At 34.1% G+C, this 72,089-nt stretch overlaps 1 long non-coding RNA gene across 1 annotated transcript; it reads right to left on the minus strand.

Annotated features, from left to right (window-relative positions):
• Positions 1-14,686: 14,686 nt before the first annotated feature.
• Positions 14,687-50,375, minus strand: LOC130541567 (uncharacterized). Its single transcript, XR_008955636.1, has 4 exons — positions 50,328-50,375; positions 48,564-48,598; positions 46,818-46,849; positions 14,687-14,978 (listed from the first exon to the last, which is right to left on the minus strand). It is a non-coding gene; the product is annotated as an uncharacterized LOC130541567 (long non-coding RNA).
• Positions 50,376-72,089: the final 21,714 nt, after the last annotated feature.

Consider the following 72,089-nt stretch of genomic DNA (forward strand, 5'->3'; position numbering starts at 1 on the left):
TACAGCAATCAAAACAGCATGTTACTAGTACAAAAACATACACGTAAACTAATGGAACAGAATAGAAAGCCCAGAAATAATGCCATATACCTACAACCATCTGATCTTTGACAAAGTTAACAAAAACAAGCAATGGAGAATGGACTCCATATTCAATAGGTGGTCCTGGGAGAACTGGCTAGCCGTATGCAGAGGAGGGAAGCTGCACCCATTCCTTATACCGTATATAAAAATCAATTCAACATGAGTTGATTAGACTTAAATCTAAAACCAAATACTATACAAACCCTGGAAGATAACCTAGGAGATACCATTCTGGACATAAGACCCAGCAAAGACTTCATGACAAAGATGCCAAAAGCAATTTCAACAAAAACAAAAATTGACAAATGAGACCTAGTTAAACTAAAGAGGTTCTGCATAGTGAAAGAAATTATCAACAAAGAGACAACCTACAGAATGAGAGAAAATATTTTCAAACTATGCATCTCACAAAGGTATTTTATCCGGAATCTATAAATAACTTAAACAAATTTACAAGCAAAGAACAAACAACCCCATTGAAAAGTGGGCAAAGGACATGAACATATCCTTTACAAAAGAAGACATACGCAAGGCCAATAAGCATATGCAAAAATGCTCAACATCACTAATCATTAGAGAAATGCAATTTAAAATGACAATGATGTACCATCTCACACCCGTCAGAATGGCTGTTATTAAAAAGTCAAAAAATAACAGATGCTGGAGAAGTTATGGAGAGAAGGGAATGCTAATGCACTGCTGGTGGGAATGTAAACTAGTTTAGCCATTTTGGTAAGTAGTTTGGCAATTTCTCAAAGAACTTAAAACAGAACTACCATTCACCCCAGCAATCCCATTATTGAGTATATACCCAAAGGACTATAAATTATTCTACCATAAAGACATAGGCATGCTTATATTTATCGCAGCACTATTCACAATAGCAAAGACAAGGAATCAACCTAAATTATCCATCAATGGTAGACAGGATAAAGAAAATATGATACATATACACCATACAATACTATGCAGCCATAAAACAGAATGATATCATGCCTTTTGCAGCAAAATGGATGGAACTGAAGGCCATTATCCTAACCAAACTAATGCAGAAACAGAAAAACAAATACCACATGTTCTTACTTAGAAGTGGAAGCTAAATATTGAGTACATATGGACTCAAAGAAGGGAACAACAAATACCAGGGCCTAGTTGAGGGTGGAGGTTGGGAGGAGGGACAGGATTGAAAAACTACCTATCAGGTACTATGCTTATTACCTAGGTGACAAAGCAATTTGTACACCAAAACCCTGTGACATGCAATTTACCTATATAGAAAACCTGCACATGTAACCCTGAATCTAAAATAAAATTGAAATAAAAATTAACCAAGTTTGTTTTATTCTGCTTGTTATTATTTTTTCTTCATTTATAATTTTAAATGAGGAACATTTCATTTTCTTTCAATTACATTTCATCATCAATTAAAATAATATTAAGCAGGGCACAGTGGCTCATGCCTATAATCCCAGCACTTTGGAAGGTCAATGAGGGAGAATAACTTGATCCTCGAAGTTCCAGACCATCCAGGACAAAAGAGAACATGGCTCTACATAAAAAAAAAAAAAAAAAAAGCATGATATGGTGACACACACCTGTGTTCCCAGCTACTCTGGAGGCTGAGTTGGGAAGGTTGCTTGAGCCCAAAATTTGGAGGCTACAGTGAGGTATGATCCCACCACTGCAGTCCAGCCTGGGTGACAGAGCAAGACCCTGTCTCAAATAATAATAACAATGATAACAAATTTCATTTTATTCAAATTTTAATAACAAAATTCATTCATATGTTTTTGAACATTTAAGTATGCATGTATTTCTGAGATAAGCTGCATTTGGTTATTATATTTATTATTATTAATATTTTACTTGCATTAATATTCATAATTTGCATTACTTTTTAAAATTTCATACTTACATATTTTGATTGGTAACCAGTCAAAAAATATTTCCATCTTTTTCCTAGGATAGTAATATGGTCTGAATGTTTGTGTCTCCCTAAAATTCACATGTTGGAACTTAATTCTCAATATGATAGTATTAAGAGATGTGGGCTTTAGGAGTGATTAAGTCTTGAGCAGGGAACCCTCATGAATGGAATTAGTATTCTCACAAAGGAGACTTGAAGAGCCTCCTTTCTCCTTCTGATATCTCAGGATACAAAGAAGATGCCATCTAGGAAGAATGAGTCCTCATCAGACACCATATCAGCTGGCACCTTGACCTTAAACTTCCCAGATTCTAGAACTGTGAGCAATAAATTTCTGTTGTTTATACATTACACTGGTTAAGGCATTTTGTCTTAGCAGCCTGTGTAGACAAAGACAGATAGGTACTACTTCAATAGGGAAGGAATTATCTCTTTCTTCAAAGTTTGCTAAAACTCACCTGTAAAATATCCTTGTCCTGGCACCTTTTTAAGAGGCATATACTCGACTTTTCTTTCAATATCTTCAAAAAATTTAAGCCATTCACTTTTTTTTTAATTTTTTGAGGGAACTTTGATCATTTAATTTTTTGAAAAATAGATGACTAATCCAGGTTGATGGTTGTCAACTTGGGCAACCCACAGACGATGTCTAGAGTGTACGAGAGTATTTTTGACTTTTACAATAACTAGGTAGACTCACTAGATACCAGTAATGTATACAAGGCCCAGTAAACATGATCCAATACATTGGACAGCCTTTACACAAACTAACAAAATAATCCTCAAAATTGCACCTATGAGAAACATAAACCTAATAATGGAGATTCACTGGTGTAATGAGGTACATAATATTCTTTCATACGTTGAAATAGGTATCATTTAAATGTCTTTATTATTCCTTTTCAACATCTTAATAAGACTTGCAAAGATTTTTTAGACCACCACTACAGTCAAGATACAGAGCAGTTTCATCACAAGTACAGACTCCTCTATTGCTCTACCGCTTTTTAACCAACCATTGGCAGCCATTAAGCTGTTCTTTATCTGTATTATTTTCTCACTTCAAGATTTATATAAGTGAAACCATACAGTCCATACTTTTGTATTGGCTTTATGTTTCATTCAGCATAATTCCCTTACAATGCATTCAAATTGTTGTGTTCATTTTTTTACATCACCGAGTATTACATTCTGTTTAACCATTCACAAGTTGAAGAGCATTAGTTGTGCATAGTTTTGGCTATTATGAATGAAAACGCATGTAAAGATTATTGTGTTTTCTTATCTCCAGGACACCACCATGAAAATGCATGTACAGATTATCGTGTTTTCTTATCTCTGAGATAAATGTTCAAGAGTGCAGTTGCTGGATAGTATGATAAGGAAGTGTTTGGATTGTAAGAAGTCACATATTACTTTCCAGAGTGGCTGAATTATTTTACATTCCCACCAGAATTGTTCAAGTGATCTGTTTTTTCTTCATTATTGCTAGCATTTGGTTTTATCATTATTTTTAAAGTTACCTATATAGAAACACATTGATACCTCATTGTGGTTTTAATTTGCATTTATCTAATGACTAATGATGTTGAAGTCTTTTAATGTATTTGTTTCTCATCTGTATATTCTCCTCAATGAAATTTCTTCTATCTTTTGACAAATTTTGTCAAATAAACATTTGTTTTTATTTTTTATACTCTAGATAGAAGTCTTTTGTTGCATATAGGTTTTTGTAAATATTTGCTCCCAGACTAAAGTTTGTCTTTTCAATCTATAAACAGACTATTTCACAAAGCAAAAGTTTTTAATTTGTCTGAGGTCCAGCTTATCGTTTTACTTTTATAAATTGTGCTTTCAGTGTTAAGCCTAAACACTACACCTAACCCCAGATTATGAATATTGCCTTCAGTATTTCTTAAACATTTTATAATTATACATTAAGTCATTGATCCATGGGAATTAATTTTGTATAAGGTGTGAGGTTTAGATAAATCCTTATATTTTTGGCCTAGGTATGCCAATCTGTCCCAGCACCATTTTCTGGAAAGGCTATTTTTTCCTCCATTGAATTGTTTTTGTATCACTGTAAAAAAAAAATTGAACATATTTTTGTGGTTCTATTTTTAAGATCTCTGTCATGTTCTATGGACCTATGTGTCTATCCCTTCTCCAATACTACACTGTCTTAGCTACTGTAACTATGTAGCAAATGTTAACATCAGAGAAAGCAACTTCTCCCATTTTGTTCAGCTTTTAAAATTTATTTTATTTTATGCTGTATGGCTTTCCAAATTATTACAGGTTTGTATAGTCTACAAAAAAACCTGACATTTTGATAGATATTGCATTAAAACTAGAAAAAGAAATGACTAGTAATTATTATTTTTCTATGTTGAGTCTTCCAATCCATAAACGTGATATGTTTCTCCATTTTTTTGATTTTTAAAAAATTTTCTTCAACATCGTTTTGTGATTTTCAGGATGCACATTTACATGTTTTGTTAGATATTCGCCTATCATTTCATATTCTGTGGAGACACTGTAAATGGCATTCAAGTTTTTATTTGATTTCCACATGTTTGTTAATATATAGAAGCGTGATTGATTTTTTTGTGTTGATCCTGCATCCTGTGACCTTGATAAAGTCACTTTTTAGCTCTAGGTGTATATTTAGCAGATTCCGTTGAATTTCCTATGTAGATAATCATGACATCTATAAATATGAATGTTTTATTTCTTTTTATTATCTTTATGCTTCTTCTTTTCCTTGCCTTTTTGAACTGGCTAAAACATCCAGTACTATGTTAAATAAGAATGGCAAGATTGGACATCATTTCTTTGTTCATGATCTTAGAAGGAAAGCATTTGGTCTTTTTCACCACTAGATATCAGGTAAGCTGTAGGCTTTTGCAGGTGCCTTTCATCAAACTGAGGAAATTATCTTCTATTCTTAGTTTTTAAGAGATGTTATTGTATATGGGCAATGACAGTTAACATTTTTTGTCTCCTTTTTAACATGATTGTGTTGTGTTTTTCTCTTTTTTAATCAATATGGTAAATTTTGTTGATTATTTTTCTATGTTAAATGAATATTCATTCCTGCAACAAACCCTAGGTGGTCATGATGTAAATTATTGTCTTATTTTGCTGGACTTGTGGATGTTGGTATATGTTTTCATAAGACATATATCTGCTGTTTCCTGATTTTTATAGTGTTTTTATCTGGTATGGTATGAGGGTAATGCAGCCTTATGACATTATTTAAGAATGCTTCAATACCTTCTATTTTCTGAAAGAGTTCAGATTGGACTAATTTCATTTTTTGCCAAACAGTGTGATAAAATCCACCACTGAATATAGTCCAACATCTGGAACAAAAGTTTATTTTGTTGGAAGATTTTAGTTACAGGAACTATAGTGATATTCTTTACCTCTGAACATTAATAATGTGATTTTTTTTCTTGATCAGTCTGGCTAATGTTTGATTATTGTATTGATCATTTCAAATAAACAGTTTTGTGCATTCTATACTGTTTGCTCATTTCCTATTTTATTAATGCTATGATCTGAACATGTTCCCCCGGATTCATGTGTTGGAAACTTAATTCCCAATGCAAAATTGTTAGAAGATGTTTAGGTCATGAGCAATCCATCCTCATGAATGGATTTATGCCCTTATAAAAAGGGGGCTGTAGGAGTGGGTTGGTTCTCTCTTGACCTCCTTCCATGTGAGAACACAGCAAAAACAAACGAACAAACAAAATCCCTCATCAGATCTCGGACTTCACAGCCTTCAGAACTGTGGGAAAATAAGTTTATGTTTTGTGTAAATTATCCAGTTCCAGGTATTCTGTTATAGGAGCACAAAACAGACTAAAACAATTTCTAATCTTATTTTCAGTATTTTTTCTATTGAATTTAGGATTTTTCTCTTATATTTCTAGTGTTGTAACATAGACTCAGATTTTGATTTTAGTCTATTTCATTCCAAGTGCTAGGTTAGTTATATATCACAAAATTTAATATTTTCTGTGGTAAATTTTATTTTAGTAGTAATATTTCCAAATTTTGATTATAATTTCATCTTTCACTATTAAGTATTTAGGAGAATATTGTTTAGACTCCAAGTATTTGGGGATTTTTCTGGAAATTATTTGATTTTCAATGTCTAACATAATTTCATTTTAGCCATTTTCCTAAGACAATATCCTTTTATGATTTTTAACTTGGTAAATATATCATGACTTGTTTTATGTACCAAAATCTTGTTCATTTTGGTGAATATTCCTGTGCATTTTGAACGAATGCCTACTCTGCTATTTGAGGGTATAGTGTTTTATAAATGCCAACCTGATTAAGATGGTTATGTTGTTCAAGTCCTCTAAATACCTACTGATTTTATGTATATTGATTCTATCAATTACTGAGATAAGAGTTGAAACATAAATTTCAACTCATATTTCAATTTCAAACATATTTGCTGACTAATATATTTCTCTTACTAATTTAGTCCATTTTTGCTTCGGGTATTTTGGACATCTGTTACTAAGTTCATACATATTAAGGAACACCATATCAAGTTGATGACTTTACTCTTTTTTAATATTTTCTTTTTGAGACAGAATCTCACTCTGTTGCTCAGGCTGGAGTGCAGTGGTGTGAACATGGCTCACTGCATTCTTAACCTCCTGAACTCAAGTGATCCTCCTGCCTTAGCCTCCCATGCAGCTGGGACCACAGGCATGCGATTGATATTTTATATATATATATATATAATATATGATATATATGATATATATATATCTAATATATATATTCCATATATGTATGGAATATTACTGAGGAAAAAGAGAAACATATAGATATATAAATAAGGAAAATCATATATATATCAATCTGTATATATATAGATGATCTGTATATATACAGAATGATATATATCTATATACAACATATATGTATATATCTAGGTTGATATATATCAATATATATACACAACGTATATATATGCATATATACACAACATACACACACACACACACACACACATATATATATATACAGATTGATACCACTTCACAAATGTGGGTTTGGGTCATCTTGCCAAGAAAAAAACCACGACCAATGGAGGTGCAGACCAAGTACAAAGGGAATACAACATTGGCAGTAGAAGATGATGATTAATAAATATCAGCTATGACCGCATAACCAGTTCCAGAAATGGAGACTATAATTGTCACCAGCTTTTCTTCCAATTTTGTTATGAGTATGTTTGTGTATTCATGTATAAGAAATTTTTTGTTTTCTCTCTTTTATTGTCTTACCATGTAACATAAGATGCATTAACTTTACATCATAGTAATTAAGCTACTGGATGTCAAAGAAAAGAGTGAACATCACTCAAAGATTTTGCATCCTCACTTTGCTGGATTATGGTGCCTAGTTGTTTAGTCAAGCCTAAGTCTGGTGTTGATGTGAAGGTATTTTTCAAACGAGATTAACTTTTAAATAGCAGACTTTGAGTAAAGCAGTTTACCCTCTATAATGTGATGAACCTCATTCAATCATCAGAAAGCCTGAGGTATCCCAAAATAAAAAGAATTTGCCTCCAGATTGTCTTCAAACTCAAGACTACAATATCAACTCCTAGTGGAATTTCTAGCCTGCTAATTTGCTCTGTGGATTTGACTTGTCAGCCTCCACGATTGAGTCTGCCAAAATCATATATATAGTCATGTACCTCATAGCAACGTTTCAGCCAGTGGTGGACCGCATATACGACTGTGGTTCCATAAGATTATAATACAGCATGTTTACAGTATCTTTTCTATGTTTAGATATGTTTAAATTCACAAATTCTTACTATTATGTTACAATTGCCTATGGTATTTAGTAAACTAACCTGCTGTACAGATTTGTGGTCTAAGGGCAATATCCATAACATATATCCTAGGTGTATAGTGGGCTATACCATCTAGGTTTGGGTAAGTACAGGCTATGATGGTCACACAATGACTAAATCACCTAACACCATATTTCTCAGAATATATCCCCATAGTTAAGTGATGCATAACAGTTTATCCAATAGGATTTGCGTGTGTGTGTTTATATACACACACACACACATATATAAAATGTATATTATATACTACATATATTATATATAATTTATATATCATATAATATATATTCACTTGTTACCCCAAATTACAAAGATTATGCAAAAGTTTCTCAACGGTTCGTCAACATATTTGACTAGGATAAAGCCACCCGACAGGACTGTAGATTGAGCAGTTCAGAAATAACCCAGCTGGGAAACAGGAATCCAGTTTCCCATTCTTGTAGTCATGATAGCTTCTTTGCATGGTTTTTTTTTTTTTTTTTTTTTGTCAGTCTCCCTGACCTATCCTGGCTTAGAGGTAGGGAAAGACTCAGAAATGTGGTATTCTTCACAAACGCTGTTACTCTCAACTCTCTCTTACTCTCTAGTTAGGTGTTTGTTTATTTTATTTTATTATTTATTTATTTATTTGAGACGGAGTCTCTCTCTGTCGCCCAGGCTGGAGTACAGTGGCGCGATCTCGGCTCACTGCAAGCTCCACCTCCCGGGTTCACGCCATTCTCCTGCCTCAGCCTCCCGAGTAGCTGGGACTACAGACGCCCACCACCACGCCCGGCTAATTTTGTTTTTGTATTTTTAGTAGAGACGGGGTTTCACCGTGTTAGCCAGGATGGTCTCGATTTCCTGACCTCGTGATCCACCCGCCTCGGCCTCCCAAAGTGCTGGGCTTAGAAGCCTGAGCCACCGCGCCCGGCCATGACATGTCACTATATTGAATATTATGGGCAATTATAACATAATGGTATGTATTCGTGTATTTAAACATGTCTAAAGAGAGAAAAGGTGCAGTAGAGATACAGTGTAAAAGATTTAAAATGGCACACCTGTATAGAGAATTTACTAAGAATGAACCCTGGAGAAGTGCAAGTTGCTCTGGGTGAGTCAGTAACAGACAAGTGAATGTGAAGGCCAAGGACATAATTGTATACTGCTATAGACTATAAACACCGAATACTTATGCTGCACTCTTTCTAAGAAACCATTTTTCTCTCTTCAATAGTAAATTAACCTTAAATGATTGAACACAGCTTAAAACACAAACACATTCTATAGCTGTACAAAAATATTTTCTTTCTTTACATGCTTATCCCATAAGCTTTTATCTATTGTACATTTTTTTATAGTTTTTAAACTTTTTTGTTAAGAACTGACATAAACACAATCATTAACCTAGGTCCTTACAAAGTCAGGATCATCCATAGGACTGTCTTCCACATCCACATCTTGTCCCACTGGAAGGTCTTCAGGGGCAATAACACCCACGAAGCTGTTGTCTTCTCTGATAGCAATGTCTTCTTCTGGAATATCTCTTGAAGAACTTGCCTGGGGCTGTTTTATAGTTAACTGTTTTTTTTTTAAATAAATAGAAGGAGTACACTCTAAAATAACAATAAAAAGCATAGTATAATAAATACATAAACCAGTGACATAACAATTTATCAAGTATTATGTACTGTACGTAATTTTGTGTGCTATACTTTTATATGGCTGGCAGCACCATAGGTTTGTTTACACCAGCATCACCACAGACATGTGAGCAATGCATTATGTTATGATGCTATCATAGTTACTGTATCACCAAGCAATAAGAATTATTCGGCTTCATTATAATATTATGGGACTATCATCATAAAGGCAGTCTGTCATTGACTGGTCTTTATAAGGTGCATGACTGGATTTACATAGTTTATTAAAAATAAGAACATAACTGGCATTCTCATCTTTTTCTTTCTCATTTAATAATATATTTTGAATGTAATTTTAATTTAATTAATGAACTTTCAGAATATCATTATTTTATGGCTATACTATATCCAATTGCCTAGAAGTAATGGAGTAAATGTGTTCCATATCTGTTTTAAAGCATTTTGGTCATAGTTTTCCAGATATTCAAAATATATGTAGAAAAGCCTAGTTGTATCTACCTTTTATGACATCTTTACTTGTGGTCACAGGGCAATTTCACAGAAAGACAAGTGTACAGTCCAATTATATGTATATTATTCAAATTAATAAATTATGATTAATTTTGTTTTAACAATATTGCAGTTATTGTGAGCTAAGTAGATGTGGCCAAAAGACCATTAAACATATACACTAAAGCTCCCAAAATAGAGGCAAGATACACATGATAGACCACACGATTGTTGACGTGATAACTCACGGAAGGCAAGGGAAGCGAAAGAACAGAGAGGAAGAAGGACAAAGAGAAAACTTTAGGGATAATCCGCATTTAAGACAAGAAAAGGGAACTGGTAAGGTAAGTGAATGAGATGGTGTACTTTCCGTAAAGTAAAAAAGAGAGAGTTTCAGGAAGGATGTGAACAATAGTCTGAATGATGTATAAACATTAAGGAACTATGAGTAGGCCATATGTTCAATCATTGAGAGTCTTTTTTTAATTCAACAAGTATTAATTGAATGCCCATTATATATTAAGCACCTAGAGAAAGGTGCAAAGATAAACCAGAAATGCACTCTTCTTTTCAAGAAGCTTAGAGTCTAACCATTCCTATTAAAACAAGAATGCAATTAACTCTAATACTAGAGAGAAAAGTAAATGTGGCAGAATAGTGACACTATTACATAGTCAAGGAATTCTGAGGTCACATAAAGGAAAAATATTTTAAATAACATTAATTCTTTTGAATAAATGTTTGGTATCCACTAAGTAAAATCCTCCCACTTAACCAGTCAAACCATAGCACTGTCTCACAATTTTATATTTCCCCAATGACAAGCTTTCCAAAATACTGTTAACTGATTTATTGATTTATTGTATTAACCTACTGTATTATCAACAACAAATCTAATGGTAATGCATTCATTGAACAACTGTAAATGTTATTGAATTGTAAAAGGTCATGAGTTTACATAAAACAAACTGAACGTATTGGTAAATGAGCCAAAAGAGGAGAAAGTCAGTGAAAAAAAGTCTAAGAAATAAATTAATAGCATAATTTTAGATTGATTTGTCTTGTGTTACATTTATTAGATGAGTCCCAAATAGATTCCATATTATTTGTAGGTAGAATTTATATATATATATATATATTTATATATATATATACACATATATATGTGTATATATATATATTTATATATATATATACACATATATATGTGTATATATATATATATTTATATATATACACATATATATATGTATATATATATGTGTATATATATATTTATATATGTATGTATATTTTATATATATGTAAGTACGTATTGAGAGAGGGTCTGCTCTGTCACCCAGGCTGGATTGCAGTGGCGAAATCATAGCTCACAGGAACCTCTGCTTCCTGGGCTGAAGCCATTCTTCCACCTCAGCCTCCCAAGTAGCTGGGACTACAGGCATGCACCACCAGCTCCGGCTAATTTTTGTATTTTTTGTAGAGATGAGATTTCACCATCCTTCCCAGGCTGGTTTCAAACTCCTGGGCTCTAGTGATACAACACCTTTTTACACATCTTAAAGTTTATTGTTCTTTCTGAAAGGCCTTTTCGGAGAACTATAAAAATGAGTGCTCAAAAACCAATTATAAATTGAAGAAAAGTAATTTCAGAAAAAAAATGCACCAAATCTTCACTGTTTCTACTGTTTGGATCAAAATAATTCTCATTTGTCAGTGTTTTTTTTTAATATATGAGAAAATAATAAAAATAAACAAAATAAAAACCAAACAAACCCCTCTAAAAACATTTGAAAAGATCCCCCAATATTTGTGATTTTTACATTCACTGTGTTCTCTACCCTCAACATTTTAATTTATTTTTTAATAGAAATAGTTTTTGCAATATTTTATTCTTCCAGTTACATAGACTCAGTCAAATAGATGCTTATATTTTCATTTTTCTTAAGTTTATAATTCTGATATTACTCTACAAATCAAAGCATTAAAAAATAAAATTTTTGAGGACAAGTTATACTAATTTTTAGGATCAAATTTTTTAAAACTACTCTCACTAACATGTTAGTTGCTTAAAACTTTGCCAGTGAAGTGACTGATAAAGTTCCATGTCTCAAGTGACATGCTTTGGAGCTTAGCTGAGAAATTTCACAGGACTTACCTGTCAGCCTTTTGGTCTCGAAGCACAGTACTTATCAAATTAACAACAAAAGAAGAAGATGTTTAACATTCTGAGAATGGGGAAAATAGGAATTTTTTTTACAAAATGTGTTTTCTTTTTAGTAACCGTAAAATGGTTTTAGACTTAGATCCATAAACCTAATTTTGTGGTTCTTTGTTATACAATGTGTCATTTGTTGTGTGAAGGAAAAAGTAATGCTTTGGGCTTGATTTTAAATTTTGGACATGATATAACTTCTACGAATACCAAAGTAAAGATATTTTAACAAAATTTCTATTTCCACAACAAAACTCTTAAAGAATAATTATTGACCACTTGTTGACAATTTCCCTTGCCGGCATCTTCTCTCATGCTTTTTAACTAATGTGATAAAGAAAAAGAAAAATCAAGATACACAATGATTTCCTGAAAACTTTTGTATTCTCACACAAGACCTACTGAGAACTAAGGGGAGATTCCATCCCCAAAAGGAATTACAGCATCCCCAAGACAATATTTACCAGGAATTGCACACTTATAAAGTGGGGAAGGTAGAGTTTGAACCAAGCAATCTGGCTTTAGAGATGATATTATTAAGAAGAGTTCCACAAAACCCTCAGTAAAAATCTTTTTAGTTGATGCACTTGTCCTCGTTTATTCACAAATTATTTGTAAGGTTTTGAAAATGGAACTTGACTTTGTTTCTACACTCGTCATATGCTTTAAAGTTAAGTTTTTATTTTTGCAGTCTTGGAAAATTGAGGGAAGATGTCTTAGTGAAGGACTCTTCTATTGCATGTTGTACAGCTAAATGCTACTTCAATATCTCTAATAGAGGTGTAAGTGTCGAAAAGCTCATTCCTTGATGTTTAAATATGCACTTCCATTACTCTTCTTTTGACAGATTCTTATCTTTAAAGCTAGATTTTATTTCTGCTATATATATTTTCACTTATGCCAATCTAACAGTGGGAGGGCTATCTTAAATCTTTAAGGTCAAAATACAATTCCAAACACCTATATCCAAGCTGCCTAAGAGACATGGTATTTTACCCCAGATACAGATATGTTTTTATATACTTAATGGCAAAGCACAAGTTTGAGAAAAAATGACCTACGTGTAATACATTGAAAAATAAAGAGAATACTTGACATGTTGGTATAATGTTCCAAGAGCCTGAATGAATTGTAGTTTCTAATATTTAAATTAAATAAATGTTTTTACATCCCCAAATTTTGATTTTAAAAATATGATTGTGATTTGCTTATAAAGATGGCATTTCAGATTTGTATGGAGTGTACTTCCCTTGCCAATCAATAATGTGTTGACTATTCTGACAATGTAATACTGTTATAAACAGAAATGTGCTACACTCACTTATATCACTGTATCTAATATTGTTTGTAAAATGCACATTGCATATGTAAACAAGGCACTATATGTTGTAATAAGGGACATATTTACCCACTTTTGACTTGGATCTTAAGTTCTAAAATCTAATTATTTGTCCAAATCACAAGTTATTTTTACAAATGTGTAATTCTTAAAGAAAAGTGTACTCTTTAAAGAACACATTTTAGACATCCATGTTAATAAGTAGAAACATATGCATATTGAATATGCATGGTTTTAAATAAAAAGGAAAGCACTCAACAAAAATAGATTTTGTACAATTCTGATTTACGCTACCTAAATACATGTGGGGGAATTAGCACAATATAGTCTTCCGTTTATAAATAGAAATTTAAGCAATGATGTAATGGCTTACAGAATAGTTCACTTGTATTCTGGAAATATTTTGGAGAAAAGCTTTGACATGCTGCAGTAAGGTGTTTATACTATACTGCTGCTCAGGAATATTTAGAATATTTCAGATAGTAGAAATGGCATAGTCTTTGTGTATGGTGTGTCTTTAGTACAATTTAGACCACCATTTGTCCTCAAGTAGGTCTATTAAAAGTATAATTGACTGCCCTAGCAATTATTGTGAATAGCAGCTGTCTGCTGGTAAAAAGGCATATATATAATGAGGGAGAAAGGATCAAATACATGCAATAGAAAAGAAAAGCATAAAGAACATATCTATATGAGGTATTTTAGTCCAGATTTTATATTTGAAAGGGACAAGGCCTATTAGCCATTTCCAATTAAGGACTATAAAAAAATGAATGAAAGTACTCATCTATTTATGAAAAGCAGCTGGGACTCCCTAAATCCAAAACTAGCAAAAGTTTATTTGTTCTAAAATTGTTGCAGCTTACAGCATTTCATTTATTTTCATTAGCTATGTTAGGGCTTGTGAAAACCTTTCTTGTATCATGTACCTTCTGCAACACACAAAAACACCTTGCTTTGTTTTTCTCCTAAATAGCTACATAATTAGGTAGATTATTTCATGTGTCTGTGCCTGTGTTTGCTGAAGAGAACAAGCCAGATAAATTAGCACTTAGCAGAACTCACAATAGCACATAATATGTCCTTGTGTTTCATATAAAGCTTTATTTGTCATTCACGGCTGGTTGGCAAAACTGACTTTGCTTTTGAAAATGACAGGTGGTACTCTGGTGAGCTCTGTATAGAGAAAGAAACAACCTTCACCAAGACAGTTTCTGTCAATAGCTTCCGTGATTTCGTATTCAATCTGGGCCTGCGTTTCTTCTAAAGTTCTGTTTCATTTGCATCTCTTAGGTCTGGCATCACCAAAGCTCTTTAACAATTGGGATTCTATACCACAAGGCTACAATGGCAGGCTTCCTCTCTTCTCCACAGGCCTGATTAAAAGACAGGTGAAGTTCAGTATATTTCAATAAGCCTCAACATTCCATGTCAGGAATCAATAGCCCTCCTTCTTTTTTTAGGAGTTATTAAATTGCAGCTGTAACATTAGCCTTCTTTATCTAATTGATTGTCTTTTCACAGGGCTAAGAAAATCAATAGCAGTCAATGGGACTGCCCTGTTTTTACCTAATAGATGTTTTCTCCTAATTGGCTGCCTGGGTGGCTTCACCGAGCTCAGTATGTTTTCAGAAGTCCACAGTATGTTGCAACCCTTGTAAACTATCTTACCCTGTGCAACAGTTATTGATTTTATAATGAAATCTAGAAAAATCAATAGCAATCAGGAATATAGATCGGGATTCCTAGGTACGTTATGACAAAGGGCAAACTCACTTTGCTACCACTTCAAACTGTGATTCAATTAAACTTGTCCTTAAAACATTACGTTTCCCAAAGATTTTGATCAAAGTCACTTGATTAGTTGTCCAAGACCTGGCTCAAAATCTAAGACTCAAAAGATGCTGATTTAAAAAATAACATACAAGTTTTTAATGGACTATTTCCTTACAAAATGAGATAAGTCAAAATTATTAAGGGTAAATGATACATTTTCTAGGGAAAATGTGACCTATCAAAAGTCATTGTACACAATATAGTTAACTATATTAATTCCTGAGAGTTAACAATAAAATGTATAACTTTAAGAAAAAAGATTTGGTTGACTTGCCAAATTCCTTACATTTATATGATCTCAATGAGCAACACCGCCCCAATATGGCGAAACACAGGTGTTTTCCAACTGGTCTGACATTACAGAATCTGGGTGGAATTTGCATTCCTTCTCTGAATATTATTAGATTTTTGCCTCTGAATCTAGTTTGAACACTTACCTGTATAAGTAAGACAATGTTATAAGTCTGTGTTATAATCAGACTGCAAAGTTCCTAAGAACACAACTGTTTCTATTAAAAAAAAAACTTCACAAATTAAAACACATAAATATTAATTATGGCTTTAAAAATGTTCAGTTTCCCTCTGGAGAGAAATAAATGGTCTCTACTCCTAACAGGCAAGGAGAATTGCTAACTTGTTATATTTATTCCTGCACATTTGCTTTGCAATTGCTGACTTCTATTGTTTCTTGCTCAGTTTTATGCAACCCTGATTTTGCAATCTCATTTTTCTTGACATCTTGAACTAGGCTGGATATATCTTTCAGATATATTCTTAGTATTCATTTTTATTCCCACTCTGGATAAAATTTTCATGTCTATTCTTAAATCCTACTGTTTTTTATTCATATTTAATAATAAACCAAAGAGTAAAAAGGCAGACATTTCTATATAAGGCCTGCAATTTTGTAAACAATTCTCCTTTTTCTTTTGTCATAATAACAAACTGGACATTGTCATATCTCAAACTAGAATCCTTGGCCGCAAAGCAGTTTCATAATACTTTCCAGATTAGCATGCATGTAGCTTAGTCTTTATCATTCTTCACTGACTTGACATGCCCTGCTAAAGAGTCATGCCATTTAATAGGCCTAACCATGATGGGGATGACAGTTCCATAGTCAGTGACAGTCAACCCATATCTGTGGAGCTGTCTCCTGCTCTAAAATCACACATTTATGGTGTATTTCGATTTGACCTCAGCTCTACCAGTTTATTCTCCATTATCTGGCATATGAATAATTAATTAAATAAATAGCACCATAAACAAACACTCTTACAAGGATAGGACTTTCACTCATACATACTATTCTGAAAGAATCCAGAATCAAGAAAATACCAAGTAAAAATCTTTTTATTTTATCAGGATTTATAGAAAGGGGGATAGGTGTTGAGGGTGGGGGAGAGCATTGATGATAATGATACCTTTCTCAAGCTTAACAGAGACAAATGTCAAAGAAAAGCACCAAAGTGTCAACCAGACGTTGTCAATATCTTCTAAATGCCTCAGAAAATAAAGCTGGTTTTTTCAGTTTAAAGAGTAAATCAGGGTCCTTCCTTGCATTGCAGCGTGGACTAAATAACAGCAAAAATTGTGAAAAAAAAAATAGTTAATTTCCAATTTCCTTTCCCCTGCCCTAGGGCAGTTTTGAATACCCCTGACTTATGCATTATGGTGTGCTTTTGCTCTCCTGTCTCCTTTTTTGTAGATTCTTGGGACAGAGCATGATAAACTAATTCATGGCAAGTACGAATGACTGATAAATGTCATCTCTCCTAAGCACAGTAAGATTTAATAAGGATCAAAACCTAATGCCAGAAGTTGCATCATTAATACTGAAAGTTCAGATCTTTCATAGAAGGCTTGGTATTTTTCAGGCTCATTTTATATACAAACTATTAAGTTCTCATGGCATTTTTGAAGTAAGAACACAGTATAACTGTATTCAGAAGGTTACAACCAAACATAATAGAAATAAGTATACAGGAAACTAAAATATGTCAGTTTTTAATGGGTTATATATATACATAACCCATTATTTATATATATATATATATATATGAGGTTGTTGTTTTATTGATCAAAGCTGCTTACAAATGTGTGAAGTGCTTTTTGCCTAAAATAATTTCTGACTTGGTTTTTATGCTAGTCAGGGCCTTACACATCATCAAATGTGTTAAAGTTTATGAGCCAGTAAATTAACTTTAATTACCCCAACATTCCTCCTCATTTTGATCAGTAAACAACAATGTGGATTCCTGAAGCAAAGAAAAAGCAAATTCTGCCAGATCCGATCATCAGTCTTTGCCATTAGAAGATTTTGGCTGGACCTTCTCTATTTCTTTCATTTATGCATGCAGTATTCAATAAATCAAACCCATTCCTCTTTTATCCCCAGATTGATGGGGGCCCTTTTCAAACAAAAACACTATTTTTAAACCTAAATCGAAATGGATTAAACATACATGTGGATGTGTTGTATGTATGTATACATATATGGGTATTTAGGTATATGTATATAGGTAAATATTTCACTAACTCATTGTATGCACATGTACATGCATATATTCATATAATAGTTACTATGACTATTTAGACAAGACAAATTTTAAGGAAAAGTTTATTCCCCCTACATTTATACTGAAAAGTTAATAGCAAATACAAAAATGATATTATCAAGTTATAAAATAATGTTCACGCTACAGCCACTACTTCTCTATCTCCTACCCCTACTCCATTAACACCATTACTCTCATAATTATTGTTATAAATTCAATGTGATTAAAGTTTTAATGATAAGGATGGTGATTTCATGGCTTATTTCATTTGAAGGACTGTAGTTATCTTTTTATACATTTTCTCACATCTCAATTAACCCAACTCAAGAGACCTCTTTAGATCCCAGAACATAAAATATTTGTATCAGAGAGCAGGGGTAAATGAAGGGAAACACTCATCCTTCTTCTTTTTTTCTTCTTTGAGTGCCCTTTGTAGGATTGGAAACAAGTAAACTGCATTGTAATCCAAATAATTGACACAATTTTAGTTGCTTTTTAAAAACTTCTCTACATACAAAAATGGATCATCACCCTTAAACTTTTATGGAATTGCATTTTCACATTGGAGGAGAGGAATAGTTTTAAACTAAGCAATTTTACCTTAAGCTTAAGTTGAAGTCTTGTATTTCAAGTCTTGTGTGTCAGATCAGAAACACTTTTATCACTCAGCCATTTTATTTGTATTTCTAAAACAGGATGCTTATTATGCTTTTACCAGAAGCATATGAATTGGTGACTGTCACGCAGTTATTCACTAGTGCCTGCTTCACCATGTGAAAGAGCAGGCTCCAGAGTAAACAAGGTCATAGGAGGTGGCTGTAAATGGACAAGGTGCACAGCCAAGGAGATGAATGAGATGCCTTAAATGAAAAACCTTATTGCTCCTTCATAGAAGCTAAGTTAAAAACAGTGTATTCCATTTGGATTCTTTCCTCTTCTTCTGTTTCCTCCCTTCATATTCTTTGCTAGATGAAAGCCATAGGTAATTTGAAGAATATAATCATTAGAAAAACATGTTTATTATGCTGAGAACTAAGAGGAGAACCCTTAAAGAATAAACAAGAATAAGGGATTTATCTGCGATCTCTGGAAAAAAAAAAGCTGGATAATTTAGGAACTGAGACAAAATGATGACAGTGTCGTGGCTAAATTCTAACCTCTGCAAGCTGGATTGTCAGAGGTTATTGAAAAGCCTGTTGGCAATAACACAGTCTGTCTTGAGTTGGAAATAGTTACTGAATACAGGTCTCTCTTTGACAACATAATGAGCCATAATTGTTACAACACTTGGACTTCTCATGAAAATTAGAGTAACCTTATGCAGTATCAATCCTGAAGTGGGTGTTCATGATTTTTAAATATTTCTTAGATTTTTGCATCCAAAAGAATTATAAATCATTTGTCTAGCTGGTGTATCAAAAGAGAACATGTTGGATCATGGCCCTTAAATGAACATAGGCAAGATATTAAAATAATAAAAATATTTTTTCCAATAAATTTCTTTATAATCTGCTTATATCACAAAGGGAACATGATTTCAAATGAAATTAATAGCTCCATTGGGATACAAGCTGTGACAAAGACACTTTTTGACACTATGTTGATGCCGTGTATATGTTGAAAATGGAACTAACACCTCCCAGAGAACTGACATTGAGAGATGTATAAGAATAACTGAAGATGAAAATCCATCCCACCTTTCATGAAAAATCATTTATTATTTTAGGGATTTGCTTCCATGTACACTAGGTTGGTGTGACATGTAAAGACAGAATTTCTCTTTAAATATGAAATAAAAATAAATGCTCTATCGAAATGAAAAAGAAAAGCCAACTCTGCTTCCAACAGGGAAAGTGACTGCCATGTAGGCTTAAATCCCTACCAGGTCTATTATTCCTTGGATCTCTAGGGATTAGGACAAAGTGAAAAGAAGTGGAAAGTGCAGGAATAGTGCAGGGGGTCAGAGTAGGGCGGTATGATACTAGGGTAAAGTGAAATTCCCGATGTTCTCTTCCTTCTGAAGGGCAATCATTCTGCTTTAAAAACCTCAACAACTGATATTTTCCAGTGTGTTATTATATCTTATTATTGTTTTAATATAATTATAATGCTTAATATGTGTGATGATTTGGTGAAATATTTGATGGGAGTTCACTAGCATTATGTATTCATTCATTTAATATATACTTATAACATGCCTAAACCCCAGATACTCTTCCACATACTAGGTAAAGATCACAGTCTCCACCCTCATAAATCTTAAATTATAGAAGGTTATTGTGAAAAAGCATATTGTCATTATTAACAAAAACTCACTGTTCAATGACCATGAGCAAGTCAGTATGTCTCTTAGTCTCAGTTTTAGACTCTATGATATGTGAACTATTTTTCTACTCTACTTCAGCACATATTATTTAAATAAGTATGTATTAAGTATCTATGATATGTTAATATAACTCTATCTGGTAGTCAATCCCATAATCCACCACTTTGCCATAAGTCAGACCACTTTTCAGGTTGTTGTTATGGTATTAGTACTCTTCTGTAATCACACTTGCAAATCCCAAATTATTTGAAATTGCTCTCCATTTTCAATATCCAGAAGTCCAATGATCAATAACAGTTTATTTCTGTAAAATTATTTTTGTATTCCATTTTTATGGCAAACATCCTTTTCAAACATCATGAATAACTTCTTCAAAAGCCTCGAATTAGTGTCTTTAGAAATTTCAAATAATTTTTCAAGCAAGTTTTCTTTCATACTAAGCAAAATCTACCAAGCAATTGAGATATGCCTAATTACCTAAATTTTTTGTAACATGTCCTCTTTAAATAAATGAATATATTCTGTTTTGAATTTATTGATAACAGTTATTTTTATCTAATGGATATACAGATTCAGTAGAGGAAATTGGGAAAAAATCCCCTGAAATCTAGCAGAATCAAAAGTATCTATAAGAATACTGTGAATTATAATAAATGTTCATTTTTAGTGAATGAATTCTCAGCTTAATTTTACACTTACAAGTGTAAAACTTACACTTTTTAAGTGTAAATTTTACAGTTAAAAAGGTAAGTTTTTTGTAAAAACGGGGATTATGACATATATATGAAATGTTTAAAATGCACCCATGTAAGTAAGTAGATTGATGAATATTGAAAAATCTATACGCTTATATAACCATCATTCCAATCAATATCTAGAACATTTATATAATTTCAGGAAGCCCCCTTCTGTCATTTCTAAGTTAACACCCACTCCCAGGTTCTACCCAAGACAACCACTGATTTCCGTCACTAGAAAGTATGTTTGCCTTTTCTAGAGTTTATATAAATGAAATCATACAATATACACTCTTCTATGTCTGGCTATTTTAGCTTATCATAATATTTTGAGACATTCATATTGATGCATTTATCAATAGTTTGTTCTTTTTATTGTTAATTAGCTTTCTATTATATGAATAGAACACAGTTGTTTATCCATTCACCTGTTGAAAAACATTTGCATTGAGCCAAGACTTGGTATATTTTATCTTCTAAATTTTAGCTATTCTGGCACGTGTATGTGGTTAATATACATTTTGCTGGGAACCAGCGGAGTTTTTTTTGTGCTTATTGGACATTGATTCTTTTGTAAAGCATTTTTTAAAGTCTTTTGCCAATTTTTATTGCATTATCTGATTAATTTTAAGTACTATACATATATTCCAGAAGGAAGTTATTCTTTCAGAATATATGCTTTTTTCAATTTGTGGCTAATCATTTCATCTTCTTAATAGTGTCTATTGAAGAGCAGAGATTTTAATTTTGATGATATACAAAAATTTCCATTTTTTTGATTATTAGTTCTTTTTGTTTTCTAAGAAATGTTCTTCTACTTCATGGTTGTGCAGATTTTCTCCTATGTTTTCCTCTAGAAACTTTGTACTTTCTGCTTTATATTTAGTTATATGATTTATTTCAAAACTATTTACTTTTGCATATGGTGTGAGGGAGGGGCTGAGGTTCATCATTTTATTCCATACTAATATCTAGTTGTTCCAGTACAATTTGTGAAGACTTTCCTCACTGATTTTGACATGTCCCTTCAACAAAAATTAGTTGACAACATGTCATATCCCTTGAATTCTCTACTCTGTCCCACTGATCTGTTTGTATTTTTTTTAAATAGTTGGTTATTTGCTGTCTTTTGAATGTCTATATATGTTTCAGAATCCCCATGTCAATTTAGAAAATTTTATTTTTTTTATTATACTTTAAGTTCTAGAGTACATGTGCACAATGTGAAGGTTTGTTACATATGTATACATGTGCCATGTTGGTGTGCTGCACCCAATTAACTTGTCATTTACATTATGTATTTCTCCTAATGCTATCCTTCCCCCTCCCCCCACCCCACAATTTAGAAAATTTTAAAAAGCAACATGGGAACTTGGCTGAGATTTATTTTATTTTGCATATCAATTTCCAGAAAATTTGTACTTTAATAATATGGGGTTTTTCTAATCCATGAACACAATGTATTCCTCCATTTATTTAGATCTTCTTTATTTCTCCTACCAATATTTTCTATTTTTTAGTGTAGATGTTTGCACATAAATTTTTATATTAATTCCCACTTAATATTCTCAAAACTACTGTAAATTTTAAAATTTATCTCCAAAATTTTGTTTTCAAGTTATAGAAATGCAATTGATTTTTGTATATTGAGCTTGTATCCATTGACATTGCCAAATACCCTTATTAAATTTAGTAGTTTTTTAAATAGATTCCTTAAGATTTTCAACATAGACAATCATGTTATCTACAAATAGGGACAAATTAGAATGCTAGTTTTTCAAACTTTAATTGTTTGCTTTTATCATTATTTTTCAATGACGCACAATATTTATACATATTTATAGGGTACAGCGTGATAGTTAGAAACATAAATATAATATGCAATGATCAAATCAGGCTGATTAGAGTATACATCACCTCAAACTTCTATCATTTATTTGTGTTGGGAACATTCAAAATCTGCTCTTCTATTTGAAAATATACAATAAATTGTTAATTATAGTCACTCTTTAGTGCTGCAGAAGATTAGAACTTATTCCTCCTATCTTACTGTACTTTATTATCTGTTAACCACACTTCATCCTTCCCTCCTCCATCGCTTTCCCTGCCTCTAGTAACCACTAGTCTACTCTCTACTTCCGTGAGATCAACTTTTTAGCTTCCACGTATGAATGAGAACATGTGGTATTTACCTTTCTGTGCCTGGTTTATTTCACTTAGCATACTGCCTACCAAGCTCCTCCATGTTGCCAAGAAGGATATAATTTTATTCTTGTATGGAATAATAGTATTCTATTGTGTAAATATAACATGTTTTCTTTATCCATTTACCTGTGGATAGACACTTGGGTTGATTCCATATCTTGGCTATTGTGAATAGTGTAGACACTGCTTCAATATACTGATCTCCTTTCTTCTGGATATGTACTCAGGAAGGAGATTGCAGGAATATATGGCAGTTCTATATTTACTTTTTTATTTTTCTTTATTACAACAGTTTAAACCTTCAGTACAATATGTAATGGAAATGTGAACAAACATCCTTGCCTTGTTCCCAACTACTGGGGCAAGATTTATAATTTCAATGTTAATTATATAGTTTTCATAGATTCTTTTTATTAGTTTGAAAAAAGAAACCCCTTCTTTTTTTGATTTGCTGAGTTATAAACAAGTGTTCAAATTTATCAAATAATTTTCATGAGTCTTTTGAAATGAACACATTCTTCAATAAATGTGATGGAGTATATTGATTGATCTTAAATGCTAAGCAAACTTCTGTAGAATAAGTCTTACTTGCTTATTATCCATGATACTTTTCTATCTATGCTGGATTCCATTTGCTAATGTTTTCTTAAGGACTTTGTTTCTAGGATTATTATAAATATTTGTCTCTATTTTTTTTTCCTGTTTTGGCTTTGCCAGATTTTGGTATCAAGGATATGGCAGAATCATAAAATTACTTTTGATTTTGATTTTCTTCTTAAATAGAATTCTCTGGTGAAGTTAGCTTAGTCTAGAGTTTTTATGGGAAGACTTTGTATTATTAATTGTATTGTTTTAATAAATATCAAAGGTTTGGTTAAATTACCTAGTTTTTCTCCAATCAGCTTTGGAAAATTACACTTCTCAAGGATTTTGGCCTTTTCATCTTTGTTTGCAAAAATTGTTCATAACATTTTCTCATTACTCTTTTTGTGCCTGTCAGATCTCTAATGATATTTTCTCATTTATTTTTGATATAGGTAATTTATATTTTCTCTTGTTTTTCCCTTCATTGGTCTTTCTAGGGTCTTTATCAGCTTTTGCTTTGTTAATTTTATTTATTATCTGTTTTCTATTTCATTGCTTTCTGCCTTGTAATTATTTCTTTCCTTCTACTTTCAATGGGTTTAATTTTAATTTTCCTTTTTGTGACTGTGTTTTTCCTTCCCCTCTTTTTTAAAAATAATTTTCAATTGTTTCTCCAGAGCTAATCATATGCATCCCTAGCTTCCTAGAATTTATATAGAGTAAATCTTATCTTCCTTCACACTTCACTTCTGGCCCGTCTACCTGCCTGCTTCATGCTTCTCAGTTCTCAATGCCGACTTGACATTGCCTATTGTCCAAATGTAACAAATTTAGTGTCGGTCTAATGACAACAATTTTTCTCTCAACATTTGTTCATCAAAAACTGTTTTTTTCTTTCTCATTTTGAAAGATATTTTCTCTACTCACAGGATTTTAGGTGACATTTTTAGCATGGTTTTTAGCAGTTAGACTAAGAATTGCTTAAGTATGGTTTTCTTTCTACTTTATGTTTTAGGGTTTTGCTGAAATCTTGAGTCAATCAGTTAATATTTTCGTCAAATTTGGAAAGAATTTGGGCCATTATTTATTCAAAATGTTTAGCTCAGTTTTTTATTCTTCTCACTATTGAGACTTTTAAAAACTTATGTTTTGACTCTTTTTGTATCTTAAGTGTCTGTTCATTTTTCTTCAATCTCTTTTATCTGTTTTTCAGATTGGAGTATTTCTATTGATCTTTTGTAAAGTTTAGTGACTCTTCCATCTGCTTTCTTCAATCTCCTGTTAAGCACTTTCAGTGATTTGTTTTTTCATTTCTGTCTTATAATTTTCAGTTCTGAAATTTCCTTTTGAGTCGTTTTACACAATATCTTTGCTGATATTCCCTGTTCCTCACTAAGACCATATATTCCTTTAATTTTCTGAACATTTTATCCCTTATTTCTTTAAACATATTTATAATAGCCTCTTTAAAGACTTTTGTTGCTAAATCCAACGTCTGGGCTATCCCAATGTTGATTGCTACTGAATATTGCTATGAATATATATATATATTTTTGATTGTAGGTCACATTTTCCTGTTTCTTTCCATGTGTTACTTACTTCGCATTATACTTTGTTAATGACGTGTTTAGAAATTCTAGTTCTATTTTGTTCATCTGAAGGAATTTTTTTGCAATTGTCGGCATATCTACAACTGACTGATCATCTTGAACTGATTGCGGCCTAATTATGTTTTTTTAGGGCAATTCTATAGACATCTAAGTTTTCTCAAGTCCCTCTCACTTGAGGAACTAGATGTCCAGAATCTGTTTCCCCAAAGATTTTTCCAGAATTTGATTTTAGACTTAGTTAGAGAAGAGGTAGACTAGGCCTTACCTGAACATATTGTCTTTACTCTTTAATTCATAGCCTTTCTGGTTCCTAAGATGAAGGCCCAGATTTTTCACAGTGTGTTAACCTAACAATGTCTGCACACTGCACGCGCCTGAACTGCAAAGATTCCTAGCATTATTTAATCTGTAATACCTCTGTGCTATTCTGTTCCCAAGCCCATAGGAGACAATTTCTGTTAAGTCTTACGTAGTTTAGCTCTGCTTTTGGCCAACGACTCACAGAAATTTTCTGATGCTTTTCTCTTCACAGATCTCTACCATCTAGAGCCTTGCCCAGCCTCTTAACCTACTTCAAACTCCTGAGGTGTGTTTAGACTCTACTTTGTTGTGACGTGGCCAAGAGATTGTTCCCTGGAGGAGTCTTGAGGATCATAGTCTTGTTCTTTCTTTTCCAGTATACTGAAGCAGATACCTCATGTAGTTAATCAATGTTATCCTTTTCAGTAGGAGAGCTAGTCCCATAATAGTTACTGTCATAGGTCAAAACAAAAGTCTATATTTACTATTTGAACATTTTCTACTTGTCAATAGATAATGACTATTTTATCCATGGCAACATGATTTTTTAAAGTTTGCCTACTATTCTATTGCAAAGGTGAACTCATTTATATATTTCCTCTATGTTTGGGTATGTAGGTTAAACCTAGTAATTTTGACTGTTTTCTAAGTGCCATGCATTGAAACAAGTGTTTTACAGACACAAAAGCATGTAATCGTCACAACAAACCTCTGAAGTACAAGTATAATAGCATTCTTAACATTCCAGATGAGAAAACAAAAGCATGGAGAATTAAAATAATTTACTCAAAATCATCAAACTAGTAAAATGAAGCTAACATTTAAGCTCAATTACAATATACAGTAATTGAGCCCTAAGTGTTTCAAATTTTATGACTTAGATGTTTATCTCATTTGATCAATGTTCCCTGGGATGTTCATATTTTATTTGTTTCTATGAGTTCTTTATATGTAAAATATTCACCTACTAATCATTTCTTATTTGCTTGTATACTATCTCTTCTTTTGGGGAAAAAAATGATCATATTGTGAAATTACATAAATAGTCACCAGCATATTTTTAGGGTATCTTTGTTTGATTGATTGATTTAATTTTTAATCTTTCTCCCCTCCCCCCAACCCCAAATTGTTAGTTGATTTAATGTGATAACAATTGCATTTATAAACCATTTAAATATTTGTAGGTATGTTTCTAAGCTTTCTATTTTGTGTGATTGATCTGGCTATGTTAAGTCTTTAGTGTATTGTACTACATTTTTTGATTTTTGTATTAATACATCATAATATCTGAAAGTAAATGTCCCTTTTCAGTAATTTTTGTCAAATCTTTGATTATTTTTGTCTTTTCCACATTTCATTTGAATCTGAGGATAAGTTTGTCAAAGTATCTGTATATATGTCTGGGCATTTCTTTATATTGTGTTTCATGTTTACATTTCTTGTTAAAGAATTAGCCTTTTAATTTCTCAGAGGAGAAAACATGCATTTCTTCATATACAGTATTCAATATGTTTTAAATTTTATTTATACACATCTGCCATTTTTATTAAGGTTATTCCCTAGTTTATATTTTTGATAGCTAAGATGAATGTGATTTTCTTCATTTTCACTTTTTACAGATAACTAATAGCGTGATGAAAAGTTATTTCATTTAGGATTTTAGTGATATAGCTAGTCAATTTACTGAGGACTCAATTTTTCTTTTAAATTTTAAGTTGATTGTCTTGAATGTAATACAATATATAATATTCCTAAATGAAACAAATTATATTTATAAATGTATTTTTGCAGACACTTTATTTTTCTTACAAATGTGCAGTGGCTAAAACTTAGAAACATGTTTAATTACAGTTGTGGTAGAAGGCATGATTGTCTAATACAGTCATGTGTCACATAACATTTTGGTCAAGGACAGACCCCATATACAATGATGATCCCTTAAGATTATAATGAAGCCAAAAATTCCTATTGTCTAGTTATATCTTGATGATTAACTTTGTGTAGGCCTAGGCTAATTTGTGTGTTTAAGTCTTCATTTGTTTTACGTTTAAAAAGTAAAACAAAAAAAATTTTTTGAAGCAGTTAAAAACTTTTATAATTAGGATATAAAGAAAAATATTATATTTGTACAGCTGACCAGTGTGTTTGTTTTTTAAGCCAAGTATTATTATTAAAAAGTTAAAAAATTAAAAATTTTATAATATAAAAAGTTACAGTAAGCTAAGATTAATTTAATATTGAAGAAAGAAAACTATTTTTATAAATTTAGTGTAGCCTAAGTATATAGCATTTATGAAGTCTACAGTACTATAAAGTAATGGCCTAGGCCTTCACATTCACTCACGACTTACTTACTCACCCAGAGAAACTCACAGTCCTGTAAGCTTCATTCATGGTAAATGCCCTACATAGACATACCATTTTTTAAAATCTTTTTTTTTTTTTTTTGAGAAGGAGTCTCACTCTGTCGCCCAGGCTGGAGTGCAGTGGCACGATCTCAGCTCACTGCAACTTCTGCCTCCCAGGTTCAGGTGATTCTCCTGCCTCAGCCTCCCAAGTAGCTGAGACTACAGGCTCATGCCACCACGCCTGGCTAATTTTTTGTATTTTTTTAGTACAGATGGGGTTTCACCATGTTGGCCAAGCTGGTCTTGAACTTCTGACCTCAGGTGATCCACCTGCCTCGGCCTCCCAAAGTGCTGGCATTATAGGCCTGAGCCACCGCACCTGGCCTTGAAAAATCTTTTGAGTCATATTTTTACCGTACCTTTTCTATGTTTAAAATACTTACCATTTTATTACAATTGCCTACAGTATTCAGTACAGTAACATGTTGTACAGGTTTGTAACCTAGAATCAATAAGCTGTACCATATAGTTTGGGCATGTAGTAGGTTCTACCATCTAGGCTTGTGTAATACACTCTATGATAGTCACACAATAGCCAAATCCCATGATGACACATTTCTCAGACTGTAACCTTGTCATGTAGTGATGCATGACTGTATTTGATTTTAGTAAGCATGTTGCTAAAGTCATATTTATAAAGATAATGTAGGCTGGTAGTTTAAAACATAGTATTTACCAGGTTAAAAGTATATACCCAAAGGATTATAAATCATTCTACTATAAAGACACATGCACACGTATGTTTATTGCAGCACTATTCACAATAGCAAAGATTTGGAACCAACCCAAATGTCCATAATGATAGACTGGATAAAGAAAATGTGGCACATATACACTATGGAATACTATGCAGTCATAAAAAGGATGAGTTCATGTCCTTTGCAGGGACAAGGATAAAGCTGGAAACCATCATTCTCAGCAAACTAACACAAGAACAGAAGACCAAACACCACATGTTCTCACTCATAATTGGGAGCTGAACAATAAGAACACGTGGACACAGGGAGGAGAGCATCACACAGCAGGGCCTATTGGGGGGTGGGGTACTAGGGGAGGGATAGCATTAGGAGAAATACCTAATGTAAGTGACAGGTTGATGGGTGCAGCAAACCACCATGGCACATGTATACCTATGTAACAAAACGGCACGTTCTGCACATATACCCCAGAACTTGAAGTATAATAAAAAAAGTATATGTATATATATATATTATATATATATATTCTTCTCTATCTAGTTTCTATCATAATGATACATGAAATTTACTCAAATTCATTTCAGCATCTATTTGGGTGGTCTCATAGATTGACATCTTCTATTTTATGGTGTGGTTAATTTTATTAAAATATATGTTGGGCATTCTCAATGTAAACATTAAAGCTTAAAATATCCAAAATTTTTAAACAAAAATAAAATAATTTTATTTTTATTAAACTAATGAGCGTAATATAATGAAATGTTATAAAATTAAATTACACATTGAAAAAGTCCCCTTCATATTTTAAGTATATTATATCACTCTATGTTGTAAGTATATTCTTTTACTCTTTGTCGTTTATATTTTCTTTGTCAATGTGTTTTTTATTATATTAGTTGTTTTGTCTTTCACAATGTTTTACCTTTTACCAAAAATTATATCAAAGTGCATTTATCAATTTGTAGTATTGTCCTTAACCTGCTTTTTAATTTATACATCTTTTACTCCTGCTTCATTTAGGTTTATTTTGTTGCTCCCTTTCAAAGTTCTTTAGATGGATGTTTAATTATTATTTTATTTTAATGTATTTTTACTTGATAAAATATCACATTTGTGTCTTACAATAACTTTGTATCTAGCTCATAGATTTTATGTGGCCTTATTAGTTTTTATGTGTATATTTTATTTGATGAAAAATGCTTGAAAGTAGACCTAACTATGAGAAGTTTTCTCTTAAAATTCATATAACTTGTCATTTTTGTTCATCTTCTTAATTTTTAATTTTATGTCACTAGTGCCCACATAAGTATCTTGTAAATTTTGCTATTTGATTTTTGTGGCTTATTACATGCTCAATTTCTATAAATGTACGATGAGCATCAGCAGCAAAATTATACTTTCTGCTTGAAGGACATTTCATTCAAGTCACATACCTGAAATTTTAGCATGTTAATTAAGTTAATTAAATCTATTATAATTTTATTTATTGTTTTACTGCTTGATCTGTCAATAACTAAGAGAGCTCTAATAAAGTATTGAAGTATTACTGTGTTTCTATTATTTTCTTAATTAATTTTTTTCTTTTGCTTTCTATACTTTGCTGCTAGATTATTTAGGAAGACTGTGTGGGTAGTATAGCTTTCTGTACTTGAATAGTAGGAAATGTTATCTTCACGTGGAAATGATTATTTGTCTAAGAGTAAGCTTATCAGATTACAAATTTTCAGTTTGCACATGACCAAAATTTGTAGTCTTCTGATCTTTGCTGTTTTAAGTAGTAATTGATTTATACATTAGGATGATAGATTACTCTTGTACTTTAATGTGTTTTTCACACTATGGAGACATTTTAATATTTCTGTGAGTATTATAACCATATTTCCAATTTCACCTCCCTCTTCAACCATATAGACCTCAAACTGCTCTTCACCTGTGACCCTGCAGGAAAGCCCTGTATTTGTTGCTCTACTCAGAGCTGATCACAATTGCATGGAATTCCTAATGTAGCCAATCCCTCTAAGTCAAAGTTGATCTCACTGTTATCTGTGCAACACATCAATGAGTACAAAGAAGAAGAAATTTAGTGTTTTCTATTTTCTTTTTTTGTTTGTTTGTTATTTAACTTTTATTTTAGGTTCAGGGGTACCTGTGCACATTTGTTACGTAGGTAAATTGTGTTCACAGGGATTTGGTGTACAGATTATTTCATCATGCAAGTAATAAGCCTAGTATCTGATATGTAGTTTTTTGATCTTGAGCCTCCTATGAACCTCCACCCTGAACTAGGCCCGTGTGTCTGTTGTTCCCTTCCTTGTGTCCATGTGTACTCAATGTTTAGCTCCCACTTATAAGTGAGAACATGTCGTATTTGTTTTTCTGTTCCTGTATTAGTTTGCTTAGGGTTATGGCCTCCAGTTCCATCCATGTTGCTGCAAAGAACAAGAGCTATTTTTTATTATTGCTGTGTAGTATTCCATAGTGTATATGTACCACATTTTCTTTATCTGGTCTATCATCCGTGGGCATCTTGATTGATTTCAGGACTTTGCAATTATGAGTAGTGCTGTGATTAACATAAGCATGCATGTGTTTTTATGGTAGAAAAATTATACTTCTTTGGTTATATACCCAGTAATGGCATTGCTGGGGTAAATGGTAGTTCTGTTTTAAGTTCTTTGAGAAGTTGCCAAATTGCTTTCCACAATGGCTGAACTAGTTTACATTTTCATCAGCAATGCATAAGCATTCCCTTTTCCCTGCCACCTCACCAGCATCTGTCATTTTTTGACTTTTTAATGATAGCCATTCTGACAGGTGTGAGATGGGATCTCATTGTGGTTTTGATTTGCATTTCTCTAATGATTGGTGATGTTGAGAATGTTTTTATGCTTGTTGACCATGTGTATGTCTTCTTTTAAAAAGTATCTTTTCATGTTCTTTGTACAATTTTTATGAGGTTCTTTGGTTTTTGCTAGTTATTTTGTTCAAATTCTTTATAGATATTAGACCTTTGTCAGCTGCATAGTTTGCAAATTTTTTTTTTCCTATTCTGTAGGTTGTCTGTGACTCTGTTGACAGCTTCTTTGGCTGTCCAGAAACTCTTTAGTTTACTTAGGTCCCATTTGTCAATTTTTTGTTATTGTTGTAATTGCTTTTGGCATCTTTGTCATGAAATCTTTGCCAGGGCCTATGTCCAGAATAGTATTGCCTAAGTTATCTTACAGGGTTTTTATAGTTTTTGGTTTTAGATTTTAGTCTAATTAACCTGTATTGAGTTGATTTTTATGTACGGTGTAAGGAAAATTTCCAGCTTTAATCTTCTGTATTTGGCTAGCCGGTTATCCCAGGACCAATTATTGAACAGGGAGTTCTTTCCCCATTGTTTGTTTTTGTCCACTTTTTGAAGATCAAATGGTCACAGGTGTGTGGCTTTATGTATGAGCTCTCTATTCTGTTCCACTAGTCTGTGTGTCTGTTTCTGTACCAGTACCATGTTGTTTGGCTTACTATAGTCTTGTAGTATATTTTGAGGCTGGGTAATGTGATGCCTCCAGCTTTTCTTTTTTTTGCTTAGGATTGCCTGGCTATTTGAGCTTTTTCTTGTTCCACATGAATTTTAAGATATTTTTCTAATTCTGTGAAGAATGTCGTTGATGATTTGATAGGAATAGCATTGAATCTGTAAGTTGCGTTGGGCAGTATGACCATTTTAACAATATTGATTCTTCATATCCGTGGGCATGAAATGTTTTTTCCATTTGTTTGTGTCATATCTGGTTTCTTTGAGCAATGTTTTATGATTCTCATTGTACAGATCTTTCATTTCCCTATTTAACTGTGTTCCTCGGGATTTTATTATCTTTGTGGCTATTGTGAATGGGGTTGTATTCTTGATTTGGCTCTCTGCTTAGATGTTTTTGGTGTTTAGAAATGCTGCTGATTTTTGTACAGTGATATTTGTATCCTAACACTTTGCTGAAGTTGTTTATCAAATCTAGGAGATTTTGGGCAGAAACTATGAGGTTTCCTAGGTATACAGTCATAGTGTATGAAAACAGATATTTTGACCTCCTCTCTTCCTGTTTGGATAATTTTTATTTCTTTCTCTTGCCTAATTGTTCTGGCTAGGACTTTCAGTACTTTGCTGAATAGGAGTGGTGAGAGTGGGCATCCTTTTCTTGTTCCATTTCTCAACAGGAATGCTTTCAGTTTTTGCCCACTCAGTATGATGTTGGCTGTGAGTTTATCATAGATGGCTCTTGTTATTTTGAGATGTTTCTTCAATGTCCAGTTTGTTGGGGGTTTTTAACATGAAGGGATGTTGAATTTTAGTGAAAGCCTTTTCTGCATCTATTGAGATGGCCATGTGAATTTTGGTTTAAGTTCTGTTTATGTGTTGAATCACACTTATTAATTTGCATATATAAACCAGTCTTGCATTCCAGGGATAAAGCCCACTTGATTGTGGTAGGTTAGCTTTTTCATGTGCTGCTGGATTTGGTTTACTAGTATTTTGTTGAGGGTTTTTTTTTCTATGTTCATTGAGGATTTTGGCCTTAGAGATGCACCACTGTGTTGATTAATTTTGTGTCAGCTTGACTAGATTCAGTGATACCTAGTTAATTAGTAAAGCAGTACTTCTGGTTATGCCTGTAAGAGTGTCTCCAGAAGAGACTGGCATTTGAATCAGTGGACTGAATAAAAAAGATGTCCTCTCACCCAGTGTGGGTGGCCATCAAGAAACTGGCTGAGGACTCAAATAGAACAAAAGGACAGAGGAAAGACAAATTCACATTCTCTCTCTGTCTTCTGGAATTGACACTCTTCTTCCCCTGCTCTCGGACTTTAGAACTCCACGTTCTCTGGCCTCTGGACTATAGAACTCATACCAGCAGCACCAGTTTCTCAGACTTTCAACTCAGGCTTCTTTCCCTGCTCTTGGACATTAGAACTCCAGGTTCTCTGGCCTTTGGACTCAGGAATTCGCACCAGCAGCCCCAGTTTCTCGGACTTTCAACTCAGACTGAAAGTAACACCATCAGCTTCCCTGACTCTGAGGCCTTTGAACTTGGACTGAGTCATGCTTCTGGCTTCCCTGGTTCTCCAGCTTGCAGACAGCCTATGATGGAACTTCTCAGCCTCCATAATAACATGAGCCAATTCCCCTAATAAATGCTTTCTTATAGATCTATTTCTCTCTATATATATATATATATCCTATTGGTTCTATCTCTCTAGATAATTCTAATACAACCAGCATAGATAAATAATATGCTAAATAATTAATTTTGTTGGGTCTCCACAACTGGGGACTTGTTGCTTTTGAATAAAGGAGTATATTATGTTTGGAAGTCACATTTACTATTCCCAGGAAGAACGATCTTGTTAGAATATAGTAAAACACTCCAAAAATAATTTATGCCCTCTTGGTACCAAAAGGCTGTATTAAGGACCAATTTTTTAAAATGTATATGGTAGACAATAATAGGCCCTTAATGGGCCCAATGAAAAATCAAACATGAAACAAACTAACAATGATATAAGTGGAAAGTAAAGATATTAGGAACCCCCTTGAGTGATGACATTGTTCATTTTCCAACCTAAAGGTACAAAGGACAAAGATCGCTTTGATCTTTTCTTTCTGACTTAGAGAGTTTTTCTCTCCATTCAGATTGCTTTCCTCATTTAACTTCAGGCTCAGCTTCATGAGGAACAAAGGAAGAACCAGAAAACTGCTCCTGCTCCCCAGTCTCCATGCCTGGTGTATTTTACATGCACCGCTTTGACATGACTTGATAACAAACCAAAGGAAAAATATCTTAATGAGAAACCTTGTGAATTTTAACAATTTTCAATGTAGGACCAGCCCATTACTGGTCCAATGTAGGACCAGTCCTACATTAGAGCAATTTAAAATGTGATTTAGAATTATATTATTATTTTATATTTGCAATGTTTATAGATTTCTGATATGTACAAAACTATGTGACACGGTTGGTATTAGTTTTATTTCTGCTACCACAAAGAGAAGTTATTGCTATCAGTTTTGTATCATAACTCTGTAATTTCAAATATAATAGGCTGACCATTTGCAAACCATGTTTTATGGAGCCTACTGAAGGTTTACTGTTTGAGGTTCATGACAAGTTTTACAAATTTTGAATGAAGATATTTCTAAAGGGAGGATTTAAAATACTTGTGGTATACTAATATTTAATCTATTTTTTCTTCTCTACAAATTACATTTTCATTTATTTTTACCAAGTAGTTAGTTGTACATGAAAGATTAAGCATAATATTCAACCTGAAGTAGACAAAATAATGCCTGCCCTCTCCCCACAAAAGATATCCACATCCTAATCCATGGAACCTGACAATATGTTACCTTACATGTCAGAAAGGATATGGCTAATGTAATTAAATTGAAGACTTAAAAAGGGAGGATTATCCTCGATTACCTGGTGGGCTCAGTATAACGATTTTAAGTCTTTAAAAGGAAAGAACCTTTCCCAGTTGTGGTCAGAGGAAGATGTGGCTATGGAAGAGTGGTTGGAGAGATACAATAATGTTGCTGGCTTTGCAGAAAGAGGAAGTAGGACATGAGCCAAAGAATGTGGGGACCTTCTATAAATTTGCGGTGGAAAGGAAATGGATTCTCCTTCAGGATTTCCAGAAAGAAAGGCAGTCCTGTGCACAACTTGAACTTAGCTTAGTGAGACCTATGTTGAGCTTCTGACCTGGAAAACTATAAAAAAAAACTTGTAGTGCTTAGGCCAGTAAGTTTGGGGTAATTTGTTATAGCAGCAATGAAAACTAAATACATCACTATCAATAGAAAGTTTATCACATTTATTTAATAACTGCTCAATTTATATCTCCAGTATTACCACATATTAAAATATTTTAATACTAATATTTTAATCTCCTTTCAACACTAATTTTCTACATAAGGATAAAAGAGATTCTACATATAAAGGACCCAGTTTGGTTCAGAAATAATTCAGGTGAAAACACATGGTATTCAGGAGAAAGTGTTTCCTTTGTTGATAAGTGCTGTGGCTGAAATATTGCTGATCATATTGATAGATATGAATCCCTGCATAATGCAATAGTAAATACCAGATGTAAAGGGAATTTTCAGTGCCTGGTAAGTAGGCACTGAGAATAATGACTTGAAACATGCATGCAATTGCCACTTTAGTACAACCTGCTACATGGCATAGGATAAGACAGTCAAGTTAAAAAAAAAAAGTAAATATAAAAATAAACCATCCATGTTTTAACCCAAATGACATTTCAATAGGAAAGCCTTTCCCAATCCCTCCAACTAGATTAGGATCCCCTGTTACATATTTCTAAATCATTTGGTACTTATTAAGCATATTTCTCAAAACTTCTAATTATTTGATTACATTTATCTTCTGTGACAGAATGTAAGTCCCACGAAGGCAGAGACAGCATTTGCCTTGCTTACAGTTGTATCCCCAGCATCTACTGTAGAATGGCATATAGAATGCACTCACTAAAAGACTTTAGTCTAATAGATTGTCTGAGTCAAAAGACAGGGTTTCCAGTGCTGGCTCTCTCAAAACATACATACATGAACTTTGGCAATACGATTGATTTTCTAAGCCAGTTTTCTGGTCAAGAAAATTACAGGGATTTGAAATGTTGAACATATTAATTCTTACTTATATTTTATGTATAAATATGATATGTTTATCATGTAATTATACGATTATAATTTTAATATATAACTATGGCACTTAGTTCATAAAACCAATAGTATAAAAGTAAACATACTGAGAACTCAGAAATTTTAGGGCCTGACTTTTATAATTTTTTTCTAAATGCAAAGGTAATGCAGTTTGTTATAAAAATATTAACTGAATATAAAATTGAAACTATTTCTCATTCTCCATCTTTACTTTTTAGAGATAAATATTATTAATTATAGTTTCTGTTACAGCCTTCATGAACAATCTCTTTGGATGACATTCTCAGAGAAAAATACTATAAGAAAATTTAAAAGACAATTTTTTCCTAGCAATTTGGAACTTTTTAAAAAGCTATAGATCATCTAGCTTAAAGATTTATGATTTCTTGTGTTTTGTGGTAAACATTTTGTGGTAAATTATACATTTTTTGGTAAGCTCTCTGTCACCAAATTTCTTTCTTCATAAATGTGCATAGTATATAATATTAAACATTTAAATAACTATCTATCTTTTGAGATTACTGCAAGTATAATATATACAAAGTATATTCAATCAGTGGATGAGAGCAATGCAAGGTAAATGTGGCCCTGGATGACTACCTTGATGCATCAAAAATGGTGGCAGCTGAAATCTGTCAGCTAAATTTGCTTTCTGCAGAAGGTTCTTTTGAGGGGCATTCTGAGCATGGAAAGTTTGTGGTTGCTTCATCCTAGGAAAATCCTTTTCAGAAATATATTGACTGGCAACATTCTGGATTGAGAATATAAACATATTTATTAACATTAACATGTAAGTTGTAAATAGTTCCTTTAAAATTCCATTTTAAGTATTTGAGTAATTTAAAACAATAATAAAGGCATGACACAAAAGTTGCAAAGAATATTTAAACATTGCCATCAATCTCCAATTTCATCTCAGGCAGAAAGCACTTTTTTCTCTCTGCCCAGCTACCAGTTCTTCTTTAGAGACTATTCTAAGTTCTATCTTTCCTTGAGTCTTCAGCTAGCTACTCCATTTACCTTGAAAACACACTTTCCCAACTCTTCCACACTGACATGACCCCCCAGGGTTGTATCACTCTCTCCTCCTTTGAGTTAGCTTTCATTCTGCAAAAAGTTACTACAAATGAAAAACAAAGTCAAATTCTAATACAATTCAAACATAAATATGAATGCAATAATGGAAAATATTTTGCTGAAACCAATTACATAAGCACTTTGCAAAGGAATATTGTCACTGCAGTTTCCTTTCATCACTGTTTTATAGTGAGTCCTATGCTGCTTTAATTCCTCCCACCCCTGACTTTGGTCTATTTGATTTTTTGTGAAACTTTCATTTGCAGTGTTGGGTTGTTGTTTGGCCTTAATCCCTCTTGTATACCACTCATCTCAGGTCTTTACTTTAGAGCCTGTCTTTATTAAAGAGTACTGATAAATTCCAATTTGATTAAAAATAAAATTGTTATTACAAACACTGACATCTGTTATAAGGTCACTAGCTGAGTGATCTAGAATATGTTTACATATTTTAGTATTATCATTAATTAGATACAATGATTATAAATATATAAATAAAAATCTATAGCTATCTAATCATAATAATAGCATTACCTTACCGACATCCCTCATGTTTTGCCTCTGTTACCTCAACAGCAGTAGCCCCATCATCTCTTTGATTTTAGAATTTGTTGCCTGCATAGAGTAGGCAACACATGCATGGTATCCTTTTTTCCAAAGTATTACCAAAATCTATACATTTAAATGTTTCTAATTCCTAAAAGTCATAAAATCCTAAGCTTTATCCTGGTTCTGTAACTTGTTTGGATTGCATCATTATTATTTGAAAAGTTTAGAGATTATAGCCATTTAATGATAAAATAGCGATCTTTAAAATTATCTATTTCTGCCATCTCACTGAGAAAGGTACGATGATATGCCTTTAAAGAGTCACAAATTTAACCTTTGGAAAAGGAGAGGCCAATGTGCCTGTCTCCTGTGACTCTTTTATTATACACTTGAGCCACAATGTGCAGTGAAATAATTCAAGGGAAGTAACAACCTTTTTTTTGTATTATTATTATACTTTAAGTTTTAGGGTACATGTGTACAATGTGCAGGTTAGTTACATATGTATACATGTGCCATGCTGGTGTGCTGCACCCATTAACTTGTCATTTAGCATTAGGTATATTTCCTAATGCTATCCCTCCCCCCTGCCCCCACCCCACAACAGTCCCCAGAGTGTGATGTTCCCCTTCCTGTGTCCATGTGTTCTCATTGTTCAATTCCCATCTATGAGTGAGAACATGCGGTGTTTGGTTTTTTGTCCTTGCGATAGTTTACTGAGAATGATGGTTTCCAATTTCATCCATGTCCCTACAAAGGACATGAACTCATCTTTTTTTATGGCTGCATAGTATTCCATGGTGTATATGTGCCACATTTTCTTAATCCAGTCTATCAATGTTGGACATTTGGGTTGCTTCCAAGTCTTTGCTATTGTGAATAGTGCCACAATAAACATACACATGCATGTGTCTTTATAGCAGCATGATTTATAGTCCTTTGGGTATATACCCAGTAATGGGATGGCTGGGTCAAATGGTATTTCTAGTTCTAGATCCCTGAGGAATCGCCACACTGACTTCCACAATGGTTGAACTAGTTTACAGTCCCACCAACAGTGTAAAAGTGTTCCTATTTCTCCACATCCTCTCCAGCACCTGTTGTTTCCTGACTTTTTAATGATCGCCATTCTAACTGGTGTGAGATGGTATCTCACTGTGGTTTTGATTTGGATTTCTCTGATGGCCAGTGATGATGAGCATTTTTTCATGTGTCTTTTGGCTGCATAAATGTCTTCTTCTGAGAAGTGTCTGTTCATATCCTTTGCCCATTTTTTGATGGGGTTGTTTGTTTTTTTCTTGTAAATTTGTTTGAGTTCATTGTAGATTCTGGATATTAGCCCTTTGTCAGATGAGTAGGTTGTGATGATTTCAGACTTTTTTTGAAACAGGTTCTCACTCTGTTGTCCAGTTTGGAGTGCAGTGGTATCATCACTGCTCACTGCAGCCTCAGTCTCCTGGGCTCAAGCAATCCTCCTGCCACAGCTTCCCAAAGTGCTGGGGTTATAGGCATGAGTCACTACGCCCAGATAACTTCAGATTTTAAAATTTTTATAAAGACCCTTTGTGGTCAAAAACGCGATGCCATTTGAGTTAATCTATTCACATTTTCTTAGTGCTTCCATTGTGATGAGAACTGCTGAGACCATACATGCCATTTAGATTCAAAATTCATTTTTAAATATTGTACCTTATACTGGGTTTTAAGATCATAATTACCATACCCAAAAGGACTGGCATGTATAAGATACATTTTTTCTCTATTTTTATCATACTTCTGTTCGGTAGACATGAGAGGAAAATCATATGATTAAGTTACTTCAAATCTAGAATGTAAATATATAGACGATTGCAAAAATAAATTTAAAAGGAGGATACTTAAGAATGTTTGTTTGCCCTGCCAAACTCCAGATATGTACTTGTATGTAAAATATAACACCTTCAGGTTATTGCTTAACTGATAACATTGACAGGCTGTTTTTTAATATCTTAAAAAAAATCAGATATCTGAAACAATTGAACAGCAAATAATTTATGCAAAATTGTATTTTATTCACTCATAACATATTAATCTAGTTTCTAGAAAACTTCATGTAACTGATAAAATCTTACTGTACAGATTATATTTGTTATGCAATATGAATCCAGAATATCCATTTTTCCCCTCCTGTCTCTGTTTTTTTCTATAACAAGGTCAACTGTAGAAGAACAGTAAGCTGCTAGTGTGCCTGCCAAGTTTTAATTGAAATGTTGTGATAAATTTCACTGCCAGGTCAGATGTTATTTTCTGGTTAAGGAGGGTCAAGTTGGTCTCTTAAAGAACCACTTTTGATTTTTATAGTGTCCAGTGATTTGTTCCTGGAAGTTGATTTACCACAGAGTTGACCTCTGTCCTCTCAGTTGACCTTTGCCAGCATTGTCAAGTCTCCAGTTCACCTATGGCCACTGGTAGCAAAAAGTATTTTATTAAACGAGCCTTCCCATTTTATTAGTGTGAAAATAGGCCTTTCCTAATCGATAGGACAGGAAGCATTCACTTTATTGCTTTAGACTAGAGACTAAAGGTCATTTAACACAAATAGAATGAAGCACATAACAAAAACAGCAGTAAATATTTGATAAGTCAGCATAAATAACTTGGCTAGTGTAAAAAATGCCTGCCCTCTTCAATATATGCATTAAGTTAATAAAAATATTTAAAATTGTTGAAATTTAGAACAACTATATTTTAGATGATAATCTTTAAAAACAGTTTATATTAAATCACAATTTTGGTTTGATTTTTGAATACATCGATCCTGAGTTCCTACTTAGGATTTAAATAACATCAATACTTATAAAGAAACTAGCTTCTATTCCACAATTTCCAAGTGCTTTATTATTATAAATACCATAAAACTTCCTTAAGGAGACAGCGTATTTTGGAGAACATGAGTAAACCGTATAGTGAGAGAAACAAAGACGAAAATGGCAATAGCTTTGCATTCACTGATGAAAATATTGTGGAGGTGACGTTAGGAAGCAAGGAATATGCCTTTATAATCTATGTCTTGGTGAAGTATTGCTCAAGGTTGGTGTGCTGGCTGTAATCACTCAGCATCATCTACATCAATTTTACAGACTGGCTTTGCAAGACCTACATTGTTCTATTCCAAACATACATCTTAAGCATCTTTGCTTAGTAACATTTTCTTAGTAACATCTTATTAACATCTTAGTAACATTTTCAACTTTTCATTAACACTTGAAAAATCACTTATATTACCTGAATAACACCTTTACTTTTACCATTTTAAGACAAGTTATTTAGGTCCTCTGTATAACATATAAATGTATATAAATGCTAATATAATGACCACTTTAATATAAATTTACAATGTATTATCAATATTGTTTGGCACGCGATTTATTGTAATATCATGTGTTCACACACACTGTAGCAAAAAGTTTCTACAGTAAAGGTTTTAATCAGCAAGACAACAAAAAAGGATGATAGAAAGTACATAGAAAAGCCCTTTTTTGAATAATGGATAGAAGTTACTGCTAAGAAATGTAGACATTTTAAACAACTTACTTAAAGCTTATGGTTCTTCTTAAGCAAGTGATGATGGCAACTTCAGAATACATACCTTTTAGAATTTGAATTTGAATGATTACTTCTGAATTTAGAATTACATGAGCTAATGTACACAAAAATATAAAGAACAATCTGTGTGTTGTTATTTTTATGATTTCTTGGTGGATTTTATTCAGGATGCTTACTTACTAAGCTAAATGTAATGGTTCTTTCATTCCCTAGAACTGCAGTGTTTGCACTTTAATGCTGTTGTTATTTATGTAAATTATTGGCAGTCATAAAAAGATCAGAAAAGTTTACTATTCGACAGTATAGTAGTGAATAGAGTGCTGTGTCAGACTAATTCTTTTATCGTGAAAGGTAAGCAAGAAACTTGACTGTATAACAAAGGAGCAGCATTTTACAGCTACTGGCATATGGTTCTTCAGAAATAATCAGTCTCTGAGGCTTCAAATATGCAAATTCAGTTTGATTAACTTCCATGAATTCCAAAATTAAAAAATAATTATGCTGGTCTACATGAGAGGACACATAAGTAACAATAATACATTTTTCATTTTTCACCCACTAAGCATGACATCATTACAAGCCTGAAGCATGTGATGGGGAGCCCGTGGCAGCGAATAGGATGACCTTGGGCTTTATTCCCTTCTGAGAGTGGGCTGGGCTGGAGGCCTAGGGAAGTCAGAGGCGGGAGCTGATTTCACAAGAGCTCTTATGGACATAAGCAGTTACAGGCATGAGGAGTGTTCTAGGCCCAGATGACAAAGTGTGACAGAGAATTAAGGAGGTATCCTTTTCTCCATGTCTGCTAGAATCCCACTACAAGAACAGGACGCTTGAATGGCCTTGAATGACAGACATTTGAGATCTTATAACAGCAGTGGCAACAGAGAAGCCTTTTCAAGTTACTTTGCCAAGATTTTATATAAAATAGGGTGAGGCAAAGTAGGAGGGAAAGTACATGGAGAGTGTCATGTGGTAATTGTAGTGGGCATACTGGTGACATTGTCTTGTAAGTAAATGTGAAGGTAAACTGCAAAGTCTCTCAGAAAAGCATGTGGAGGATTGACAGCATGCCATGTGGTGGCATCCATGAGCAGGTGGGGATTACTACTAATAATATTTACTATCACAAGTAGGTAAGGTCTCAAAAGGAGCTCAAAAATTCCTAAATAGCTGGTAATAAAAGCACATTATAGTACAGATTTCTTATGTTCCAAGCACCATTTTAAGGGCTAGTGAGTGACTTGGTTTTCCTAACAATCCTATAAAGTAGTTATAATATTTGTTCCCAGTGTAAGGTGAGGATACTAAATCAGAGATACGATAAGTAACTAAGTAAATTGTGAAACTGTGATTCAAATTTAGGTAGTTCATGTTCTAAAGAGGTTAGACCTGTACATCTCACTTTTTAGGTGAAGAATATGAGTTAAGAAGTTTAAGTCATCTTTCAAGGCACACAGAAATAGCAACCCACAAAGCATGGACTTGAATGTAGGTCATTCTGAAATCTAAATTCACTACTTTTAACCATCCCATTATCCTGTAAAGCATGTGAGGAATGCCTGAAGCGCTGAAGATTCTGGGCCTCAGAGCTTTTGAGTGTCCTTGCCTTAGCTGATAGGGTATCTACCGGTGGAGAGTATGACTTGCTTACCTGCCCATACTTACCAAATCAGCTATGATTCAGCCCACTCTGTGTTTCTTAGTTGTCTTAAATAGCCAGTTGCCTCAAACATGAGTAACTTATTCCAATTGGCTACCAAAACCACTATTTACTGAAAGCCTAGTATGCATTGGGCACTATGTTAAATGAACGTACACATTACATCTGTGACTTCTCACACCAATGCTGAGAGAAATGTATGATTAACTTTATTTTACATATGAAGAAATTGATTCTAGAAGTCTAATTCACCTAAGGCCATGCCCCAGGTGACAAGAAGCTAACCAGATCTATCTAATGATGCCATTAATGCTACATCACTCTCCCAAAGACACCCAAATCCACTTGATTAACTCCATGTCCTGCAATTGTATGGACATAGGATTCTATGACACAATCTCATCTGAGCTTGACATAATCGTGTCTGCCACTCCACTCCATTTAACTACTTTCTTTGGTTGATTTTCATGCATAATCAATGAAAATCAGAATAAAAAAGATAAAAACAAAATGAAAATACATATATACATATATACATATCATATATGAAATATAAATATCAATATATAAATAACATTCTTATTAAAATTTCTTTTGTGCTATTATATTTCAAGGTAGGTCACAAATAAATAACATTCTTATTAAAATATTTCTTTTGTGCTATTATATTTCAAGGTAGGTCACAAAAGCCAATGATTATTTTGAGAAATATATCTCATATTTTATTTAATTCATATTTATTTAATAAGGGACCTAAACAATGTACTTCCATATTTTTCACCTGCTTTCATGTACTTTGTCCTCTGGCTTATCAATTAATAAATTACCATTTGAGAGCATGTCTTTTTCTTTTCTATTTGATGTTTAGCAGATGCCACCTGTTTCCAGAGGACAGGTTGTTTGTTGTTAGTAGAGCACAATAGTGAGTACAGAGCGTATAAACACAGTTGTTGGAGTATAATTACTTGAGCTCTTTATGGAGGTGGATCATCTCACAGTACAATGCTCAACAGGACAAAGTAAGGCCAACTGTCTTTTACAGCATCAGCTGCCACACTGAGTTTGGTGTTTTGCCACGACACCAAGTCCTTTTTGTTTATCAGGTAATTAACAGTAATGATGTCTTGCTGCTTGGCTTTGTTTCAGAACCAAGGCTCCTTCTTTGTAGATTTGGGTGGACTCTTAGGCTCAGGCCCATGGCCTGAATGTCATAAGCACCAGCAGGCAATTCTAGGTTTAATTACTTCCCTGTTTTGTTCTTTACATTGGGCAATAAACATCCAGTCTAAAGGCAATTTGTAGGAGAGAGGGGAGAGGAAAGGGAGGGGGTGCCTCCTCTCACAGCAATGCATCCATCAAATAAACTAACTTAAAAACTGTTTTGACCTTGAGTTCTTAAACATTATTGTAATTCCCCATCTTATAAGGAAAAGCATTTTAAAGAAAGTTATTGAAATAAAACACAACCCTACAGATAGGCAGTCTGTTTATGAAATATGAGGGAATTCAATTACCCATGAATGGATGAATGGCTTTTTTTTTCCCTCTCTTTGTCTGGTCATCATTGTTACTGTGGATTTCTTTAACAAAAGATATCAAAATAAACAGAAATGTCTCCGATGAACTGTGAGCCTGCAGTTAAGTGGCATATGTATGGGAGAGTGCCTCTCTTGGATGTATTTAGTATAAGTATTATTTTTTTAATGGTACATTATTGAATTTTTAGCAAAATCACACTAAAAAAAGAAATTACTACATAAGAATGAGCAAAGCTCTAGAAAAATACAACATGTAGATATTAATTTTTTCTTACACAAAGCAGGAACACATTTCATTAGAAGTAATATAAAATTTGAGATAATTTTGGTTAAATGTTGATTATAGATAAATGTATATGGAAATTATATACATTTGTTTTAGTACTTGTAATTTTTGAAGCTCATTGAGTACTGATTTATAGCTTTTGTGTTATGGAAACTGTATTTTTAAATAAACTTTAATATGCAGTATTTGTAAGTAATTTTCAGTGCTTGTTAGTGATACTTGGCACATTTTAAATGCCAAAATCCTAAAATTGTTGATGTAATTGTATTAATTATATAACATTCTGACCCATATTATTTTTGCTAGATAGCTCTTTTGGATAAAATGATCAAATATTTAAAATGAAGTTTGCCTATTCTGTATTTACAAAGCATTTAATTATCCTACAAAGTATTCCATATTTTGGTCTCTTTTCTGCTTAATCAAATGTCTGAGTTACAAATACCAGACTAAAAGGTCCAATACATAGTTCAAATAGCAATACTAATTTGAAGTATGTATTGGACCTTTATGATAATAATTTTTCATTACATTTGAAGAATTTAAGCAAACCATATGGAAGGTTTCATATGCAAAGGATGGGCATGGAAAGTAAGGAAAAGAAAGGAATGGGTATAAAAAGGTGATTTTTATGTTTTCTAAAGAAATTTTGCATTAAATACATTCAGTCTTGTGAAATTCCTCCAGCATAATTTTTTGGAAGTGTTCCCACTCCTTACAAATGTTCCTCAGATTTTTATGGATAGGATGTTCTACAGAGATGATGCATGGCCTTCTCTCCAATATAAAAGCAAAGAAACTACTGCTTTCCTTGGCATTCAAGTAGTCTTTTCCATTTGTAAGTACATTTTGAAAAAATGCATTTTACATGCTCTAGTAATTTTATTCCACTTTTATATGTGGATTGAAAAACAAATATTTAAAAAACATTAATGGCACTCAATTTTTTAAATACAAAATATCAGAAATATCAGATTTTCACTGATTCTGTAATTTACCAGGTTATAGAAAGACCACTGGGAACATTTATATTTATAAAGGGTTTAAATTATTTTTCCACTAAATTTGCTTATTACTGGGTTAGCATGTTTAAAATTGATTTTACTGAAAGAAGAAATGAATAGATTGATTTTTCAAGTGGAATAGTATGAGGAAGTATATAGTAGTAGTGATTTTGAGCATTCCCATAAAGGTGACAGGAGATTGATAATCTACCAGAATTTGTCTACAGAACTCTTAAAATATAATGGTTCTCTTCCTGTTTTAATGTGAAAATTTTTCTAACCTCAAAGTTCGTAAAAGAACCAACGAGCCCTTCACACCATTTTTTCATGTTTCTCATGCATGTAACAAAGGGCTCAGACTAAACTGGCACTTAATAAATTATAGCTATCTAATTATTATTAGTATCACAATGATTGTTATGATGTATTATTAGTTTCTTTGGGGAAAAAGAAGCATTATAATAATTATCATTGAAACTATATTTTCAACTGGATAAAATAGTTTTACATCTAAGAAGAATAGTTGTGACTCTTACCTCTTAGACATAGCATCAACATCATTGTGGGTCTGGATGAAGGTTGGAAAGAGAAGAATGTAACTGTTCTTTTCCTAGGACCTATCAATTATTATGTCAATTGACATGATTCGAGCAGAGTTCATTTTTTTCACTCTAAAGCACAAAACAATACTAGGAATGGTAAAGGATGTGATAATTTTTAAACTAAGAACCTATAATACACTCTAAATGCAACAAAGAGGTCCCTAAACTCACTTCTACCTTAAGCCACTTTTTCTGAGCAACAAAATGTCTTGGCAATTAAATAATTCATTGAAACAGTAACAGCAGTCTAGTCAGATGAGGTTTCTTTGTTTAACCCAATTTTGCAGGATGAAACTGTTTAGACGTGGACTTAGTGACTTCATTTGAACCTTTGTAGGCACATGCCTTGTTGCATTGGATGGTAAGAGGAGATTCATATGCACCAAAGCCCATATTCACACTCTTATTTCAATATTTTTTAACTGGAATTTAATTTTAAACTTGAATAGAAATCTGAGAAAATTAACATGTGGTCAAGGTTTTAGGTGAACATAAAATTACCTAACTTGATGAGGACAGTGTACAAATTCTTGATAATCAGCAAATATTAAGCAGAAAATTTGAGCACTGTTTTGGGTATTTTTTATCTTGTTCTTGCATTTCAACACCAAATTCCTTTAACATTTTTTTCACAAATCATGGAAGGAAAAGGAAATAATAATAATGATGGCAATGATCTATTTTGACCATCTTATTATTTTCACCTTATTCATCTGGGAGCTACAGTGCAGTCTTAACCATCCCATAAATACTGATCTAGCCAAAGGAAACAGACTGTATTTTCCCTCGACTCTCTGCACTGATATATTGAAATAGCAGGGAAGAAAAAAAAAAGGCCCATAATGCTTCATTAGTTAATTGTGCAGAGCACAGCTCTTTAGGGGTAAACAAGTGAAGGACATTTGCTGAATGGCCCATCCTCGTCATGCATATTATGGCCTAATGATGCTAGTAATGGTAGGAGGCTCCTGGAGAGTCATCTGTCAAATTAGCACATTGAATTATTTATTGCCTCAGAGTAAAATTGTTGAAAGGTAGCAGCTGAGACATGGTTTTTATAAATCTAAAATTCAGAAAAAAATACTAAAAAACTCATACAGCTGCTTTGAGGGTATATTTGTTTTTTAACACTTGCATTTATGAACACAATAGTCTTTACTGAGTAAACAGACTGAGTTTGTTTCTACCTTTAAATCTGATTTGTTGTGTGTTTGTGTGTGTGTATGAAGTCCTGAGTATTTTATGTCATTAGTGATAGTGTAATAACCTAAAATTCAGGTTAAGTCTTCATAACTCATTTCATCTATATCACCAATGATAACCATAAGACAAAATGCCAATTTTTACTAGGCTGTGCGCCCAGAAACTAACATGGAGAGCATTGTTCTTGACTTCCACGTCTCAATTGTTCATGTTTTTATTCTACCACAGTGTTGTCTAAGACAGAAAATCTGCCTTCCTAAGACTTAGGGGAAAAGGCAAACCTATGCTAAACTCTTAAAAAAAAAAAACAGTAAATATAAGAAACATAAACTAAGAGGACTCTAAACATTACAAAGCCTAATACAGTCAAGGTCTTTCAAAACATATTAATTATTTGTTCAGTATTTACTTAGTGGATACCGGCAGAAAGTGTTTTTTCTATTCATAAATATTACATACAGAAATAAATTCACTTACTAATTTCTTCCACTGGCCAATGAAGAGTCACTGTTCTGAAAGAAATTAAAAAAAAACAAAACAGTTAACCAATTCTATGTGGTCCCTATTACCTCTTTATTTCTTTTCTTTTTTCTTTTTTTTTAAATTCCTGCTCTAAACAGATAACTAACTTGGGAAGACTTAACATTTTGATTATAAAATAGATCACTAATTTCAAATAAGCAGGGTTACACTATGTATTATTTGGCCTCAAAGTAGCAATGTAATGAATTTCTTAATAACATTAAATTTAAATCACTATGAGTAATTGAGAACATATACGTGTGTGTATATGTATCTATTTGGTCAGAAACAACTCCAGTTAATTCTAGTAATGTTCTGAGTGGTAGAAGAAACTGGCATCTGGCAACTTCTGGGTGGCTGGCCTGCTACTGGGAAATGATCATAGAGAAAATAGCATCAAATCAGGGTCTTGAAATATGAATGGGCTTTCAATACCCAGGGAGAAAGACATAACCAGTTATCTTGGAGAAAAAACAGGTTGGAACAGGATATTGGGAAGATATAAAGAAAATTAATCTAAAAACCAAGTTGTATAAGATCATGGAAGGTCTTGACATGTTAAGAAGCATATAATTTAAGGGAAAAAATTCAAACAGATATAGAGAGATAGATTCAGCAGAAGAATCTTTAGAAAAAGTTTAATGTTGGATAAATTCTAAAATAATATATATATTCTAGTTTTCATCATTATCACTACCATAAATATGGTATGTGGTTTTCCACATGGGAAAGGTGAAGAGAGAGAAAGAGGAAAAGTAGAAGTACTAAATTAAGTGGCCACTGTCCTGGGAGAATGGTGATGCTAATTACCAAGTAAAAGAATCAGGGAGAGAGGGTCAAATTTAGTAATGAAGACAACAAAATTTCATTATTGACATTTGGAGTTGAAGATTTTGGTGAGGTATTTAAACCGAAATGTCCAGAAAGTTGTTGAAAAGTGAAAGTGTAGCTCAAAGAGAAGTGAGTTAAAAATTTACAGCTGATAAATGGAAATTTCTTTCACGTGGATAGAAAGTCATGCGAATAGCTAAATTGTTTATTTGGTGTGGTTTGGCCAATGCAAATGTTGTCTGCCTGCACATTTTACTTTCTTTTGATAATATGGGCATCGTGTTGAACAATTACTGTTTTTATTACCCCATCAATTTTCTCATCAAGATCTGATTTTTCTTATCGCTATTGCTATTTTAATTCTTTTCATCTCAGCTCTTCTTTCCGAAGTTCTTTTGTATTGACCTTTCTTTTCATCTTTATTAATTTTGTATTTTTCTTTTAAACTCTTTACTGAAATGAAAAATGTTTACTCTATGTTTCAAGAGCTTCAGTGTTTCATAGATACTCTCTAACTTAATAGAGGTAAAAAGTATGGGGAAATTGTTATTCTCAGCTTGTAGCAGTTGAAGCAGACCTGCTGATGACCCAGGTCTATGCAATTCCAAAGTTTTGATTTGGCTTTTTTGTTCTTTCTATATCACATTGCCTCCTCCATAGACACTATCTCAGCTTTTTACCTTCATTTCCAATAGCTATCCTTAATCCCTTACTCCTATCCCATTTTCTCTTATCAGTCACCTCTCTTATTATGGATCTACCCCTCCAGTTGGCACTCTTCCTCATGCTGCTGTTCTGTGTCTTTAAATCCTCTTCTCATCTTTCCGTATGCTCATCTGCTCAAACCATTAAGTTTTATCAACCCAATAACATTTATAACAATTTTACCTTTAAAATTGATGATGGAGTTGTAAGTGGTCTCAAATTCACCCTTCATTCAATACTCAAAAGATGGCATTGAAATCCCTTGCTATGTTACAAAAGTCCACACTGTGACAACAGAATGGAAAAGTATAATTTTGGCTGTATGCCATTTGCCTAGATGAATCACCGACAGTTTTGCTGCTTATATGAATACATTTTAAATTGTAGTATTATTTTTCTTGTTCACAAACTTGTAATATGTGGTCAAAAACATATTTCAAAGGTGAACACTTTTTAGACGGTAAAACTGCTCCAAGCATTCAAATTTTTTAAATATCATGCTACCTTTTTTTCTTTTAGAATGGTTATCTATTAGGTAATAGCTGGGTTTGATTGCGGCAGGATATCAACTGATGCCTACCTGGCAATTAAGAAAACCAGAACTTCGTCTATCATATCCCCAAAGAACTGTAGGATTGATACCTGGAACAGGGAGGATTAGCAGCTGACGGTTGGAGCAGGTCATATTGAGCTTACTTCAGAGGAAGAATACACTAATTTCATATCTAGGAGTTTGCGTTGAAATAAATGTGGGAAGGTATGTTATTTTAAAGGAGCCATATTTACATCGACCATAAAACCTGAGGGAATGCTGCTGGTATTCCAGTAGGTGGCAATCTTCCCCCAGAATATGCAGCTAACCAAGGTCCTAGTGCAGGTTTGGGATGTGCAGCTTGCCTAAATTAACACCAAGGATTCTGTCTCTAAAAGTTCAAAACTTCAACAAAAGAACAAACCTCTTTGTATATTAGAATACTTCCCACGCTCTTAGTAAACCAAATCTTAGTGGATTTACCTTGCATCACCAAACTAAATCAGGCATTCTTTGGGCCTTATCTTTCCTTTTCATGAGTTATATATGTACAGCCATATAAGTATACCATCTCCACTATCCTTCTCAAATTATTCGTGTATATTAGAAACTGCTCTTTGCCAAACATCAATTTATAACACTATCAAGACAGTTAATGAGAACCTGTAAAATGTTATCACCCTTGCAATATGTTTAAGGCAGAAAATTTAAATGATTCTGTGGACTACATGTGACTCTCCGCTATATCTATCCCATCAATTAAGGAATTGTAAGTTGAAGGTTTTGTAAAGGCTTTTGCAAAATAACAAGTGTTTCTCAGTGCAAAGTTTGAAAAATAGATTTTATGGGGAAATGCAAAGCAATCAGAATGCCTTATCTGTGGAGAGAAAGTTTATAGGAATATTTGCTATGCTGTGATACTAGATTTTTGTTGTAAAATCTTCTAAGTGATGTGTAATATAATGGTTACTGCTGTCATTCTGGGATTTTAATGCCATTCTTCCAAACAACCACAGCACAGGCTAGGTGCAGTCTTTGGTCTTCTCATTTTTTTTTTGTTTGTTTTGTTTTTAAATAAATCTATTATTTTATTTTAAGTAATTATTTTCTAATTTGGCATATAGTCTCATAAATATGGACTAATATGGTAGCAATACTACTGTTAGGTAATATTAGGTTCTTCTTAACTTCTGAGTAAAAGAGAAATGTGTGTTTCCCTGTTCCCTTGATGTCATATGTGTGTGTGACTTACTTTAGCAAAGAAACAAGTGTGAGAGTGATCTATGTCACTTCCAAGCAGAAACATGGAATTGTCAAAATGATAGTTTCCAAACTCTGGCTTCTTCATCAGCCTCAATCATTTGGTGAAGTCAAAGTGGAAGAAAATCCCTAGTTTACCAGAACAGATATGTAGCATGGTCCAAAGATAGATCTTTATTGTTTTAGGCCACTGAGATTTTGGACTTGTTTGATAGCTTAATGTAACTTAATCAATCCTAACACTATAAAAAGGAATTAAACTTAGTACTATAAAATAGATGATAAGTACTATAAAGTCATATATTCTGCTCAACTCTCCTCTGTTAGGACACTAAATAAATGTAATGCATGTATAGACAAAATATACTATGGAAGTATATACCTGGGCACTAAAATTATCTCAAACTAATAAAATGCTTTCCTAATATGGAGCCAGCTTCTACATTCTCCTCCTCTGGGTGAAAGCTGGACTCCTCTATAATTGAGAATCTTCTAGTAAATCATTTTCTAGATCAATATTAGAAAATCAAAGGTTTAACTGAAAGTGTAGACAAGTTAAACTTCAGGACTTTCTTAGGTAAAAAATGATTATAATTGGTATGTAGCTAATACATATGCTTTTCAGATCCCTACCAAGCTGTATCTCAACTGCAAGACTTTTCAGATACTTCAACATTCAACATTCATTGTGAATTTCCAAGAATGAAAGATAACATTACTGGCAAAGTCAGTTTATTATTGACTAATAATAAACTCCAGGAAATGTAATGCCACTCTGTCTTGTGCTTAAACAAAAATATTTCCTCATGTAAAAAACAGTTGTGCATTTAACCATTATAGAGACAATTTCCTTCATAATCATTTCCTTTTAGAAGCATACCTCTGAAGGAATTACAAAAAATTTAGAAATGATTTTCTTATTTTTTTAAATACATATTCATGGTTATTTCTAAAGATCATAACTCTTACTCACCTGCATTGTGGTATGATTCCTGATTAGAAGGGGTAAAAGAGAGGAGTTGGGGATAGTACCACGCCATCCTGGGTACACTTTTGCTGTATGTTGAGTATCTAAATCCCATCCTTCATTCATCAGGACATTAATCAAAGGTTTAAACCTACTTTGTTGGTGCATGGCTTCACAGCTCTCATTGATTTCTATATTTGGTTAATAGTTGGTGGTCTAATTTACTGATTTACTCAACAATCCATTATTGCATTCCTAATAAAGACCAGGTTCTGTGTTATGCACCCAAGATACAAAGTTGAAAGTAATGTGATCCCTGTTCTGAAAAAGGTCATTATTTATCAGAGAGTAAAAGTTATTTGAATATAGTATAAATGTCAAAAAGAAGATATTTTCAAATACTTTGAATACCAAAGCAATAGAGCAATTAATGACATACCAGGAAATATAAGCAGAATGATCAGGAGCACATTGTCAAAGTTTATGTCGTATTTGGAGAACTATGTGTGATCTGGTATAGCTCAAATGACCCAGGGGCATTTGGAATACAGGACTTAAAAAACAATATTTATTTATGTAAAATAGTCAAATGTATAGCTTGCTTAAGATGAAACACTTTAAGCAATTAAAGGTAGACAATAAGGATATTTGAAAATCACCAAGTAATATGTCTTGTAAAATACTAACCTCAAATGTCCAAATAAGAGGCAGATTAGAAAAGTAAGGTGGAAGGAAGGGGACATAGTGGAGATGAGGTGGAGAAATAAGTATTTATTGATCACCTAAATTTTCTAGGCATATTGGTGGTAGTTTTCACATACCATCACATATCTTATTCACAGCCAGCCAGTCAAGTAGGCATTACAATTCCTACTTCATGAACACTCTTAAAAGCTCTTGGACACAAAAATGAAAAAAAAAATTATTTTCCTTAAACTAGGAATAAAGTCCTTTTTCATAAATTTTATATTAGTTAAGTAATCTCCTTTTTTACTTATGATTCTTACACAATGATAATCATAAGTAAATGTAACTAGGGTATTGAACAATTTCAATGAAAAAAGTTAGCACTATATATTTTCATAGAAATGATGAAAATATATGTATCATATTTATGTTTCATTTAGTTAACCATATCTCAGAAATTCTTCTGGCCTTAAATTAACCTAAACAAACTCTTAAGGGCAGAAATAGCAGTTACCTTTTTAGAAGTGGAAAGGTGTGATACCTTTCATCACCCATCATAAGGGTCACAACTGATACTCCTATGACAAAAGATTAATAAGAGAAGACTGTAACAAATGTATTTATTCAAAGTTTTACATGACATGAGAGTCTTCAGAAAGGAAAGACCCAACGACCCAAAGAAAAACTGCCCTTTGTTATGCTTAGGTTCAATGACAAATGGATAGTCATGTAGAAATGTGATTAGACAAAAGGAAATAATCGAATGGTAATAGACTGAGGGGGGAACCAGGCAAAACCTGGCTATTCATGTTCTTCTTGGCCTCTCTGTGTAGCATTCCTTCCCCCCACATATGGTATAGAGCAGGGTCCCTCTGCAACAAGGATCTTCAAGGGAGAAGAAAGAAGGGAGGAAGTGGCCTTTCTAGGTTTTATGGATTGCTTTGGGGAAAAAGACTTCTAGTTTCTATGATCCCCCTAGGGGAAGAGGAATTCTGGTTTCCATGACTCTCTTCTGATGGAAAAGAGAGACAGGAGACAAGAAGGCAGGAGAAGGCCAAGAGAACTTGCTTCTGAGGACTTCTAATCTCCTTTAGTTCAAAGTACTCAGCATGCCAAGACAACGTACTTTGGGGTATCATGTTCTGAGCCCCACCACCTTCGTAGACATACTCCTTAATCCAAGATACATTTTTTCATAAAAATCACTCAACTCTATTTTTTTTAATACATTCTATTTTTTTTCTGGCTAATATGTCTTGTTATCACAGTCATTGAAGCAGAAGAAATTACTGTTACCTATCTTACATGTTTTGATCCAATGTAAAAATTGTTTCCTAATAAATATCTACCCCCAAACTTCTGTTCAAGTTTTACAGAAACACATAGATATAAACCTTTCTGATATCAGACTAAGACTTTTAAGTTATCAGGCTTTTAGACTTTAACATTGGTAGATTGATAACTTATCCTCCATGTCTTATTCTCATTTTCTTCTACTCTCATTCACTGACTCCAATTCCAACCTGAAGCACGAAAACCTCCTGTAGGCAACACATTCCCCATAGTCACATAAACTTTGGCCATGGGTATCAATCCTTGTTTCACTGAAATGTCTTACCTTTGGTTAATGCATCACTAAAGTTGTCTTACCACAGCTTGCACACACTGAAGAAAATCTCATGATATGTATAAAGTAATACCATTGGCTGATAGAACAGCCTACAGAAGAGGTAGTATCAAGTGGTGGTTATGGCTATTGACTGCCTCCACCATAAAATATGGCTTTATAGCAAAGGTGATAATAGAATTCAATAGTTTAGTTGGAGTAGTACCCTCCATACATAATCCATACACTGCCAAAGCAGCATAGCTCACGTGGGAAGAGGTAACTATTTCTCAAGTGTTGCCTCTATGACAGTGAACTCCCTAAACAGTCAGTGAGCTCCTGGAGTCCAGATTCAGCTTCTATCTAGCTTCAGAGAAGATGCAACAAGATATTCCACATCAGGAACAGGTACTTAAAACCCTTAAAGTTAAAAAAAAAAAAAAAAAAAAAAAACCAAAAAAAGCAGCCCTTAAAGATCTGTTTGAGATTGCTGGAAGGTTTTGCTTGCACCAATAAATGTTTTTACAGGTGATACATAGGTGTTTGTGGTACCTGATGAATCCCTGGAGAATGATGCCAGCCCACTTCATGGGCAGACCTATGAAAAGAGGACAAAGGAGATTCATACAGACATTAAAATAATGCACTAAAAATACAAATTAAAAACCTGATAATTAAATAATTCCCTCTGATTTATTCTTTCACAGCAAATTTAACACAGATAAGGATTACACAAACTGTCTCCCTTCAAAAAATAAACAGCAACCAAAAAATAATTTTATAACACATCACACTCAAATATCTAAATAAGTTATTGATAATAAGTACAAATTTGAACACTTTAAACAAATTGAAAACAATTCAAGGAAATGATCGAACACAAGAATCTATGGCCTTGGGGAGCACTACAGGCCCTAAAACAGATTTCATAATATTGCTCTAAGAGATCTTGATTTCATGTGCTACACCATGCATTCCTCTGTGTTACTCAACTCTGCAAAACCAAATAACAAACTTTGGTGGAAAATAAATGCATAAACTGATTTATTTGTATAAGAAGGAAAACATAAAGTAAAAATTGCTGATCTTAGAACATTTAATCACCATTTACATTGCTAAAAATAAAAATTATCAATGGCATTAAATTAAGAATTTCTAATCACCAATATGCTGCAACAGCAAATTTAATTTCTACTTATTTTTAATAATCAAAAATATACTAGTTTCACTAGGGTTCATAGAATGGGTATGTCTAAAACCCCATTTTACTAATCAGCTACATTAGCCCAATGTACTATAAGAGTATAAAGAGGAAGGTGTGATTATACTGTAATAGGCAATTCTCAGCGTATTTTCAACAAATGTATTTTGAGTCCTTATTAAATACTAGCCTCAAAGGGACCTAAACTAACATGGACTAGTCCTCACTGGAAGCAGAGAATTATAGTTCAAATAGATATGAAATAAGTTTGATAAAGCTTATATTTGAGATTATAAACTGGCAGCCCACAGGCTATGATGGAGACTACAGATATTTGGTGGGGGGGAGGGGCCTATCAGGTTTTCAAACATTTGAATGAAATTTGAATAATGAATGATTTCACATGCTAATCTGGCTTTCTGGCTTCTTTTGAAATACCATAAGATGACCACAAATAGGTGGATCTGAATAGCAGGCCACGTGCTTTCCAGTTTTCCAGTCTCTACTTCTTGCCAACAACCAGCTGATTTCACGCCTTTATATCACAGGCCTGGCCCCCTGACACACTTGAGTTTTAGTTCCTTGTCTTACATAGATTCTTTCACAAAAGATAAAATGAGTTATGCACCAAATATGTGTGTCTTCCTCTCAGGCATCTACCTCTGAAGGAATTTTTTCTATCTCTCCTCCTATCCTAATTCTCGTTCAAATATTCCCTAGATTAGAAGCTATATATCTGTTAACAATATATTCAAAAGTCTTCATGTGCTACTTTATAATTAAAATGAATTAAAGGTATTATCTACAAATTAGTTGAATATATGCTAGAAACAAAATCAAAATAATGTAATCTAAAGGTTTCAAGAATTCAAACTGATTTATCACTTTTTATTAATTATTTTTATCTCCATAAGTATTTTGGTGTAAAGATTTAATAGTTAGTTAAGAGTTGGATCAGGTTAAATTGTTTGCTGTATTGTCTAAAAATTTATCACTGCTGTCTTTTTCCTGCTTGTGCCCAGAGCTGATCCCAGAAGCAGAGGCTGCAACTTAAATCCTACAATATCAGGGGCAGTGGCAAGGTTGCAATTTCTCCTGAAATGTCCATCCCCAAACTTATTTTACACCTAAACCTTTACAAACATAACTTCGTGTGTAAAATTTACCGAAAGCACAGCTTTTTTCATGCCAAAAGTTAAATGCTTCATGAGTTGTTAGAGTGACTAGTGATCAACAGTAGATAGACACAGCAGGAAAGACTGAGACAGTGAACTTTATTCTGGAAACAAAGTTAGTGGAGAAACTTTAAAAAATATATATATTTGTCATTATACAGACAAGTCTAGTCAGATGAGTAGGTAGAGCTATGTATAAGCAAAGTAATGGAATGCAGATTTACTTGCTCAACAAAAAGGAAAAAAGGTAGCCAGGTTGCGGTCGCTTATTCCTATAATCCCAGCAGTTTGGGAGGCCAAGATGGGCTGATCACTTGAGTCCTGGAGGTCAATACAGAAATTAACTGGCCACGGTGGCACGCACCTGTAATTCCTGCTACTTGGGAAGCTGAGGTAGAAGGATCACTTGAGCCCAGGAGGTCAAGGCTGCAGTGAGCCATGATCGTGCTACTGCACTCCAGCTTGGGTGACACAGTGAGACCTTGTCTCTAAAAATAAGAAAAGAAGAGAAAAAGAATGAAAGAAAAAAAAAGAAAAGCAAATGATAATGACCAATGACCAACAAAAAAGAACAAAAAACTGAATGTTAGAACAAGTGAAGAGGGTGTTGCGCATCTGTGACAACAAAGAATAGTGAGATTAACAACTGAAGGGAAAATTAGTCATACAGCCCAGGCTGATCATTTCTTTTTATTCTTTTTTTTTTTTTTTTTTTTTTTTTTTGAGACGGAGTCTGGCTCTGTCGCCCAGGCTGGAGTACAGTGGCGCAATCTCGGCTCACTGTAAGCTCTGCCTCCCGGGTTCATGCCATTCTCCCGAGCAGCTGGGACTACAGGCACCCGCCACTACGCCCGGCTAATTTTTTGTAGAGACGGGGTTTCGCCGTGTTAGCCAGGATGGTCTCGATCTCCTGACCTCGTGATCCGCCCGCCTCAGCCTCCCAAAGTGCTGGGATTACAGGCGTGAGCCACCGCGCCAGGCCGATCATTTTTTAATAAATGGAAGGAACAGCCAAATGGGATACTCAAAAAGCAATAGGAACTACAGGTATTCAGGTCACAGATACCACAATATAGAGATTCACAAAAGGTGGAGTTGAGTCCAAGGAAGCTGTGTAAGCAAAAGGGATTGTTGGATTTGAACACTATTTGGTATGTGTTTTATTCAATCTAACTAAATAGCAAAGTTACCACAACATCTGCCTATGTTCCTCTTCTTAACTTGTAGGCCAGTACAATGGATTTACTCCTGTGGAGCTCAAATAGCCACTTCTATTTGAGATTCATGGTAGGTATTGCAGATGCCAGAGCAAGGAAAGCAAAGAGTCTTCATTTTATCACCGGGTAATGAGAGCAACAGGTACACTGAGTACTAGGTTAGCAGGGCTTTTATGATTACTCATTGATGTCTATTATGAGTTTGGGACAGTCTCATGAGACACAAATGTCTGCTGTTTCAACACTAAAGGGTATTTCTTCCCCATTTGGAAATGATGACTCCAATCTGTACAAAATGGAAGAGAAGTGTAACAAAACACTTTGAATCTCAAAAATTATTCCTGCAGGATAGAACTGTTCATCTGATTCTTCCCTAGGGGCCTAGGGATGGGCTTTATTGGCTAAGAAAGTCTGAGTATCTGGAGGCAACCTGGGAATGAACTCTGAGTGGAGAATAGCGTACAATAGGGAAGACTCGGGACATGGAACTTTTGCTCCCCCTACTTCAGGCGCACCTGTCACTGAAAGTACAAAAAGAAACATTGAGTCTGTCACCATATGTCTCCAGTTTTTAAGATTTTACCAATTGTATGTAGTTCTCTTTTGATACAGTGTAACCTTTTATCAGGAAAAATACTTACAGGAAAAACCTTTAAATTTAACATAAAATCTAATTTTTTTGCTCCTATTGAAGCTTGGAAGACTGGATCCTTATTAGAGTGCATTTCTACAAAGAGATAAACATTTTAAAAAAATAAGCATGAATGGAATCCAGGATAAAATGCATCCATTTGTGCAGGAAAATAGCTTTTACTGAAGAAAATGGCACAAATTCATCATATGGAGAAAAATGTCATTTCAAAGCCTATTTCCAAGATCAAAATGCAGAACTTTTAATACACTATATTAGCTTTTTTCTTGTTCTAAATTTACAAATTTTTAAAGCCAAAGAGTTTTTAAAATCTTTTGGAGACATCAGCAATTAATTATCCCTATTAATAGAGATTTGTCAAAACCAGTCTAAAACTGGTCAGGAATGTCACCAAAACTGCGTTCACATTGCTGCATATCATGGACCCTACTTTGAACAATAGTTTCATCAATATATTTTAATTAATCTCTGTATACACCTTAGTACTAAATGCAAATTGCAAACTCTATGAAACAAACGATCATGTCTGTCCTACTAGTTATAGTCTCACTCATGTTGAATCCAATTCAACATGCCGTGACATATAGCTAATAAAAGGGCATCTGTGACAAGGGACTAAGTACCAAAATCAACAATTTGCATAGTGAACAAGGTTTATATTGTGGTGACTCATGTAGCCTTGTACCAAACAATAGGATGAACACTCCCTTATGGCCTCTAGTAAGTACTAGACATGTGGCCTTAGAAAAAGAAATCCCCTCTCATCCCACTTTTTCCCAGTGGTGCTTTGTTAGATCACAGCAAGGGTTTGACTTCATGCCCTGGTCTCTGTCTGAGAGGAAGTCCAGCTCAATTCAATTTGCATCTCTCTGCCTTTTAGTAATGAAACAGCATCCATTTGAGCGGGCCCCATGATAATGCAGAGCAGATGGGCAGAGTTTTGTCTAATTAGATTGTGGGCGGCCTGTTTGCTATAGTAAATGTGCATGTATTTGCTTATTTCACACTTATTTCAGTAACAACAGGTTAGTGGAGACAAGACAGAAATAAATATAGGTAGACAGACTCAATAAACAGATTCTTAATACAAATCAGTAATTTTAATTCAATTACTATTTGCTATACTCTAATGAGTAGACTGATTGCAGGCTTTTTAATTTTTTTTATTGCAAGCTTTTTATTTGTTATTATTTTTTAGATTGCAGGCTTTTTCATTTGTATTATTTTATAAAATATTTACATTATATTTATAAATTATTTAGAAATTCATTATTTATGAAATAATAAATTATTTTATGCTTTTCTCCTTCCTTCCTTCCTTCCTTCCCTCCTTCCCTCCCTCCCTTCCTCCCTCCCTCCATCCCTCTCTCCTTTCTTCCTTTTTCTTTCTTTTTGGTCCAAAGATTATTTGTAAGGCATTTGGGTCTGCAATGTTTATAGTTAATTTTAAAATCCAATTAAATTATCTATTTTTAAAAATCTAATACCAAAAGAGCCACCCTGTTATTTCTACTTTTAGATTTCTCAAAAGACATGTGTGGATATTACAAAGTATACCTACAGACTTATATTTTATACATCTATCCAATTGATACTTATCATCATCCCCATAATCATCACTTTCAGTTTCCCTCTGGTATACCCGTTCACTATCCTGTCCAGTGAGAGAATCATCAAAGAGTGTACATTCAGGTTGTGACAGTTTCAGGGGTTTATAGTTTCAGAAACAGGATTTTGAAACTCCTGTTCTCGACCTTTTCCCATTAACCTTGCTGCATTTTTATATTTCCTAAACTCTTTATGCACAAACACACACACACGCAAAGTCTGGAGACTTAGACTGAGAGATAATAGAAATAATGAGATAGAAACAAAGTTTATATTTGGGAGATTATAGTCTTATTCTCACTCCAGTTGTCTCCCCTGATTCATTGTCCCCTCAGGTATCCATGGCCTAAGGACTTTGTCCCTCCACCTTTTCAATCAATTGCATCGTAATGTAAATTTAAATCAGTTTCTTAAAGGTAGAAAATTAAAGACTGTATCCTTGTATTGCATAATAAAAACTCACACCTAAAACAATTTTATGCTTTAAAAGGGTCATATATAAAGGTTTAAGGAAGAGAATCTTCTGGATAAAATCTTACCACATAGTAATGACTTGATATGTCTATGAAGAAATGACACATACATTCAAAAATACACATTGGAAAAGCCAGATGTTTAATTTGGATTATGGCTATTGAATCACAAGAGAAGATCTATTTCCTGAATACCTGAGGGCCTACAATACAAGTATGATCCTTCTGAGTTGCTTATCTGTGAATATTCTCAAATCCACTGAGCTGACAACATTAACCAGATCCTGAATTTCAAATGCTCAGCTCACCTCTCCTCCCTGTGGGCTCTTTCAACAGAGAACTATAAATAACTAGCTCAATTCTAACAACACCACCGAAAGAACAATCAGTGGTACAAAAAAGTACAAGACTAGTTCAGGAATCCAAATATTCCTCATGTAAATAAAAAAGATGAAGGGCCCTAAAGCAATTAAATTGCACTACCGACCCTGGTAAAAACTAAAGGAATCATATTCCCATACTGCATCTTTGGATGCAGAGAAAAATATAGACTAATTGCCCTTCCTTCATCAACTTGAAGATGCAGAGCAGCCAATGTCTCTGGAAATGTCCTTTAGAGCTCAAAGTAGAGTGCTGTTTGCAACTCATTTTTAACATATACCAACATGAATTTGTTGTCTGCCCCTCTTCCACCTGAGAACTGCTTCCCTTCCAGTCTTTCATATCTTCCCAAATGACACATCCATTTCATGTCACACAAACCAGAAACCTTCCAGTCTTCCTTGATAGCTTCCATTCCCTCTCACTTTCTCCCTCTATCACATCGCTTCTTTCTGGTGATTTAACCTCTTAAACAGCTCCAAAATCTGTTTCTGTTTCTCCATGTCCTCAGCCAGCCCGCGGAGGTCCTCATCATCTCAGTCTCTCATCAGAAGAGAGCAAGATTCTAGGCAGCCTTCTCACCCCTTCACTCTCAGATTCTACCACAAAATTAACCTTTCTAGAATGTAAATATAATCCCGTTATTCCCCAGCTCTACAGCGTTCACTGGCCCCTCATTGCCTGTGGAACGAAATCTGAAGTTCATATTATCTTCAGCATCTTCCTTCATCTTCTTCCTCTCCAGTAGTTCCTTGGTACTGGGATGCTTGGATCTAATGTCACCAAATTTTTCAACATGACTCAGAATACTCCCTAATTTTGGTTTCCTCATGGCTGCAAACACTGCTATGTTGCCTTTTAAATGTTTTTTTTTTTTTTTTTTTTTTTTGAATTTCTGGCATGGTGAGCTCCTATTTTTTTTTTTTTTCTGAAACGGAGTCTCGCTCTGTCGCCCAGGCTGGAGTGCAGTGGCGCGATCTCGGCTCACTGCAAACTCCGCCTCCCAGATTCACACCATTCTCCTGCCTCAGCCTTCTGAGTAGCTGGGACTACAGCCGCCCGCCACGAAGACCGACTAATTTTTTGTATTCTTTAGCAGAGACGGGGTTTCACCGTGTTAGCCAGGATGTTCTTGATCTCCTGACCTTATGATCCATTCGCCTCGGCGTCCCAAAGTGCTTTGATTACAGGCGTGAGCCACTGCGCCCGGCCTCCTATTAATTTTTAAATCCCATCTCGAATAGACCCTTTTCAGTGACAATTTCTCTGATTTTTACTTCACCAACTTTGTCTTACTCACAGCTTTGTGCTTATAATATTGTATTTGCAATTGTTTACAAGGACAGATAATCTCTCAGAGACCCTGAACAGCGGAGATTTTATTGTTTCCATCACTGTATTGTTGATGCTTGGCTAACTGCACAAGGTAAAGAAGAATATCTGAAAGTGTTTGATGAATCAATGGATAAATTATATCAGTGTCTCCTTTCTAAAGTTTTCTTTCTTTGTTAATATTGCCACCCTGTTATTAGTCAGCCTAGCAGAGAATCATGCAGTTGTTTTGTGGATGAACATTTTCTTCATGGCCCACATCTTTGCTGTCTCTCTTTATCATCTTAAATATTCTTTCTGACATCCAAGGCTGTCCACACTTCTGAATCAGCCACATTTAATGATTTCCTCAAACTTCCACTTAAATTCAACTTTCCTCTCCATTTTTACTGCCCCTGAGTTGATAAAAGGGCACTATTGCCTCTTGCTGGAATCACTCAGTGTTCTGCCATATCAAATCAACTGCTTCAGATGCTGGAATTTCACTGGTACTTAGGCAGGGTCCTCACCATTCGTGTTCATCCAATAACACACTGAGTTCTTTCCTTGATGTGTTAGATGTTTTTAAACTTATTTTTTTCTATAACATTTTTCTCCTAAAATATAGTCATTGCCTTCTTCTGCCTGTCATGGAATCTACTTACCAAAAATACTTTCTGTTTCTATTTGCCTATCTATATTTTAATACAAACTTAGCTTTCCTGGGCAAACATTCTCAGGAAAGGCTCCATTCCTTGTCCTTTTTCTTTTCTGAAATATATGTGCAAAAAATTTATAACTTAATTGTCCATTGTTCTATATGCAAATTCTTATAAATGATAATATATTCAGGACCATCGAAATTCTGCAATATGTAGTGGACAACCTTGGATATCAGAGGACAATTTGCTGTGCCAGCTGGCCATTGATCCCAGCAAGAGACAATGGTGCCCTATGATCAGTTATCTTTGGTTGTGCTCTGTCTATATCCTCTAAAGTCTTCCACAGATAAAATGAACTTACTTCCTTTCATCATTAAGGGGAAATTGCCCACCCAGCACATGAATTGAAATAGTCCTGTCCATAGATGCTTTCCACTTACTCTCAGATTTTTTTTTTTTTTTTTTGAGACAGAGTCTTGCTCTATCGCCCAGGCTGGAGTGCAGTGGCATGATCTCAGCTCACTGTAACCTCCGTCTGTGTTCAAGTGATTCTCCTGCCTCAGCTGCCTGAGTAGCTGGGACTACAGACGTGCGCCACCACACCTGGCCAATTTTTGTATTTTTAGTAGAGATGGGGTTTCACCATGCTGGCCAGGATGGTCTTGATCTCCTGACCTCGTGATCCACCTGCCTCGGCCTCCCAAAGTGCTGGGATTACAGGCATGAGCCACCGTGCCCAGCCTACTCTAAGATTTATTGTAGCCTCTAGTTCCTTTAAAAATTTAACAAAATTCCTAACTCTCAGTAAGACTAAACTTCCTCACTGTTCATTAGTTTGTTTTTCTGTTAAAAAAAATTTTTAAGGCTTTGTTAAAATTATTAGCAAAACCTCAAGAAGAATCGTAATTGACATCTAATAACATTTCTGGAGTAAAGGATAAAATTCCTCTTTTTATACTTTTAAAAAGATATAGACTTCGTTTTATTTGGTATCCATGATAGAGACCAGGAGACATTTTCTTCTGGTCAGAGGGAAGTTCTTGGCTCAGGGAAGCTGTTTCTCTGAGTCATTTCTGACTCCTTAGCCCACTCTCTTGACCCTCTCCCCACATTACCTCACCCACGAAGTGTGACACTTTATCTTTCAGAGCAACTGATGTTTATTGTGAATAGATGATTTGCTCCTTCCAGCTTTTTCTCCTTGCAACTTAGATTAAAATAGCCCTACTACCAAATTAATTTGACTGCTTAATATCAACAAATAAATGCCAAACTCTTTAGCCTGTCCTGTGGAAGCACTCCCTGATCTTTCCATTATTTGACATTTTAGCATTACCATTTTATCTCTATCTGTCTGTCTATCTATCTGCATATCCATCCAAGACTACAATCAACAAGATTACTTACCCTGTTCCAAATATATCTTAGTTCTCTTCACAGTTTCCCACCTTTGTTTATACTATCCACTCACTTTACCCATGTGCCCACTTGTATCCTATTTTTTAAATTGCTATATAATTCACACACCATAAAATTAAACCTTTTAAATGTACACGTGGTTATTAGCATATTCATAAAGTTGTGCAACCATCACCACTATCTAATTCCACAATATATTTATCACCTCAAAAAGAAACCCTGTAACCATTACAGTCACGCCCCACTTTTCCTTCCTCCTAGTCTCTGGAAACTACACATCTACTTTCTGTCTCTTTTTTTTTTTTTCTCATTTCTTGAGACAGGGTCTCACTGTCTCCCAGGCTGGAGTACAATGGTATGATCTGGGCTCACTGAAAACCCCGCCTCCCAGGTTCAAGTGATCCTCCCACCTCAGCCTCCCATGTAGCTGGGACCACAGGTGCACACCACACCTTGCTAATTTTTGTATTTTTTGGTGAGAAAGATTCTCCCTGTTGCCCAGACTGGTCTTGAACTCCTGGGCTCAAGTGATCTGCCCACCTTGGCCTCCCAAAGTGCTGGGATTACAGGTGCAAGCCACCACACCCGGCCCTTTCTGTTTCTATGGATTTCTCAACTCTAGACCATTCAAATAAATGAGATCGTACAACATAGGACCTTTGTGTCTGGCTTCTTTCATTTAGCATAACATTTTTAAGGTTCATGCTTGTTATAGCATGTATCAGTACTTCATTTCTATTTATGGCTGAATAATATTTCACCGTGTGGATATTGCACATTTTGTTTATCCATTCATCACTTCATGGACATTGGAGTTATTTCTACTTTGGGGATATTTTAAATAATGCTAATATAAACATTTATGTGCAAGTTTTTGTGTGGGCAAATGTTTTCAATTCTCTTGCGCATATGCTTAGGAGTGAAATGCTGGGTCCTATGTTACTCTATTTTTAACTTCTCGAGGAACTGAAAAGCTGTTTTCCAAAGTGGCTACACCATTTGGTATTCCAGAAGCAATTTCCTCATATCCACACCAATGCTTTTCATTGTCTGCATTTTTTATTTTAGCCATCCTAGTAGGTGTGATGTGGTACCTCATTGTGGTTTTGATTTGCATTTACCAAATTACTAAGATGATAAGCATCTTTGTATGTGTTTGCTGGTCATTTGTATATATTCTTTTAGAGATACCAAGCCTTATTAGATAGAGATTTTATAAATATTTTTCCCTATTCTTTGGGTTGTCTTTTTATATTCCTTATAGAGTCCTTTGAAGAACAAAACCTCCCAAATACCATATCAATTAAAATTCTGCTTATCCTTCAAGACTATTTCTAAACACCACATATTTCTTGATAGACTTTTTAGTTCTCACAAATTAATGCTATCTCTATATTTTTGAGTGGGCAGAATACTTGATTAGTACCTGCTATTATATTTATAAAATATTAACTTCTAGATGTGTTCATTTTCTTTATATTTGGATGCTCAAGATCAGTGACTATATTTTATAGACTTTGCATTCTTCATGGTATCTTTGCTTATAACAAGAGCCTCACAACAAATTTTGTTTATTTATTAGAGAAGCAAGAGCCAGTAGAGCTAAGACAGGTAGTCTACATATGGTGATATAAAGTTCATATAGGTCTGGGGAGCATGTTTAAACAGATGTCTCCACATGAATGAACTTTTCTGAAAACTGCTTCTAGGGTGGGGACGTTAAGGGGAGAAAATTACATTTACATACTCTAAACAAAAATACCACCAGGAATTCTATTAACTGACATTATTTAGTTTATTTCTCAGCTGGACTTTTTTTTTTTTAAGTAAACACAGTTAAGAATGTTCTATTTATCAGCACACAACACAAACTGCTCTTGGCATGTTTCTAATCACATGTTCCTATAATTGAATTTTCTTTTACTGTTCACAACTAGAAATTTGCCTTCTTTAAACGTGTGTTTTTAAAACCACAAGTTCTTGATTGCTCACTTCTCAGGGCTAAATTAGCATTGGTCTTCTTTCCCTTATGACTAGGTATTACTGTACTAATGAAAAACAGGGCCTCTTTATTTGTAATGGCCTTGGGGTCAATTATCAATTTATCATCATGTCCTGCAGATTTAAAATAAAATATGCTGTGCAGTATAACCATTGTACAAAATTGACATTAAGTAGATTCTCTGGGTTTGGACTTAATAAAAAATACAAAGAGTGCTGCCTAAAAGGTTTCTCCAACTATAAATTCTATTAGGTAGCTTTTAATACAAGACAGTAGGAAACTGAACAACTAAATTAGAGGGATTTTTTTCACTGCTGTTTTGTGTCTCATGCATTTGAACAATCATAGGATAGTTGGCTAATTCACAGAAACAATATTTCATATCTCCATAACAGTAATTCAAAAGCTGCCTACATTTTTACTTATGTCAATTCTGTATGTCTTAAAATATTTATATCCAGTGTCAACTTATTTGCAGAAGACATTTGGTTAACCATAAGGAATATGTGCATGAAATATGAGGAACATTTTTTTGTGTGTCAAAAATAACCTAATTCCTGTACATTTACGAGTTAATCCATGAAGACTAGCCTCAGACCACTTTGAGACTAGCCACCTGGAAGGTGGTAAGACAACATAGAAGTTTCTATTTTAACTCCTGTTGCAGATAACACTAATTTCCACATGGCTATGTTACTACCCATGCTGAGACAAAGGTCTTTTTCATGGGTCATGAAGATCAGTGTATCCTCTCCGTGCATGTGTCACTGTCCACACAACTTAAAGCCACAGACTCAATGAGAATGTAAAGAAAGGCAGACACAGACTTTAAGATTAATTGTACATTTGAGAGTCTAAGACATTTTTCCAATTTCAAGGAAAGAATCAACCTGCTAAGTCCTACCTAGTGAAGACTGAGGGTATTCTAGGTACCCTGTGTCCATCCCTCAGTAGCATTCATCCATTTCAAGTGCTCAGTAGGCACATATGGGTGTATTGGTTCCAGCATTAGACAGCAGAGTTATATAACACTTTCATCTTCACAGAAAGTTCTACTGGACAGTGCTGATCTGGAAAGCAAGGGATCAATTCCTTATAACTTAGGATCCATGATATCTTTAGTGGTCTTACTTTGAAGAGTGACTTAGTCTGGAAGTGGAATTGTTCATTCTACCAAGTTTACATCCCTGCTTGTGCCTTGCAGTTAATACTCTTTGGGGGTAAGAGAAGAAGTGGAATGTAAAAAAGAAGCAGAAGGAAAATGAAGGGCAAGATATATTCCATATGTTAGCGATGCTGATGGACTTTGAACCTTGGTAATTTTTTGTTTTTTTATGAAAAGAAATAAACTCACTGAGCCCCAAAAGATCCAACTTAGAAGTAAAAAAAAATACATTGAATTATTGTGTTTGTTAGTTTTAAACGTCTGCCAAGGCAGACATATATTCTCCCAATAACTGGTTTCTTGTTAATTCTTCTTAATTTTCACATTAATTTAAATGATAAAATATAAAGCATAAGTAGATACCTGTGTATATAGCCCTGCCATAGGAATATAAATAAAATATCAGGTTTCCACACTCATATCTTATTTAATTGGAAACACTGAAAATATGTTAACATAATTTGGTTTTTAGATTCTTTCTAGAATTCAATTTCTAATAAGCCAAAGTTTTGAAGTATAGTAACATTTGAGTAAAACCAAGTCCTCTCCAGACCAAAAAAAAAAAAAAAAACGATTTCAAAGAACCCTTCCAAAAATCGATACATCATAATGAACATCTAGAATTTGTGAGGAATTGTCTAGAAAATGGGTTTAAATGTTAACTACACAGTTAAAGCTCTACCCCTCACTTTTCCAAAAGCAGCCTAGTTAGGAACTAGCTTTGGTTACAAATGTCTATTGCTTTTGAATATCTTATTTCACCATGACTTTCAAAGTAAGTCTTTTAAAAATTATCATAATAATGTCTAACCTCTCCTGAAAGAAAGGCTTTATAGATTAATGGGGGTAGGAATTGGGAGGAGTCGTTCCTTGAAGGAAATACCCATTAATCAGTTTCAGTTGCCTTCTGGGTTCAAACTTTGGGTGTCGTTTTGCAAAGAGCACCAACAGGTTGTCCAGACAAGGAAGGTTTTCTAGTAGCACCTTCTGCTGGGCCCGTCCACAGCAAGGCACGCCCCAGCTCCTGTCCATACGACTGATGAATGTACTTCAGGCAAGGCTAGGACACAGCTCAGTACAGTTCTCTAAACGGTGATAAATGACCACCTTTGTGTGAAATGGGTTAGGTGGGAGGGCCACCCTTTGACAAGGCAGAAGATGAAATGATTACTATTGGATTCTATTGACCTGTCTGGTTAGAACAGTTGTGCCTCTTCGTAGAGGTTAATTGGACTTGAACTCAAGAAATTAAGAGGTCAGCTGGGGTCACAGTGACAGCAGGCCCACTTTTAACTTGCTGCTATTAACATTTGGCAGAAGGAGGATGAATCTGGGAATTTTAGCCTAGATACAGTTCAATCTCTTTAAGAGTAATGGTTTATACAAATTATTAAGTAAACCTTAACTTTGTATCACATGTAAAAATCCAATGTGTTTTCAATTCCTATCAAGACCTCTTAAATAACTATGAATCTTCTTGAAATATAAACATTAGAATACATGTTGTCTTGGTTTAGTTAAATATGCACACACATTTAGACTAGAAGTAGTGAAGACTCCATCAAAAAATTAAGAAATTTGGATTTAGAAAAGATACAGAAAGGCTTGAAAATAACATTCTAAATTACAAATGTAAGAAAAACAGACAGAATTAATATTTTGTAATATATACAGTAAGGCATATCCAAATACTGTGTAAACTCTCTGATTTCAGAAATATATTTGCAAGCTTCACACATTTTGAGAATTTAGTAAAACAATTGAATTGTTACTGCTTCCTGAGAAGATATCTAAATTTAGTGACACAAGACTTAACTTCAGCTTCGCTGTTCTTATCTTGGTTACTTGACACTTCAGAGTCTTTTCTGGACTAGGACCTTGGCACTTTCCCTTGTGCCACCTGCTTAACCACTGAACCCCACAATGAGCTCCAGTGTGGGCAGGATCACAGAGCACTTTGCAGGGATTGAGAGCATGGTACACAATGCCAGGAAGGAGAGTCACAAGGGAGACTTGGGCTGGGACTGGGCCGTGACATCCAGATGGTGGGGAACAAGGGACATCACCTAATTAGTGGTGCTGTTCCAGCAGCTGTGTAACTAGGGCAACAGCAGGAAGGGAAGGAGGAACACTTGGAAATCCACAGCCTTGAAACTACTCTCCAGTCCTCCAGCTTTTTGGAGATCAGTTTATGCCCATCAGCTACCTGTAGCTTGTACCTAAGAAAGTTGGGCACAACAGAGAAGTGGTTTTGCTTCGTTGTGCTGGGATCAACCTCAAAGAATAACACAGCATTTAAGATCATGTACACAGCCCCTTTTTCTAGTAAAATCATTTATTTTCTCTTTTATCTTAGGGTTGCCAAATAAGAGGAGTACCATAAATAAAGCTCTAGGAATACTGTCATATCAGAGGAGCATGGTATGCTAACCAGACTCTTTTAACCACCTTGACACTAAATCTCATTACTAGTTAACTTAATAAATTACAAAATCTCTAAAACAATCATAGAAAATATGCCAGGTTTTGATTTATTTAGTAGAGAAGAAAGTGCTCTGGGCTAGGAATCAGTAAGCTCCTGTTCCAGCACCACCTCTGCCACTTACTAAAAATGATCCTAGACAAATCATTATTACACTATGCTGGTCTTCATCCCCAGCTGTAAAATGTGGGCATTGGTTTAGCTGATTACTAAAAGCCCTGACAGATTTGAAAATCTGAGGGACTATAGCAGTGGGGCTCAACCTTGCCTGCACATTAGAATCACCTGGGGAGCTTTAAATTGAATTAATATCCGGGAGTAGACCTGGGCATTGGCATGTCTTAAAAGTTCCCTCGGTGATTCTAATGTGCAGGCAGCATTGTGACCCACAGCTGTATGATATCACCAAATCCAGGCCCCATGCCTATTATACTACTCACATTTATAGAGCACTTAGCGCAGGCACTGTGCTTATCATCAATTATCTAAATTATGTAGGCATTGCAACCTGCTATGGATTGGGTATTATTGGCCCTGTTTTACCCCATTTTACAAATAAAAAAACTGAGGCTTCTATAGATGAAATAAACTATCAAGAATGTCCAGCTAGAGTCTGGGAGATCTTGTCTGAATCCAAGCCTGGTTCAGACACCAGAGCCTGCTCTCTTAACCACTGCACTTTTACAGCCTAGGAATATTTCTAATCTGTTTCTCTGCTACTTAGTACTGGAGAATCTGCAACTGAAGTACAAATGTCTGTGACTGGTGTCCTACATTTCTCCATGCTGATATCTCCAGAGGCAACCTCCATCCTTTACTTAAACCACCAAACTTCACAGCGCCCCATTTGAGCAAGAGGATTTTAGAAGCTGCACAAATGAACTATGAGATTAAGGGGCTTTCCTCTGCAAAGGGATGTCCTCCTGCTAAAATCCTTAGGATCCCTGGTTACAGGGCTGGAGATACCTAGTGATGCTATATTCCTGGTTCCAACTGCCCACCAATGACAGACTATTAAGCATCTAATTAACTTTTTAATTTCCTATTTAAAGCAGAAATGCATCAGATATAGTCAGGATGTATCTTAACTAACTGTAAAAACTCCACATTTTCATCATGCCTATTCAGATATAGCTTCTGAAAAT

Source organism: Pan paniscus, chromosome 4 (genome assembly GCF_029289425.2).
Source record: "Pan paniscus chromosome 4, NHGRI_mPanPan1-v2.0_pri, whole genome shotgun sequence".
NCBI classification, from domain to species: domain Eukaryota; kingdom Metazoa; phylum Chordata; class Mammalia; order Primates; family Hominidae; genus Pan; species Pan paniscus.